This window comes from Notamacropus eugenii, chromosome 5 (assembly GCF_028372415.1).
Source record: "Notamacropus eugenii isolate mMacEug1 chromosome 5, mMacEug1.pri_v2, whole genome shotgun sequence".
NCBI lineage: Eukaryota > Metazoa > Chordata > Mammalia > Diprotodontia > Macropodidae > Notamacropus > Notamacropus eugenii.
Window position 1 is genome coordinate 3,692,133 of NC_092876.1, and position 65,591 is coordinate 3,757,723.

Below are 65,591 nucleotides of genomic sequence, written 5' to 3' on the forward strand. Positions count from 1 at the left end.
CATTCCACTCTGCCATGGGAGAAACGTGAGAACCCAAGTGACTGCATTTTGGGAGCAACCTCCACCCCGAAACAGCAGAACTCAGCTTTGCTGGGAATCACCGGCTTTCCTGGCCACCCCCAGGTCGTCTCTTCCGGGCTCTCCCCCTCCCCCCAATCAGGTGGTAGTGATAACCAAGAGATGACGGACCTGGCGGGTGGTGCCCAGGTGGAATCAGAGCCCGGGGTGGAGTTTGGAGGCCTGGGAGGGGTCTGGGGCGGGGGAGGGCTCATCCCACTGAGGAAGGTAATTGACGGGATGGAGGGCGGGGCTTGGGGCGGAGCTCCTGGCCCTGGGTGTGATTGGAGGAAACGGCCCACGGTCTCGGGGGCGGGCAGAGGGTGGGAGCACCCTCCCAGGGGGCTGGCTGAGAACAGGAACTTGGGCTGCGGTGGCTCCTTCTTCTCCTTGCCCTGTGAGCAGAGATCTCTCCCTTTTTCTCTCCCAGAGTTGAGAACTCTGCCCTCTGGACGCCAGCTCTGTGGGTGCAGGTCCCAGGTAGGTCCGAGCCCGCGCCTCCCAGCCCTGCTGGCTCCTCTTACCACTGGGTCTTCACCTTTTCCTCTGACCACGTGGTCTGTGCCCCCTGGTCCCATTCTCCCCCACAGGCCTGGCTGCAGGACAAGCCTCTCCCTGCTGGGGTCTGTAAGGATCGAAAGCTCGTGCCTGCCCTGAGGACGCGACTTTGGATGCAGGAACCAAACCTCCTCCTGACCCGCCTTTACCTGGATCCACAACTCCCGGGCTGCTTCCCTATCAGACCCCAGCCACTGGCTCCCGGTGTCTGATCTCCCTTTGAGGAATTCCAGGCCTGAGCTCTCCCAGAGGATCCCACATCCTCCTGAGCTCCTAGTTAGACCCCAGGACACAGGCCTCCTGCTCTCCCAGGCTCAGTGTCCCCCTGGACCTCTTCTGTCAGTGCAGTGTCCCTGACCTCCCTGCCGTGAGCTGGGGTAGAATGTCTTCCTACCAGACCTTTCCTGGGCTCCCCTTCCCCAGGCCTCCTGTATCCCTGCCCCCTCTTCTTGCAGAGCCCTCAGGCCCCCTACCAGGGGGCTGAATCCCAGACTGGACTGGATCTCCCAGCCTCAGGCTTCCCCTGGACATTCTCTGGGGCTCCATCCCAGAGTCCTCCCCACCCTCCACCTTCCTAAGCTTCCCTCCTCTCTAGATCAATGAGTCAGTCTGCTGTCTAGATAGTGTGTGTGTGTGTTAGTTGGGGAGAGGGTGTGCAGGGAGGGAAAAGGACCAGTTGGAGGGAGATCTATGATTCAGGAGCCATTGAAGTTCTGACTGCTCTTGTCTCACCTGGGATCTGAAAGGCCTTCTGCCCCTTGGTTGTCTGAAGGATAGTAGGGAGGAGAAGGGGGCAGAAGAGGAGGAGGAGGAGAGCATGGGATCATCTACCATTCCCGTAGGTTAGAATCTCTGCCCTGAGGGCAAGGCCTGACCCTCTGTGGATCCCTGTAGCCCAGCCTCCTGCCCTGGAAGAAAAGGGAAAGACTCTGCCCCTCTGGGATCCTCCCTCCCCAGCTCAGCCTGCAGAAGACCAAGGCCTGGCCCAAGCAAGGAGCCTGGAGCCAGAGGGAATGGCCCCTGGGAACTGCAGCCCCCCAGCCCAGGTGAGTGCACTTTGCCCTCAGACTTGACCAACATCAGCCAGAGGCCATTTCCACGGACTAGGAGGGATTGTCTCTGAGGCAGGCACTCCCCTCCCTATGGAATGTTTCTTCACAGAAATAGGCAGGACATTGAAAACAGTAGTAACAACACTGCCCTGCTCTCTCCTTCTGTGTTCTGCAAGGATTGAAGGCACCTTCCCATTACAGGCTCTAACCTACCCACCCCCACCCTGGCTACACCCACTTGCTCCCCTCCCATGTTCATTTTTAAGGTTTCCCTCTCTGTCCCATAGGGGTCATGTCTTTGCTCCTTTATCCATGTCTAGCACCCCTCCCCTTTGCTTCTTTGGCCCAGCTCTCCCTCCCAGACCTGGAAGACAGAGTGCTCTGCTTCTCCAGGGTCTAAGCTGCACAGACAGTTTATTGGTCTCATCTACACCGACTGGTCCCTGTTTTGTAGGTGGTTTAACTGTCAAGGCTACACTGAGAGGGCAGTAAGGACTGATAGGAGCCAGTCCCAGGAGGTAGGTTTTGGGCTTTGGGGTCCTGACCTCCTGCCTGCTCTGGTCTAGTGTTTCTGGAAAATATGGGAACTCAAGAAAACAGGTTAAGTTGGCTTCTGGGTCACATTCACAGGTTCATAGGCACTTAAAGAGAGCTGTTTGGATCAGGACAGAGGAAACAGTGCCTTCTTTAGTTCTTAAGTAATTAGCATTCCTCCCTAAAGGGCCCAAGGTCTCCCAGTGCATTCTGGGTCATCTCCAGTCATGTTGAGGAATATCTGGTCACTGGATTCACATGGCTGTGGAGGAAAAGTGAGGCTGGTGACCTGCACAGCCCTCCCTCATTCAAAACAAAGTCAAGTGCAAGTCATGTCATCAATTCTCTGATGGCAGGGTCTTCTTTTGCAAGGAAGGATGAACACAGTTAGCATTGGTGAAGGGCCTAGGACTTCCCTTGTTAGAGAGGATGCAGGGAAAGGGCTGAGTCTGGGAACTATTCAAAGTCCTGGGAGATTTTTTTTGCCAGTGAAGAAAGGGGATACTGAAGGAGACACCCAGTTCTTGTCAGAGAGGCATCAGGCTCAAAGGCAAAGACACAGTGGAGGGACTTTTTTTCTCCCCTACATCCACTTTTGACTATCGTCACAGTAACTTTATATCAGAGGTGTTTTTAGTATCTTTATTTCACAGTTCAGGAAACTGAGGCAAAAAGGCTTAAGTGATTTGCCCAGTGACTCATTGGTAGTAAGTGTAGGAGGCCAAATTTAAACTTATATCCTCCTGACTCCATGTCTGGTGCTCTGTCCACTGGGCAACCTAGATGCCACTGTCTATTAATTTTTTTGAAATAATATTTCATTTTTTCCCCAATGGCACAGAAAAATTCCTCTTTTGAGTTCCCAGTTCTCAACCTTCTTCCTTCCTCTTACCCCTCCCTTGTATGGTATGCAATCATAAATAGCTTATACATGTGCAGTTCTGTAAAGCATTTCCATATTAGTCATTTTGTGAAAGAAAACTGGAAGCAAAAGAAAGAAAGTGAAAAAAAGTATGTTTAGGTCTGTATTCAGACTCAGTTAGTTCTTCCTATGGAGAGGGACAGCATTTCTCATCAGGAGCCCTTTGGGGTTGTCTTAGATCCAGGTATCCCTGAGAACAGCTCAGTTATTCCCTGCTGTTCACCATACAGTGTAGCTGTTACTGTGTACATCCTCCTCCTGGTTCTGCTGACTTCATTGCATCAGTTCATGTAAGTCTCTCTCAGTCTCCTGAGATCCTGCCTGTCACATACCCCAACTTGTTAAGGCATTCCCCAATTAACAGGCATCTCCACAATTTCCAGTTCTTTGCCAACGCAAAAAGAGCTATTATAAATACCCTTCTCTAAACAGGTCCATTTCTCCTCTTCTTTTTAAAGAAACCTTTGTGTATATTGCCTTACCAGTGTCCATGTTGGAGGAAAGGCTACGCACAGTTTCATAGGCCTTTGAGGATAGTTCCAAATTGCTGTCCAGAATGGTTGGATCAGTTCACAAATCCACCAATAGTTCATTAGTGCCTTAGGTTTCCTACTCTCTCCAATATTTAACATTTTGATTTTATGTTTTATTAGGCAATTCAATAGATGAGGTGGTCACCTAGAGTTCTTTTAATTTGCGTTGCTCTAATCAGTAGGGATTTGTAGCATTTTCATGTGACTACAAATAGCTTTGGTTTCTTTGTCTGAAATCTGTCTGTTCCTATCCTGTGACTATTTATCACTTGGGTTATGACTTGTATTCTTATAAATTCGTCTCAGTTATATACATTTGATAAAAGACACCTTTATCACAGATACTTCCTGTAAATTTTTTTCCAGGTTGTCAGTTTTCCTTCTCATCATGGTTCATTAATATTGTTTCTGCAAAAAACCTTTTTAATTTAATATAATCAAAATTGTTGTGCATTTAGTGATGCAGTTTATGGGTGAGTGCATTCCATTCGTATTTACTGTGATGATAACTGTGAATTTCCCTCCATCTTATTTTCCCTGTTTTTATCTCTCTTTCTCTCTCATTCTTTCTCTTTCTCTCATCTTTCACGTCTCCCCTTAGCCATGCTTTGCTTCTGACCAATGAATGCCTCCCCCAACATACCCTGCTTTCCATCAATCCTGCCCCACATTTATCCCTGTCTCTTTTTTACTTCCCTATAGGATGAGATAGATTTCTGTACCAAACTGAGCATGTATATTATTCCCTCTTTGAGCCAATTTTCATATGCGTAAGGTTCAAGTCCTCCTTTCTCACCTCCCCCATCTTCCCCTTCACTGTAAGAACTCTTCTTTGCTGCTTTTATGTGAGATAATTCACCCCCTTCTTCCTTTCCCTTCCATCTCCTTGGAATATAATTCTTTCTCACCCCTTAATTATCTCTTTTTTGAATATCATTTCTTCACAGTCCACACAAACTCTCAATATATATTCCTTTTAATTGCCTTAATGGTCATAAATGTAGGAATATGAGCAATTTGACCTCATTGAATCTCTTCTGTTTTCTCCTCCCTCTTTATGTTTTGATGCTTCTCTTGGGTCTTGTATGTGAAGGTCAGCTTCTCCTTCAGCCCTGGTCTTTGTGTTAGGAATGTTTGATTGTCCTCTATTTATTGAATGTCCGTTTTTCCCTGAAGGATTGTACTCAGTGTTTCTGGGTAAGTGATGCTTGGCCTTCATCCTAGCTCCTTGTCTTACTGAATATGATTCAACACTCTCTGATGTTTCAGTGTAAAAACTACTCATTTCTGTGTTAGCCTGACTCTGGCTCCATGACCTTTAATGGCTTCTGTCTGGCTGCTTATACTGTTTTCTCCTTGACCTGGGAGCTCTGGGATTTGGCTGTAATGTTCCTGGGAGGTTTCCTCTTGGGATCATTTCCAAGAGGTGATTGGTGGGTTCTTCCAGTGTCTACTTTACCCTCTGGCTCTGAGATATCAGGGCTGTTTTTCTTGATAATTTCTTTGTCCAGAAAAGACCAAATGGGCTCAGGGAGGGTCAGACATGACTGAACAACATAACATCCATATAGAATGTCTTGTAGAGTGTGCTGTAAGATGATGGTCTAATCCTAATGTCCTTTGCTGTTATCAGTAATGTGATGATTGAAGAAAATCCCAAAGGACTGATGAGGAAGCCCACTGCCCTCCTCCAGAGAAAGAACTGACATGGTTTGCATATAGACTGAAGAGCTGTTTTCACTTTCTCTCTTTTAGTTTTTTTTTCTTTTTTGCCCCAGTTTTCCTGTACAGAATGACTAATGAGGAAATGTTTTACATGACTGTGCACATGTAACCTATATCTTCTTACTGTAGGGAGGGAGAGTGAGGGAAGGAGGGATAGAATTTGGAACTCAAAACTTGAATAAATAAATTAAAGTATTTTTAATATGTAATTAGGGAAAAATAAAAGATAATTTTTAAAAATGTAAAGAGAAAATAGAAGTTCTCCCCCATTTTGCACTGCACTATCCATTGCTTACAGCAGTTTGAGAACTTTTGAGCGCTCTGAATAAATTCCATCATCTTGACAGTGCACTTTCTAGCATGTACACAGAGCTGAAGAGGTTGGGAAAAGAATAACCTTTCAATCAGTGTTTAATGACTTTGATTTATTTTTAGTTTCATAGTAGGATTAAGTTCCCTTGTTGGGCCAAAGCTGCCCTCACAGCTAGGCCAGACTAACATTGACATGCTTCTTAGTCTAGGTTGCCTATAGATTTAATGAATACACAGACTGATAAGACTGTCATTTAGTAATAGATAATTTATGGGAAAACATATTTCTTTGTATGACGAAAATAGTCATGGGATTCCAAGACTCTTTTCAAAAGCTAAATTCCCCTTTCTGATGGCTGGAAAAAGGGAGATGATGGAAGGCTAAGTTTCTCTTTCCAGTCTTAGTGAATTAGCTCCATTTCACATTTTCTTCACCTGGAGGTTGTCTACTTTGAGTAGTATAGTGTTATAAGACTGAGTTTCCCTTTCTGGCAGCTGGAGGATGGGGTGTGACTGCTCACTGCAAACCACAAGCTCCTCTTTTCTCCTCTTTATTCAAGCTTTAAAGATCCTTTAAAATAATACTTTTGGTTCCAAAACTCATCAGCTGCAGAACAAAGACTTCTGGGGTAGTCTCAGTTTGACAGACAAGCTGATAGACTCAGGTTGAATCTGGGTGATGAAAACCCAGGAGGATTCAGTAACCAATGACGAGACTTGTCCAATTTCTTTATTTTCAAGACGTTTCCTAAGATGGTTGGAATTTTTTTTCTTCTTCTTCTGTTATAAAAACAAACTCTGTAAGTCCCACTTTTGTCACCCTTTGCAAGGAATTAGTTGCCCTGACTTAAAGGTAACCTGTCAGCTGTTAGAATGAAATCATTATCCACTAGCAAATTTTGTGCCTCAGATTGTTCTCTATTTCAGATAACTCATTTTAACAGCTGATGTCTGCTTTGTCAGAGACAGTTCAGTACTTGAGAGGCTTCCAAGGAAAGTATGGGAGAGAAGAGGTATTAGGCTAACTACCACACAGAACATCTACAGAGCCATTGTGCTGACCTCATTATTGTATGCCTGTGAAACTGGACAGTGTGCCCAAGCCTCGTAGGAAACAGAATCACTTCCATTTGAATCTTCTTAGGAATATTCTGAAGGTCACCTGACAAGATAATGTGCTGGACACTAAAGTCCTTTCTCAAGTTAGGTTGCCAAGCATTCCCACTCTACTACAGAGAGCACAACTCTGATCAACGGATATGTTGTTCAAATGCCAAAAGAATGTTTGCATAAAAGAATGTTTTATGTAGAACTCATGCAAAGAAGGGGCTCACTTGGTGGTCAGAAGAAGTGATACAAGGACATTCCCAAGGTCTCTCTGAAGAACTTTGTAATGAATTGTGAGACATGGGAGACACTGGCAAAGGACCACCCAGCATGGCATGTCCACATCAAAGCATGTGCTGGGCTGTGTTAGCAAAGGAGAATTGAAGTAGCTCCAAACAAGGGAGAGATGTGCAGAGTGAGAGCCATCTCCAGCCCAGATACTCACATGGACTATTTGTGCCTGACCTGTGGTAGAGCCTTCTGGGCCCGTTGGACTGATCATCCATAGTCAGACACACCTTGACCCTGACATAGTGACATCATTTTGGTTCACTTTGAGCACAAAGAACAAGAAAATGACCAACTATGGGAACTAAATATTAGAATAAACACATATATGGTGTTGATGAATGAAGGATTTATACAGCAAAGGCATGAGATGTTTTGGCCATGACACATCATACCCACAGTAGCCTCGAGCACTCACAGTAACAGGTTAACCTCCTTCACTTGGCTGGAAAGTCTCATATCCCTCAGTTCAGTCCAGATTGTAATTACTGTCTCTTATGAATCCATTACACGTTTTATCTAGAGAAGACTTTTTTTTGCAGCTTCTCAGGAAATAAACCAGATCTTCTACAATCCTGCATGAATCCCCCAAATCCCCAGAATACACTTTCCTTGCCACCTTCTCACACATTCGTCACACAGTTTGCTTTATAACACATCACTTCTGTGAGTTCTGAGAAGGGAAAAATGTCACATTTCTCTCTTTCTTTTTCCACAGGTCCTCTGACCTCACAGATAAAACAACACACGTTGTCTTAGAATACATAGGAAGGCACATTCCATAATAAGCCCTTTCTCAACTTTATTCCATCTGGCCACATCAAACCCTTTTCTCAATATTCCATTGGGCTCTTAAGGACTGTAGTTTCAAGTGTTGACTCTGACACTCAGCAGGAGTATGACTTGTGGGTAAATCCCCTTTCTCTGCTTCTGTTTCCTCCTCTCCCTTAATGAGGGTCAGACTACACGAATTCTGGAGTCCCTTTCAGCTCTAAGTCTTGTGATTTGATGGTTTAGGAGTTGGTGACATTCAAGGATGTATCTGTGGACTTCACCCCAGAGGAGTGGGGCCTCTTGGACCCTCCTCAGAAGGAGTTGTACAAGGAGGTCATGCTGGAGAATGCTGGGAACCTGCTCTCCCTGGGTAAGGACACTTCCCCTGGCCGGCCTCTCTGAGTCTGCTAGAAGAGGAAATATATCCATTCCTGAGTGTGCTGGCTTTGGAGCATTTATCACTTACTAGAAAGGGAAGAGTGCTAGTTTCTTGTGGCCTAGAGACAGGAGCCTCCTGCTGCCTGGGTTTCCTATGAAAGGGCAGTACATTGTGTAAGGACGATATGGGAGGTTTCCTGGTTTCTCCTGACTCTTACCAGTTCTAGGGAGCTTGAGGTGCCAGATCAGATCAGTGTTGAAGCATGTCAGGTGTGGAAGTCATCCCCCATCAGGCAGTCCAGCATCTCCCTGGACATGAATTGTGTCTGCCCAATGTCTGCACACTGCTCAGGAGGCTTGGCCCTGCACCCCCTTCCTCTTTGGGAGGGGCCAAGTGTTTAGGACATTCCTCTTTATGAGAGGCCTCAGTTGGTAGCTCCCAGCTCCCAGCTGTGCCTCTAGGGCACATTTGTCCTTCCCCTTCCTTTCCATTGCCCCCAATTCCAGCCCAGATGGTGGGAAAGGAAGGAAGAGCATCAGCACTTCTGTTCAGCTGCTGTTCCCCAGCTGTTGTGCTCAGTGCCTTCTTTACAGTGTGATGTCATGAGGTGATATCATTATCCCCATTTGACACTGGAGAAAGTGGACTTAAACAGAGGGTACATGACTTGTCCAGGAGCACACAGTTACTGACTGTCTGAGGCTAGATTGAAACCCTGGCTTTCCTGACTCTAGGCCCAGGGCTCTCTCTACTGCTCCTCCATCTGCCTCTTTTTTCTTGATGGTGGAAGCTTTGCAATGGGTCCATCCTCCTATGAAGAAGGGGCACCAAGTTTTCTGACTCCAGATTGGTTCCATGATCTTCTCCCCACCTCTCCCCAACGTTCCCAAAATCAGTTCTATTGAAACCTTGCCTGAGGAGTTCTGGGAACCATCCTGTGACATTGCTTGCAAGCCTCTGTCACTGGTAGAAATAGCAAACTGGCCTAGAATCAGAATCTGACTAACTGAGGGTCATTGAGTTCCCCAGCAGCAGAATGTGACCAGCAGAGGCAAAGACTGCCTGAATGAACAGGACCACGGTTTCTATAGGTTTCAGGGAGTGAGGAGCAGGAGAGTGGACAGGGTCAAAGCTTACTCATCAAGGTCCCTTTTGCTGGAGCTCAAGGCTGATCTGGCACATCCTATTCTGGATTACTTGCATTACAAGTATTAATGGGAGAATAAACCAGTTCTCTGTGAACATGATGGAGTGATTCTCTAGCTTTGCATGCACACCCTTTTCCCTAAAGGGAAATAAATTACAAGGTTTTCTCTGTCCTCATCCCTGATTCCCTATGCCCAGGACTGCCAGTTCCCAGAGAAGATCTGATGTCTTATTTGGAGGGAAGGGAAGCACCCTGGCTGCTGGAGCAAGAAGGCCTCAGGAGCTGCTATCCAGGTGAGTGAGGGGAAAGCAGGTATGAGAGGTGTAGTTACAAGAGACTTCTATGTGTGGTTTGGAAGACCTGACTTGGAATTCTTTTTCAGATATTTTTTACAGGTGGGATCCTGGACAAGTTACTGAATCACTGAGCCTCAGTTTCCCCCTATGTAAAAGAAGGGAGTTGGACCCCATGGCCTTGAAGGTCTCTTCCAGTGATAAATCTCTGATCCCATGAAATGTCATTGTTTAGAATTAAGGGTCAGGAACTCCCCTGAAACTGCAAAAAGGGTTACACTTTTCATTTTGGGTTCTTTTGTAGACCTTCTTTAAGACATTGAACATTTATTAAATGCCTGCTCTGTGCCAGGCCCTCAGCTAAGCAGCAGGGAAATAAAGAGATGCAAGGGGCAGCCCCTGCTGTCCTGGAGCTCATCATTGGGTATGTAGGGTAGGGTGTGGGGGTGCTGACAACATGCCAACCACATTGTAGAAACCTGTTATGAACAGGACAAATGGGAGCTCATTGAGAGAGGGAAAGCCCTAAAATGAAGGACTGGAAAGGCTCATTGTGGAAGCTGGGCAATACCAGGAAAGCCAGGGTGAGCATTATACACATGGGGAGATGGTGACACCAGCTGTAAATGGGTGCATCCAGTTTTTAGCTATGAAATAGAAGACATAGGGAAATACTTCTTGGGTTGAAAGGCTCCAGTGACTGTATGTTGAGGATTAGAGAGAAATGGTTTTGTTTGTGGCAATATGGAAGGAGTCATTAGTGCAGCAGAGACTGAAGAGTAGGGAAATAATGGGTGTGGTGGAGAGGCAGTATACTGAGGCAGATGACATGCTGGAATGGGTTGATTTACACAGGGAAAGGAGTTTGCCCAAGTATCCAATGTTTTCCATGAAAAATGAGGCAAATTTCTCTTGGGTGAGTTCAGAGTGGACAGTGAGAGAGAGAGACAGAAGGGAGGGCTGAGGAAGAATGAAAGGAATTGGAAAAGCTGCTGGGACTAATGTGATAGTGAATCAGTTATGTTGTTGTTCAGGCATTTCAGTTGTTTCTGACTGTTCATGGTCCTATCTGGGGTCTTCCTGGCAGAGAAACTATTGAGTTGTTTGCCATTTGCTTTTCAGGCTCATTTCACAAATGTGGAAACTGAGGTAAACAAGCTTAAATGACTTGGCCAGGGTCACACAGCTAGTAGGTGTCTGAGGTAGGATTTGACCTACAGTGGTCTTGACCAGTACTCTATGCACTGAACCACCTACCTGCCCCAAGAGAGTCAGATGGAGACATGTCAAAGGATAGCCTTGCCACAGGGAAGACCACAGTGAGATTATGTAGCCTAAATGAGTAGTGAACTCAGACAGCCTGCTTTTGTGATTTTCTCTGTCTCTATTCGGTGGCACCTAAGTAGTAGCACAGGCTGCTGCCTTACTTAGAATTAATTAATCCTGCTTTACATAAATCATCAACCTGTGTCCATCCCCTGATCCCTGAGGCTCACTCAGTCTTTGGCTACAGCATTCCTAGGAGCTTCTCTTTTCAGATCTCTTTCATGAGGTGATCAGAGAATTCTTTCAATATTTATTTTGCCCTCTGGTTCTAGAATATCAGGGCAGTTTTCCTTGATAATGTCATGACAGATGATGTCTAGGCTTTTTTTTTTTAATCACGCCTTTCAGGTAGTGCAATAATTTTTACATCATCTCTCCTGGATCTATTTTCTGGGTCAGATGTTTGTCCAATGAGATATTTCAAATTGTCTTCTATTTTTTCATTCTTTTGGTTTTGTTTTGTAATTTCTTGGTTTCTCATGAAGTCATTAGCTTCCATCTGCTCCATTCTAATTTGTAAATAACTCTTTTCTTTAGTGAGCTTTTGAACCTCCTTTTCCATTTGGGTCATTATGCTCTTTAAAGAATTCTCCTCCTCATTGACTTTTTGGGCCACTTTTGCCATTTGAATTAGACTATTTTTAAATGTGTTATTTTGTTCAGCATGCTTTTGGCTCTCCTTTAGCCAGGTCTTGATTTTCATTTCATGATTTTCTTGCATCATTCTCATTTCTCTCCCTGATTTTTCCTCCACCTCTCTGACTTGATTTTCAAAATCCTTGTTGAGCTCTTCCATGGCCTGAGACCAGAACATATTTATTCTGGAGGTTTTGGATGCAGAAGCCTTGACTTTTAGGTCTTCCTCTGTTGATATGCATTGTCCCTCCTCATCTAAAAGGATGGAAGAAAGTACCTGCTCACCAAGAAAGTAACCTGTTGTCTTATTCGTTTTCCCTTTTTTGGGCATTTTCCCAGCCAGTTACTTGATTTTGAGTTCTTTGTTAAGAGGAGGGTATGCTCTGGGGACCTCTAAGTTCTCAGTTCCTACAAGGTGGCACAGTCAGGGGAGAGGAGTTTACTCCTCCCTTGGCCTGCGCTGTGGTCTGTGAACAGGATTCCCTCTCTACAGCTTCCATCAACTCCACCACACCAGCCAGCATTCCTCCTAACCACAGGGCCACCACTCAGTGCTGAGATCCAGATCAGCTGCTGGGTCTACAGGCCAGGGCTCCAGCAATGAAAGCTGCCACTGCCTAAGGCCAGGGCTCTTGCCCCAGGGTCTTCAGGTGAGGGCTCCAATAATGGAAGCTGCCACTGCCTAGGTCCAGGACTGCACTGCTGCATTCCATTCTCATCCAGGTGAAAAATCTTTCTCACCGACCACTGAAGCTGTCTTTCGCATTTGTGAGTTAAGGCAATCTGCAACCCGCAGCTGGTGCTGGTGGCGCCTTGAAACCTGCTCCAGTCCTGGCCCTGGCTCAGCATGGCCAAGGCTAAGCTGCACTCCGCTCTGCGGCTGGTGCGATAGACCTTTCCAGTCAGCCTTCCAGGCTGCCTTGGCCTGGAAATCTCTTTGACTCTGTCATTTTGTGGCTTCTGCTGCTCGAGAATTTGTTTAGAGTCATTTTGGGAGGGGAGCTTCTAGAGGTGCATCCTTCTACTCCACCATCTTGGCTCCTCCCCCCAATAAAATATATTTTAAAGAGAACAAAAGAAAAGAAAGTGGAATAGAGATCGGCCATCTACTACCATGGACAGAGCATGCCCAATGGAGGATTGCAGTTCTAGTCTCAGTTGCTGTATTTCTGGGCAGGTCACTCAACCATTCTCATCTCATGGTATGAGTAATGAATATAATGATAATGCTGGGTCTGCCTGTGTCATGAGTGCTTCTGAGGACCCAGTGTGATGGTGTGTGAAGGTTTTTTTAGATCAGATTGTCCTGCAGATGTGAGCTCATGGCATTTTCAAATGATGGATTCTATCCATGGAACTTTGAAGACTTTTCTCTTGGCCTGGGAAAGTAGCATGTAGATAACCTAGTTTACTTTATTCCCAAGAGAGGAATGGATTATAATTATAATTATGTGTGTACTTGTGTCTCTTTCTATATGTTTTATTGTTTGTTTCTTTCAGGAGAGAGTAGACCTGAAACAAAAGATGATACTGCAAAATTAAGCATTTCTTTGAAAGAAATTCATAAGGAGAGGGATGGTCCTTGTGACTCCACTAGGAGACAAATCTGTGCTGCATTTCACAGAATCCACACAGGAGAGAAACCTTATGATTGTCATCAGTGTGAAAAGGACTTGAGTCTACAGTCATCCCTGATTTGCTATCAAAAAATTCACAATAGAGACAAACGACAAGAGTGTTGTGAATGTGGGAAAGTGTGTAATGAACACTCATCCTTCATTATCCATCATAATAGTCACAGTGACAGGAAAACTGATGAATGTAATCTGCATGGAAAGGTTTGTCAACACAGGTCCAATTTTGCTATACATCAGAAAATCCACACTGGAGAGAAACCTTATCAATGTGATCAATGTGGAAAGGCTTGTAGAAGAAATTATGATCTATCTGCACATAAGAGAATCCACATAGGAGAGAAACCTTACGAATGTGATCAATGTGGAAAGGCTTTCAGAATGAAATATCAACTTGGTATACATCAAAGAATCCACACAGGAGAGAAACCTTATCAATGTGATCAATGTGGAAAGGCTTTCAGAACAAACTCAAAACTTGGTGAACATCAGAGAATCCACATAGGAGAGAAACTTTATGAATGTGATCAATGTGGAAAGGCTTTCAGAACAAACTCAAAACTTGGTGAACATCAGAGAATCCACACTGGAGAGAAACTTTATGAATGTGATCAATGTGGAAAGGCTTTTACATGGACCTCCTACCTTGTTGCCCATCAGAGAATCCACACTGGAGAAAAACCTTATGAATGTGATCATTGTGGAAAGGCTTTTAGAATAAGTTCTCATCTATCCGTACATAAGAAAATCCACACAGGAGAGAAACCTTATCAATGTGATCAGTGTGGAAAGGCTTTCAGACAGAACGGTTATCTATCTGTACATAAGAGAATTCACACAGGAGAGAAACCTTATGAATGTGATCAGTGTGGAAGGGCTTTCAGACAGAGCTCTAAGCTATCTGTACATAAGAGAATTCACACAGGAGAGAAACCTTATGAATGTGATCAATGTGGAAAGGCTTTCAGAACAATCTCAAAACTTTTTGAACATCAGAGAATCCACACTGGAGAGAAACTTTATGAATGTGATCAATGTGGAAAGGCTTTTAGAATAAGGTCTGATGTATCTGTACATAAGAAAATCCACACAGGAGAGAAACCTTATCAATGTGATCAATGTGGAAAGGCTTTTAGAATAAGGTCTGATGTATCTGTACATAAGAAAATCCACACAGGAGAGAAACCTTACCAATGTGATCAATGTGGAAAGGCTTTTAGAATAAGGTCTTCTCTATCTGTACATAAGAAAATCCACACAGGAGAGAAACCTTACCAATGTGATCAATGTGGAAAGGCTTTTAGAATAAGGTCTCATCTATCTGTACATAAGAGAATCCACACAGGAGAGAAACCTTATCAATGTGATCAGTGTGGAAAGGCTTTCAGAAGGATCTCTAATTTATCTGTACATAAGAAAATTCACATAGGGGAGAAACCTTATGAATGTGATCAATGTGGAAAGGCTTTCAGAACAAACTCAAAACTTGGTGAACATCAGAGAATCCACACTGGAGAGAAACTTTATGAATGTGATCAATGTGGAAAGGCTTTCAGAACAAACTCAAAACTTGGTGAACATCAGAGAATCCACACTGGAGAGCAACTTTATGAATGTGATCAATGTGGAAAGGCTTTCAGAACAAACTCAAAACTTGGTGAACATCAGAGAATCCACACTGGAGAGAAACCTTATGAATGTGATCAATGTGGAAAGGCTTTTAGAATAAGGTTTTCTCTATCTGTACATAAGAAAATCCACACAGGAGAGAAACCTTATCAATGTGATCAATGTGGAAAGGCTTTTAGAATAAGGTTTTCGCTATCTGTACATAAGAAAATCCACACAGGAGAGAAACCTTATCAATGTGATCAATGTGGAAAGGCTTTTAGAATAAAGTCTGATCTATCTGTACATAAGAAAATCCATACAGGAGAGAAACCTTATGAATGTGATCAATGTGGAAAGGCTTTTAGAATAAGGTCTTCTCTATCTGTACATAAGAAAATCCACACAGGAGAGAAACCTTATGAATGTGATCAATGTGGAAAGGCTTTTAGAATAAGGTCTTCTCTATCTGTACATAAGAAAATCCACACAGGAGAGAAACCTTATGAATGTGATCACTGTGGAAAGGCTTTCAGACAGAGCTCTAAGCTATCTGTACATAAGAGAATTCACACAGGAGAGAAACCTTATGAATGTGATCACTGTGGAAAGGCTTTCAGAAGAAACTGCAAACTTGGTGAACATCAGAGAATCCACACTGGAGAGAAACCTTATGAATGTGATCAGTGTGGAAAGGCTTTTAAAAGTATGTCTGAGTTTGCTAAACATCAGAGAATCCACACTGGAGAGAAAACTTACCCTAAAAAATAAAAGGAAAAAAAGAATTCTGATAACATTTTCGTGTGTAAGTAAATCTGAAAACATTTTGAAGTCTTCCTGTTCTTCTGGGTTTGGGCCCTGAGGGTCCCTGTCACCCAAGGAACATTTGTGGTGGTTTTATTTGTTGTCTACCTTTTCTTCCAGGCTTCTTTCTGACCATGGACTTGAGAGTAGGGCCAGGGTGTGTCCACATTCTGGAGGGAATGTCCAGAATGTTCTTGGTGCTGCTTTCTTGGGGTCCCAAGTTTGGGGTTTCTCCAGGATCCCTGACAAAGCTCATGCCTGTGACCTGCAGTCTTCCAGTACTCCCTCAATAGTCTGATTCCCTCTTCTCTTCCCCATCATTGATCTGAAAATTCCTGCCCTGTGTTTGGGTTTGAGCAGTACATCTTTGGATCTCCCTCATGTTGGGTTTCAGTAGGATATTGATGGCCCAGTCAGTATAAGGCAGCTGAGAAATTGGTCCAGACTGACAGAACTACAGGGTCCTTTTTTGTATGAGATTCTTTCCCTGGTTATTTTTCCACAGGCTTCATCCTGGGCCAGGAGCTGGTTCTGAAACCCCACTGTGCTCCTGGGATGAGAACCACATAGCTGTTGAATGTTTTCTTTGCTTAATTCCCAGTCTAGGACCCAGCACTTGCCCTCACCCTGGAACTGTCATATCTAGGGGCAAGTCCTTTCTGTCTGCCCTGGGTGTCTAACCCAGAATTGGGCACTGAGTCATAGGGCTGCCAGGTACCACCTTTTCCTGTAGGCTGCACAAGTTTATGCTGGGTCTAGGCCCCCTTCTTGGCCTTCTGGACAACTTCTCCCCTCTCTGGAATGCTCAGGAATGCCCTTCATGGCCAGATCCCCTCCCTGTGAGTCCACGGACATCTCTCTCTGTCCCTCTACACTGACTCAGTCTGGAACAAGCCTTTGCTGTGGTTTCATGGATTTCCCCCTCAGGATTCAGGCTGGGCCTTGATATTCTCCATCTGTTTGCAGGAATTGTGGGACTGCTAAACTCATGACTCTCCTCCTCCTCCATCTTCCTTCATGGATAATTTCATTGGTGACTTTTCTAGTCAGGTCCACTGTCTCTTTTCAGTTCTGTGTACATGGAACCTGGGAGTCTAAACCTGGTTTCTCTCTATGCTTGTTAAAAAGGGGCCTCTTACCCTGCCTATTCTTGAGTTTATCAATGTCTGGTTGCTTTATTCAGTTGTTCTGTTTTTTCTCCTCTAGTGGGTTCCCCTTCCTCTCTTATCACCTGATGCAGAGACAGAAATGAGTAGAACCTCATGAGCCATACCCAGTGTATATGGTACAAACCGAGTGACTGCAACAGTGCAAATGGGAAGACTGAACAAGTGGCCCTCTGAGTCACTGTGCAGCACAGAGGCTGTCTCTGAGATCAGGGAAGGAAAACTGTCTCCCTCTTCACCAAGAGGCCCAGGGCCTCACTCCCAGGTAGAAGGTTATCTCTACTACCAATGTGCCCATGTGCTTAGATTGCCTGTCTCAGTTATTTTTCTTTATTGTAAGAGATGATTCAGTCTGGAGGGAGAGATGGTTTGTCTTGTCTCTGGTGTAAAGAGAAAATGCATCAATAAAACCTGAAAAGGAAGGAAGATGAGAAGGCATCACCAAGAGTGCAAACATCGCATTTGAGAAGAGCCTTGTGAAGTAATCACTGTGGGAAGGCTTTAGTCTTGAACCTCCGGTTTTGGTTTTGATTTTTTTTCACAATCAATTCAGTGTTATTTCAATATCATCACATTTCTTTTTTCCCGACTTAAGAGCATTTTTCCCCAATTATGTAAAGATAGTTTTCAACATTCACTTGTATCAGATTTTGAGTTCCAAATTTTTTCTCCCCCCCCATCCCCAACGTGGCAAGCTATCTGATATAGGTTATATATGTGCATTCATATTAAATATATTTCCACATTAAACATTTTGTGAAAAAGAAATAAAAACGAAAAACTACAAGAAGGAAAAAGTGAAAATTGTACGTTTCTATCTGTCTTCAGAGATCTTTCTCTGGATGTGGATCCCATTTTACATCATGAACTTTTGGAATTGTCTTAGAACATTGCAGTCCTCAGAAGAGCTGAGTTCAAATGAGGTTGATCACTTACAATGTTAGTGTTATGGTGTACAATGTGCTCCTGGTTCTGCTCACTTAACTCAGCATCAGTTCATGTATGTCTTTCCAGGTTTTTTTGAAATCTGGCTGCTCATTTTTTTGTGTTTTTTTTTCTTAAACCTGATATCACCAAAAAATTCTTTAATTGTTTTTTTAATATTTTCACATGTCAATTTATTTATTTTTAGATTTCAACATCTGTAACGGGACGAGTTAGAGCTGACCCCTGTCCATTTCAGGACGCCACACTGAGAGCTTGCCTAGATAACCTAGGGGCTTGTCAGTAGGGGTGGAACTAGATGGATTCAGGAGGAATGGTCTCGGCTTTGTTTGCAACATGGTAGTTCTTTGTCTGGCTCTGGATTTCCAGTGGAGAAGACACCCATATAAGGAAAGGTGATAGGTGATAGGTTCAATGTGAAAGGTGATAGGTGATAGATTCAATGTGAAAGGTGATAGGTGATAGGTTCAATGTAAGGCTTAGGAATGTTTTACATAATTAAGACTATATATGCATGTGAATTAGCTGAAATAAACGGAGTCTTCACCACCTTTTTCTCCCGCCCCATCTCATTACTCACAAGATCAAGGCCTCTTGCCAGACAAAAGCCTTGGGTCGGGGTTAGGGGTTCCCGTAAATGGTCTAGGGGACCCCAACAAACATCCACTTCCAGAAGATTTTCAGGTCCATATTTTCTCTTCATATCTCCCCTCCCTTCACCTCATGATGGCATGCCTTCTGATTGCCCCTTCCCCCAATCTGCTTTCCCTTCCATCTCCCCCTCCACCTTCTCTTATTCCCTTCCCCTTCCATTTTTCTATCGGGTTAGATAGATTTCTGAAACTAATTGCCTGTGTATCTTATGTCTCAGTGGCAGGTATAAGAAGTTTTTAATATTTATTTTTTAAAACTGAGTCCCAAATCCTCTCCCTCCATTCCTCCCTGCCCTCCATTGAGAAGGCAAGCAACATTGGTTATACATTTGTAGTTATGCAAAACCCTTTTATAACAGTCATGTTGTGTAAGGCTAACCATATTTCCCTCCATCCTATCTTGCCCCCATTTATTTTATGCTCTCTTTTGACCCTGTCCCTCCTGAGAAGTGTTTGCTTATTACCTGCTCCCCCAATCAGTCCTCCCTTCTACCACCCCCCTCTTATCCCCTTCCCCTCTACTTTCCTGTAGGGTAAGATAGATTTTCATATTCCATTGAGTGTGTATGTTTTTCCCTCTTTCAGTCAAATCTGATGACAGTAAGCTTCACTCATTCCCTCTCACCTCCCTTCTTCCATTCCTTTGTAAAAGCATTTTCTTGCTCTTTTATGTGCTGCTTATCATTGCTTACAGCACAGTAGCATTCCTTTACATTCATGTCCTACGTGTTATTCAGGTGTTCCCCATGACCTTCATCTGAGGCGAGTGCACTCCATCCACAGACCTGACCAGCATCAGCTGAGGGGGAGAGAAACCTTATGCGTGGAATCACTGTGGAAAAGTTTTCATGTGGAGCTCCACTCTTGCTCAACTGAATCAGAGAGTCCACAGGAGGAATTTCACAAATGTCATGAATATAATAGCAGATATTTTAATTACTGCTCTAAGTTTGTTAAAATGAGAGATTCTACCCTGGAAAGAAACTTTAGGACTATAGGTGATGTCATAAAGCTTTCAAACACCAGTCACCGCTTATTCCACATCAGAGAATTCATACTAGATAGAAATCTTATCACTGTGATGGATGAAGAAAGGCACTCAGAGCATCCAGATGGTTCATCATAATCAATCTGAGGTGAAACTGTATGTGGATTCAGTGTTAGGCAACCACAAATTATCTCTTACCTTATGTGAGAGTATACCTAGTGTAGAGAAACCTTAAGGATATTCTCAAAGGTGACATGGTTTTCTGTGGAAGAGAGAGATGAGTAGACAGTACAATAGTCATATTTCATTTATCCTTTACTTATAAATTAAAATTTACCCATATTCTGAGGTTTCACTTTTGCTGCAAGTATCTGCTAGGTTGAATTAATTAATATGTTTAAATCACCACCTACACTTTCATCATACCCAAGAATTTCAAGTAAAAATTCAATATTATAGTAAACGTTATTGTCTCTGACAAAATATATCACATTCAATATTTCAGTTTTCAAATATCTCCTCATATTGGTTTAAAAGCCCAATCCATAATTTAAAAGCCTCCAGATTAAAAGACAAGTTGCTTTGTCTAATAACATTTCTATTACAATGGTCTATCCAATTTCACAATTTAAGAGAATTTAGAAATGCTATGATAACAAAAAATATCATGTATGTAAAACATGAAAAAAAAACTTAAGATGCCATCAGTTAATTGCATTTCCCAGTTATCCCACATAAAAAAACATCAATCTTACTTTCTCCTCCAGAGTCATCTGGGTCCAGTGGCCTGATATCCATCAGGACAACTGGAGACAGCCCAGGATGCAATGGAGACCTTGGCCCTTTCAGGCTAAGGTCTTTTGAAGTTCTCATTTTGAGTGAGGTAAGGCCCATTCAGTGAATAAGTCTCTTTAAGAAATGTGTCAAGAGGGGGGTGGAGCCAAGATGGCAGAGTAGAAAGACACACATACGCTAGCTCTCCCCCCACAGCCCATAAAATACCTGTAAAGAAAGACTCAACAAATTCTGGAGCAGCAGAAGCCACAGAACAACAGAGTGGAGGAGATTTCCAGCCCAGGGTGACCTGAAAGGAGGACTTGGAGCAGAGCAGAGCCCAGTCCAGCCTTGGCCCTACCTCAAGGCTCTGAGAGGAGGATGGGAGCAGGCCTCGGGGGTGGAATCTCCAGTGGCAATAGCAGCGATTTGCAGATCCCTCAACCCACAGGTACCAAAGGTCAGTGACAGGGTTTTTTCAATTGGCCAAGAAGGGAGAAGGGCCTTCCCGTAGCTCCAGCCTCAGGCAGCAGCCACAGAGGCCATATAGGGCTGGCAGCAGCAGTTCCCAAAGCACCCCCATCCATTATTGGATCATAAAAGCCCTGGGGGCACTGAGCAGCTGGTTCTTACCTCAGTCCTCTGTAGAGGCCCATGCAGCAGCTGATCTTTATCTCACACTGAATGGCGGCCCTGCCCATGCAGCTTATCTGAATCTCAGCCTCTAGTGTTGGCTTGGTGGCACTGAGATGAGGTGGTTATGAAGGGGAAACTCTGCAAAGATTCTGGGCACAAAAATCTCTCCCTTGTCCCAGACCAGTGTACGCACTTGATTGTACCACCTTGGAGGAACTGAGATGTTACAGATCCCCAGAGTACACCCTACTCTTGACAAAGGATCCAAAAGTCAAGTAACTGGTTGGGAAAATGCCCCAAAAGGGAAAAAAATAAGACTACAGAAGGTTACTTTCTTGGAGAACAGATATCTTCTCCCATCCTTTCTGATGAGGAAGAACAATGCTTACCATCAGGGAAAGACATAAAAGTCTTTGTATCCCAAACATGCAAAATAAATATTCAATGGTCTCAGGCCATGGAAGAACTCAAAAAGTATTTTGAAAATACTGGTGAAGGAAAAATGGGGAAGAGAAATGAGAGAGATGCAAGAAAATCATGAAAAGTGGGTCAACACCTTGCTAAAGGAGACCCAAAAAAATGCTGAAGAAAATAACAGCTTGAAAAATAGGCTAACTCAATTGGCAAAAGAGGTTCCACAAGCCAATGAGAAGAAGAATGCTTTAAAAAGCAGAATTAGCCAAATGGAAAAGGAGGCTCAAAAGCTCACTGAAGAAAATAGTTCTTTCAAAATTAGAATGGAACAGATGGAGGCTAATGACTTTATGAGAAACCAAGAAATCACAAAACAAAACCAAAAGAATGAAAAAAATGCAAGATAGTGTGAAATATCTCATTGGAAAAACAACTGACCTGGAAAATAGATCCAGGAGAGACAATTTAAAAATTATGGGACTACCTGAAAGCCATGATCAAAAAAAAAAAAAAATAGCCTAGACATCATCTTTCATGAAATTATCAAGGAAAACTGCCCTGATATTCTAGAACCAGAGGGCAAAATAAATATTGAAAGAATTCTCCAATCACCTCCTAAAAGAGATCCAAAAAAAGAAACTCCTAGGAACATTGTGGCCAAATTCCAGAGTTCTCAGGTCAAGGAGAAAAGATTGCAAGCAGCTGGAAAGAAACATTTCAAGTATTGTGGAAATACAATCAGGATAACACAAGATCTAACAGCTTCTACATTAAGGGATCAAAGGGCTTGTAATATGATATTCCAGAAGTCAAAGGAACTAGGACTAAAACCAAGAATTACCTACCCAGTATAAACTGAGTATAATACTTCAGGGGAAAAAAATGGTCTTTCAATGAAATAGAGGACTTTCAAGCATTCTTGATGAAAACCAAAACTGAAAAGAAAATTTGACTTTCAAACACAAAAATAAGAGTAGCATGAAAAGGTAAACAGGAAAGAGAAATCCTAAGGGACTTACTAAAGTTGAACTGTTTACATTCCTACATGGAAAGACAATATTTGTAACTCTTGAAACTTTTTTCAGTATCTGGGTAGGTGGTGGGATTACACACACACACACACACACACACACACACACACACATGCAGAGAGAGACAGAGAGCACGGGGTGAGTTGAATAGGATGGGATCATATCTTGAAAAAAATGAAATTAAGGGGTGAGAGGAATATAGTGAGAGGATAAAGGGAGTAATAGAATGGAGCAAATTATCTCTCATAAAAGAGGCAAGTAAAAGACTTTTCAGTGGGGGGGAGAAGGGGGGAGGGGCAAGGAAAAACGTGAAGCTTACTCTCATCACATTTGGCTCAAGGAAGGAATAAAATGCACACTCATTTTGGTATGAAGGTCTATCTTACGATACAGGAGAGTGGGGGAGAAGGGGATAAGCAGAGTGGGTGGGGGATGATGGAAGGGAGCGCAATGGGAGGAGGGAGCAATTAGAAGTCAACACTCTTGGGGAGGGACAGGGTCAAAAGAGAGAGTAGAAGAAATAGGGGGCAGGATAAGAGGGAGGGAAATATAGTTAGTCTTGCACAACACGACTATTATGGAAGTCATTTGCAAAACTACACAGATATGGCCTATATTGAATAGCTTGCCTTCCCAGTGGGGATGGTTCAGGAGGGAGAGAGGAAGAGAAGTTGGAACTCAACGTTTTAGGAACAGCTGTTGAGTATTGTTCTTGCATACAACTAGGAAATGAGAAATACAGGTAATGGGGTATAGAAAGTTATCTTTCCCTACAGGACAAAAGAGAAGATGGGGATAAGGGAAGGGAGGGATGTTAGAAGGGAGGGCAGATTGGTGATAGGGGTAATTAGAATGCTTGGCATTTTGGAGTGGGTGAGGGGAGAAAATTTGGAACTCAAAATTTTGTGGAAATGAATGTTGAAAACTTGAATAAAAAAAGAAATGTGTCAAGAAATGGCCCCTTTAATTAAAAGGAAAGAAAGAAAGAAAATCAGCCTGGGAGGTAAGACCCTGAGGGTTGTTGACCAAAAGAGTAATATTTTCTATTTACATTCACTCTGAGCCAGGAAGGCCCCCAAAATAGCCATTCAGTGGTACTTGGCCAGGGACCTATTGTCCATCCATGAGCTCCAGAGTGAAATGGGTTTAAGGTTTGGTAGAAAGGAAAGTGAGGTGAGAAGAGAGAGAGGCAGAAAACCACAGAGACAGAAAAGAAAAGAAGAAAAGAAAGATACAAGAAATTCACCAAGTAAACCCCAATAGGCAGCTTACAGCCATTGAAATTTAGCTTGTTTTGGAGAGTAGAAACAGCAGGAGACAGAGAGGATGAGCTGAATTGCCTAATTGGCTAAGTCCGCATTTTGGCAGAAAATATTATGCATTGGGGCGGGGGTGGTTGAGGGGGGAGACAGGGACCTGGCCTCATACTCTGGTCCAATGTTTCTGGTAAATAGAGAAACTTAAGAAAGCAGGTTAAGGTAACTTCTGGATCACCTTCCGATTCTCAAAAGCCCTTAGCAGAGCTGTTTAGATGAGGCCAAAGAAAAGGGTACCTTCTGTCGCTGTTCATTAGCATTTGTGAAAGGCCTAGTCCTTCCCTTATTAGAGAGGATATAGGGAAAGAGCTGAGTCTGGGGAACTATTCAAAGTCCTAGGAGTTTTCCTTTCACCTCAGAGTTGTTTCGGTTCACATTTCTCTTATTAGTTTAGAGAATTTTTATTTGAATTTTTTAAAAATCAAATACAAAACAAGGAAGTTAAAAAAAAAAGCATTGCAATGTGCATAGCAGAACTTGAAAGAGGATTCAAAGTATAGAGCAATACATTTCCTTTTCAGGAAGACCTACATAGTAAATCCTCTGCCTTGTCTTTTACCTGTCCAGCTTTTCTTTCTTTCCTTGTAAGTTTTCTTTTCTTCTCTGCTGTGCACTCTTTCCTTTATTGTTTTTTCTCCTTACTCTCCTTCCTCCCTGAAGGCTACAATGAAGTATGGATATATAAATTTTCCCCAAACTACTACTTTGACTGCTGTCAGCCTGAAAACTTGGTTCAAGAAAAGACTTCAGGTTAAAGGCATGCGTTATTTTTTAATTAATTCCCTTTTAAAGAAAACGTTCATAACACTGCAGAATCAGAGGTTATCTGACTGACTCAGTATAGAAACTGACTGGTTTAAATACATTTTACCATGAGAAAGGAACTCTCTTAGTTGAACAAATTGTAAATTTAGTAAGACAATTCACAAAGTAGTGTCAGTTGGGTTTTATAATCCCAAGCTGTGTGAATTTCCTTTCTATAGCATATGTCTCCATGACATATGATAAGGAGAAAATCCCATCACTCTGATGACAGGCATCCTGTCATAAACAGGCCCTTGAAGTTGTGAACACAAGAAAGAGTATCTTAACAGAGCTAACAAAGTTGAAATTGCAACTCGGGACATCTATGATTTTCCTTATTGCTAAGATGCCAGGAGAAGGATCTGGTAAGGAAGTTACTAAATCAACCCTTTTGCTTCACTGACACCAAAAAGCATACTCTGACTTTACTTAAGATAACAAAGGAGACTATTAGGTCCAGGCTTTTCTTAACTGAAACTCTGGCCTTCACTAAAGGAGGATGTGGGAGTGCTGACAATATTCCAACCACATTGTAGAAACCTGTTTTGAACACATTGTAGAAACCTGTTTTGAACAGGACAAATTATAGCTCATTGAGAGAGGGAAGGCCCTAAAGTGAAGGACTGAAGAATAAGGAAATAATGGGTATGGTGGAGAGGCAGTATACTGAGGAAGATGACATGCTGGAATGGGCTGATTTACACAGGGAAAGGAGTTTGCCCAAGTACCCAAGGTTTTCCATGAAATATGAGGCAAATTTCTCTTGGGTGAGTTCAGAGTGGACAGTGGGAGTGAGACAGAAGGGAGGGTTGGGGAAGAATGAAAAGAATTAGAAAAGCTGCTGGGACTAATGGGCCAGTGAGTCAGTTATGTTGTTCAGGCATTTCAGTTGTTTCTGACTGTTCATGGTCCTGTCTGGGGTCTTCTTGGCAAAGATGCTAGAGTTGTTGGCCATTTGCTTTTCAGGCTCATTTTACAGGTAAGGAAATTGAGGCAGACAAGCTTAAGTGACTTGCCCAAGGTCACACAGCTAGTAAGTGTCTGAGGTAGGATTTGACCTACAGTGTTCCTGACCAGTACTCTATGCACTGAACCACCTAGCTGCTCCAAGAGAGTCAGTTAGAGACATGTCAAAGGATAGCCTTGCCACAGGGAAGGCCACACTGAGACTCAACGGACTCAGACAGCCTGCTTTTATGATTTTCTCTCTCTCTCTATTCAGTAGCACCCAAGTAGTAGCAAAGGCTGCTGCCTTACTTAGAATTAATCCAAGGCTCTGCTTTACATAAATAATCAACCTGTGTCCATCCCTTGATCTCTGAGGTTCAATCTTTGGCATGTCCTTGGAGAATCATTGGCCAGAATCATTGACAGCCACCTTTAGTCTGAGGAAGTGGGAGGGAGAAACTCCCAGGTGTCCCATAGTATGAGATGCTTCAGGAGCAAGAAGGAAGTGTTTGGGATCTTCACTATGAGTCTGGTAAGGTCACAGCAGGGTTAGAACTAGGCAGAGGCCACTCACTATAGGAGATAAGGTGCAGTAAAGGGCCAGAAACAGGGCTGAGACCAGAAACTCCATTTGTGAACTAAGACAGAGACCATAGTACAGGGCCTGAGGTAGAATCTGGGGCCTGGTGTCAGCCCTGGCCCCGGTCAATTAGTCAATCAGCAGGGATTGAGCACCTCCAGTTTTCTTGGTACCTCACTAAGCTTCTGAAAGGGAAAAGCCATACAAGAAGTGAGGCTCCTAAATGGTTTAAGAAGAGGAGAATTAGGGAGTAAAGTCTCCAAATCAAACCCAAAGAGACAAAACTTTTAAGCCCAGCTCAGATGTATTGTGGGTTATGTTCCAGAACACCACAATAAAATCAGTATTACAATCAACTGAGTCACCTGAATATTACGGTTTCTCACTGCATATAAAAGTTGCGTTTATAGTATTCTGTTGTATATTTTATGTGCAGTACTATTATGTCCAAAAGAAAAGTACCTACTTCAAACACATTTTATTACTAAAAAAAGGTAACTACTTGCTGAGCCTTCAGTGAATTTTAATGTTTTTGCTGTCAGAGGCTTAGGCCCAATGTTGATGGCTCCTGACTGCTCAGGGGGGGTGGTTGGTCAAGGTTGGCAGTTACCTTGCAATAATGAAATATACATTTTTCACACTTCATTTATTTTGACTTTCAAATTTTCTCCCCTTCTCTCTCCTCCCCCCTCAAAAGACCATGCATTCTGATTACCCCTTCCTGCAATCTGCCTTCCTTTCTATCACACCCCTCACTTGCCTTATCCCCATCTTCTCTCTTTTCTTGTAGGGCAAAATAGATTCCTGTACCTCATTACCTGTATTTCTTATTTCCCAGTTACTTGTAAGAACAATTCTCAACATTCTTTACTGCAACTTTGACTTCTAACTTCTCTCCCTTCCTCCCTCCCCACCCATCCCCACTGAGAAGGCAAGCAGTTCAATATAGGCTATATATGTGTAGTTTTGCCCAAGACTTCCATAATAGTCTTCTTGTGAAAGACCAACTATATTTCCCTCCATCCTATCCTGCCCCCCATTAATTCTATTCTCTCTTTTGACCTTATCCCTCCCTAAAAGTGTTGACTTCTCATTACATCCCTCCCCTCATTTGTCCTCCCTTCTATCATCCCTACCCACCCCACTTATTCCCTTCTCCCCTACTTTCCTGTAGTGTAAGATAGATTTTCATACCAAATTGAGTGTGCATGTTATTCCTTCCTTAAGCCAAATGTGATAAGAGGAAGCTTCACTTTTGCCCTCTCACCTCCCTTTTTTCCCCTCCATTGAAAAAGTTTTTTCTTGCTCCTTTCAGAAGAGATCACCTGTCCCATTCCATTTCTCCTTTTCTCCTCCCAACATATTCCTCTCTCACCCCTTAATTTTATTTTTTTTTACATGTCATTCCTTCCTATTCAACTCACCCTGTGCTCTGTATCTATGTGTATGTATAATCCCTCCAAGTACCCAAATACTGAGAAAACTTCCAAGAGTTACAAATATTATCTTTCCATGTAGGAATGTAAACAGTTCAATTTTAGCAAGTCCCTTATGATTTCTCTTTCCTGTTTACCTTTTCATGCTACTCTTATTCTTGTGTTTGAAAGTCAAATTTGCTATTCAGTTCTGTTCTTTTCATAAAGAATGCTTGAAAGTCCTCTATTTCATTGAATGACCATTTTTTCCCTTGAAGTATTATACTCAGTTTTTCTGGTTAGGTGATTCTTGGTTTTAATCCTAGTTCCTTTGACTTCTGGAATATCATATTACAAGCCCTTTGATCCCTTAACGTAGAAGCTGCCACCTCCTGTGTTATCCTGATTGTATTTCCACAACATTTCATTGTTTCTTTCTGGCTGCTTGCAATATTTTTTCCTTTATCTGGGAACTCTGGAATTTGGCTACAATATTCCTAGGAGGTTTCCTTTTTGGATCTCTTTCAGGAGGGGATTGGAGAATTCTTTCAATATTTATTTTACCCTCTGGTTCCAGAATGTCAGGGCAGTTTTCTTTGTTAATTTCATGAAAGATGATGTCTAGGCTATTTTTTTTATCATGACTTTCAGATAGTCCCATAATTTTTAAATTGTCTCTCCTGGATCTATTTTCCAGGTCAGTTGTTTTTCCAGTGAGATATTTCACATTGTCTTGTACTTTTTTCATTCTTTCAGTTTTGTTTTGTAGTTTCTTGGTTTCTCATGAAGTCATTAGCTTCCATCTGCTCCATTCTAATTTTTAAAGACTTATTTTTTCAGTGAGCTGTTGAACCATGTATTTCCATTTGGCTTTGGTCTGTGAACAGGATTCCCTCTCCAGAGCCTCCACCAGCTCCACCACCCCAGCCAGCACTCCTCCTCACCACAGGGCTGAGATCCAGATCACCTGCTGAATTCCACCAGTGTGTTTAGGCCATGGCTTCAACAATGGAAGCTGCCACTGCCTAGGGCCAGGGCTAAAATGCTGCATTCCCTTCTGACCTAGGTGAAAAAGCTTTCCATTGACCTTTGACGCTGTCTTTGGCATTTGTGAGTTGAAGGATCTGGGACCCGCAGTTGCTCCTCATGTCACCTTGAAACCCCCTCCAGTCCTGTCCCTGCCATGGTATGGCCAAGGCTAGGCTGTGCTCTCTTCTGCAACCAGTGCAATAGACCTTTCCATTTGGCCTCCCAGGCTGCCTTGGCTTGGAAATCTCTTTCACTCTGTCGTTTTCTGGCTTCTGTTCCTCGAGAATTTGCTTAGAGTCATTTTTTACAGGTATTTTATGGGCTTTGGGGGGAGAACTTCTAGAGGTGCATCCTTCTATTCCACCATGTTGATTCCACCCCCAATAAAATATATTTTTAAGAAAACGAAACAAAAGACAGTAGAATAGAGAAAGGAGATCTATTACCATGGACAGAGCATGTCCACTTGCAGGATTGGAGTTCTAGTCTCAGTGCTGAGTTGTTGGGCAGGTCACTCAGCCATTCTGAACTTGTGATATGAGCTATGAATGTAATGAGAATGCTGGGTCTGCCCATGACATAGGTGTTTGTGAGGATTCAGTGTGATGGTGTATGAAGCTATTTTAAATCAAATTGTCCTGCAGATGTGAACTAATGGCATGTTCAAATGATGGATTTTGAACTTTGAAGACTTTTGTCTGGAACTGGGTAAAGACAGCCTAGTTTACTTTATCCCAAGAGTGGGAAGGGATTATAATTCTAATTATGTGTGTACATGTGTCTCTTTATATATGTTACTTTGTTTGTTTCTTGCAGGAGAGATTAGACCTGAAATGAAAGATGGTACTGCAAAATTCAGCATTTCTTTGAAAGAAATTCATGAGGAGAGGGATGGTCCTTGTGACTCCACTAGGAGACAAATCTGTGTTGCATTTCACAGAATCCACACAGGAGAGAAACCTCATGATTGTCATCATTGGGGGAAGGACTTGAGTCAACAGTCATGCCTTATTTACCAACAAAATTCATAATGGAGAGAAACAACAAGAGTGTTATGAATTTGGGAAAGCTTGTAATGAACACTCATTCTTCATTATTCATCATAGTATTCACAGTAACAGGAAAACTTATGAATGTAATCTGTGTGGAAAGGTTTGTAGATGAAGCTCCAGTCTTGCTGTACATAAGAGAATCCACATTGGAGAGAAACCTTATGATTGTCATCAGTGTGGAAAGGCTTTCACACTAAACTTCAATTTTGTTAAACACCAAAAAATCCATACTGTAGAGAAACCTTATGAATGTAATCAGTGTGGAAAAGCTTTCAGTCCCAGTTCCAGTCTTGCTCTTCATCAGAGAATCCTCATTGGAGAGAAACTTTATGAGTGTAATCAATGTGGAAAGTGTTTTTGAAGAGGCTATGGTCTTACTTTACATCAGAGAATCCACACTGGAGAGAAACTTTATGAATGTAATCACTGTGGAAAGTGTTTTAGAAGAAGCTATGATCTTACTTTACATAAGAGAATCCACACTGGAGAGAAATTGAATGTGATAAAACTTTTTTATACACTCTCACCTTACTAAACAAATCTGATGAAAGAAAAGTCCAAAAGACATAATTTCTAGGTAGACATTTCATTCCTTATGGCTGGTGAGTATTTAATTAAACAATGATCACTTAGGTCACAACTACAAACCAAAGCTGGACTTTTCTCCCCTAACAGAAGTTTGGAGTATTTGGTGCAACACCTGATCTACTCCCTCTTTGATGGGTTTCTGCCTCAAGGTGGTTCAAAAATAACAAGAAAGCAATAACAACTAACCTTTTAGTCGTGCCTGCTATGTGGCCGTTATGGGGTCAAGTGCTTTCGAGATAATATCTCTCATGTGAGCTTCACAACAATATTTAAAGGAAGTTCCTGTTGTCTCTCTTGCAGGGAGAGGGTATGACTTGTCCAAGGTCACAGTGCTAGAGGTGTCTGAGGTGAAAATTGAATTTAGGCCTTCCTGACTCTTGAGTCCAGTTCTCTATACAAGGCCTTTTGTTGTTCAGCTGTTTCAGTCATATCTTGGCAAAGATACTGGAGTGGTTTGCCATTTCTTTTGGCAGCTCATTTCATAGATAAGGAACTGAGGAAATAGGCTTAAATGACTTGCATAAGGTCACCCAGCTAGTAAGTGTCTGAGGCCAGATTTGAACTCATGAAGATGAGTCTTCCTGACTTCAGGCCTGGTACTCCATCCACTGTGTAACCCAGCTGCTCCTATAATGCATTGCCAGCTATATTTTGATTTATAATCAGAATACAATGAAAATTCTCCCTTACACATGGATGAGGTAGAAAATGCTTGGAGAATTTATAAGATCTCTTGTTGAGAAATGGAACTTCTTTTTTGGGGGTTTTTCACCCCCAAATCATGGGGTTAAATGAACAACAAAATGAATGGCTAGTTGCTATATAAAAAGATATAGTTTCTACTGGCTAGTGACAAGTAGTATATTAAGTGGGTAAAACAACCTTTGAAAGGCAAGACCTCTTCTGTTCTAACTTTCTTCTTTCTGCCACTGACATGCTGGCTCCACTCTCACAGACACTCTGGAAGGACTGACCTGTGCTGCCATCTAGTTCTCTTGCAAATGCACTAAAGTGATTGCCAGTGGATAAATGGTCAGAGAATAGGAACAGGCAGTTTTCTCATGAAGACATGGGATTGTGAAGGAGGAATGGGACCTGAAGACCTGGGCCCCAAGGAGGAGGAAGAGAGTGATGATGAGGGGAGAAGAGCCACTAATGGGCAGCCACAAGTGAGAGTGGAGAACATGAGGCCTATCCATGGCAACGCATCCCTTGTGTAGCAGAGCCTGACAGTTAAGGATTATACAGCCACAGACCTGATGGAGAAAGCCAAAGAGTTCAAACAGGCATCCCAGGAGTCCTTATCCTCTGAGCTCTTTAGGATGGGGGACACAGGGGCAGAGTGTCTCTCTCTCCATCAGAGGTTGAGGAGATTGGTAATATCACCATTCACCCTGCAGTTAGACAGAGGCTTTTATAGCCCAGAGACAACAAGGTAATCACAGCCTCCAGGATTGTGTGATATGGGCCCTTGAGGAAAACTGGCCTAAGGAGGCACATTTACGGGGAGCACTGCCCCTCTCTCACCTCCCCAGTCTTCTTTCACCATATTCCCCCTCCACACACGGAGTATTCAGTGGTACAGGCCTTCTCCTTGTTCCTTGACCAGGACACTGCATCTCCTGATTCCATGTTTTCTCTGGCTGCCCCTCATGCTCACTCTGGCTTCCCTGAGGTCCCCCCAAAAAGCTTCATTCTTCAATAAGTCTTCTTCAGTCCTTCTTAGCCTTAGTACCTTCCCTCCTGAGTAGTTCCAATTTATCTTGGGCATAGTGGGTTTCTACATAATTGTTTGCCTGTTGACTTCCCCACTAAACTGTGAAGTCCTTGAGAGCAGGACTTGCCTTCTGCCTTTCTTTATGTCCGTGGTCTTAAGCACAGGGTCTGGAATGTAGTATGTACTTAATAAATGCTTGCTAACTTGAAGAAAATCTAGGAAAATGTTCATATTGGAGACCTCAGCCCTTTCTGTGTGATTTCAGGAGGGGTCTATGCCCCAAAGATCCAAACAACAACTTGTCATAGAAACATAGATTCATCTCTGAAAGGGAACTGAAAGCCATGGGGTCCAACTACCTGATTTCACATATGGGCAAACTAAGGTTCAGAGGTTCAGTGATTTGCCAGGATCACCTTGCTAAAAAGTATCTAAAAAGGAATTCCAGGTCAAGTGTTTCTGTCCCCAAGGCTAGCACTCCCTTCACTACATCACATGAATGCATTATGATAATAGCACCCACATCTACTTTCATCTCACTCACCTGAACAATTGTTCCTTAAGCCTCCTACCCCCAAAAACATGGTGCTTCCCTTTCCTGAAAAGAGGGGTTCAGATCTTCTCTGGCCACTGGAAGTCCTGGGCATGGAGAATACAGAAAGGAAGAAGATGGGGAAAAATTTCTATGTTCTTCTTAGGGAAATGGAACATGCAAATTAGGGCCACAGAATGGTTCTCAGGATTCTTCAAGGATGGTTATCATAGTACTGATTGTTGGGATCTTTAGAGGGGGCATCTTGGGGTCATACAGCCAATTGAGAATAAGGAAATTCCACCTTTGCTCACCTCTTTCACAGAAGGATGGACATGTTCCATAGCTTCCATTATTTAGAAATTATAAGCAGCTGGTAATGCAGTGGTAAAAGCCCTAGACCAGCAGTCAGGAAGACTTGATTGCAAATCCAGTCCCAGACACTTAATAGCTGTGTGGCCCTGTTTAAATTGCTTCACTTCTGTGTGCTTCAGTGTCCTCAGCTATAAACTAGGGATAATGAGAGTACCAAACTCACAGAAATATTGTGAAGATCAAATGAGAAAATATTTCTAAATGACGTGGTACAGTGCCTGATGTAGTAGGTGCACAGAAATATGTATTCCTTTCCCTTCTTTTTTGCACCAACTCTGCTGGAATTTGACAGAACAGTGAAGGAAGAATAAGGATAAATTTTCTATCCCAGGCAGGATTAGGAGCAATGAGTCACCAACTGATGCTTGCTAACAAGAAGACCTTCCTAATGTTTAGATGTATCCCCAAAAAGAAGGGCTTGCCTTGGCAGGTTGAGGGTTCCCTTCACTGACCAACTTCTAGAAAAAACTACCTAAATCATTTTCAGAAATGTTGTAAACAAAATTCATGTCCAGTTAGTTAGACTCAACATAACTACTAAGATGAGCTCCAAGTCTGAGATTCTTTAATACTAGATTGATTTTTTGACCCAAATCTACCTAAAATAGGAAAGATGAAACTTTAGGAGCTATAAAGGAAAGTCCTAGCTTCCTATCATAAAATTAAAAAACTTTTTATAAGAAAACCAGGGAGCAGGAGGACCTGTGGAGAGACCAGCCCTTTTGTTTTTTGAATAATTGATAAATGCTCTAGTCCTGTACACTAGGGAGGGAATGAAGACATGCCTTTGATGGCAGATTCAGTTACCAGGGGAAATAGTCCTTACTGAGGGACAGCAAGTTCTAGATATTCTCCAGCATGACCTTCTTGTGCAATTCTTTCTGAGAATGGTCCAAGAGGTGCCAACCCTCCTCAGGAAAGTCCACAAACACATCTCTAAATGTCACCAACTCCTAAAACATCAAAAGTCACAAGATTTTTTAGATGAAAGAGACTCTAGAATTCATCTACTCCAACTCTCATCAACATACAGGAGGAAACTCAATAACAGAAGGGATTTGCCTAAAACTCCTATCACCTAAATGACTGTCAGAGCCAACACTTCAAACCACAGTCATCCAGAGCTCAATGGAATGTTGAGAAAAGCATTTTATATTTGAAGTGAGAATCATGTTGGAATAATAACAGTTTGTGAAATGTCTTACTATGAGATGCTTCTCCCTATTAAATCAGGGAGAAAGTATATGTTCTATCACTGAGATAAGAGAATTTGTAGAGAAAAAGAAGTAATGTGAAATTCCTCCTCATCAGAAGTGTCATAAGTGACATATTATGAAAATATGAGGAGCCAAGAAATGAGGGGCAGAGAAATGCCAGGAAGTTTTCTGAGGTTTCCTCAGTTTCCCTCAGAAACAACATTACATCAAGCCTCAAAGTGGATTCTGGAGTGCAAGAACCTATGAAAAGATGGAATGAAAGAATTCTCCAGCTTAAAACAACTTTGGAAGGACGTCAGGAGATGTCTGCCTCACTTGCATGAAAGGGGAGTGCAGCCCAGAGCAGATGGTGTCCAGGAAAGCCAGTGTGAGGTTCTTAGCCACAATACAGATAAGCAGCTGATATGCTATATCACCAAAGCAATATTCACAGCACTGGTGGTGACTACGAATATGCCATCATAGTTGTCAATTACCAGGTATAAAAGACTTTCCAGATAGAAGGCAGAAGAAAAACATTTATTTAAACACCAGAAAGTCAAATCCCAGAACCAGAAAGCAAAATCCATCCTGGTGACCAAGAAGTTAATAAACATGATCACAGTAGAGGGTAAAGTCATTCTCAAACCTCCCCTCCTCAGCCAAGGCCTTCTCACCATCAACTGTCACAATGTGTCAGTTGCCCTGTTTCAGTTGGCCTGTGTTCTGTCCCCTCTGACCTGACCCCTCTCATTCACTTTCTCCCAGTTCTGCTCCACCCTTCCTGTTCCACCTCTTCAGCAAGCGCCTCCTACCACATGTGATTTAGGCTTCCAGGTGATTTAAGCAGATTACATGGGCCTATTAATTAATGAGAAAGATCTTTCCATTTAAATTACTATTACATTCACCCCCAAGATCTTTCATATTCATTACATAGGTCAATGAGGCAACTGGTATTACAAGCACCCCATCATTCCCTCTCAACAAATGGGACCCAAAATCTTGGGGTAAGGAGTGAAGGTCTCTTCTTCCCCTACTTCCTGCTGCAATTGCACATACAGCTGTCCCTGCTCCAAGAGGTCCCATTTGAGAGATCAGTTCTTTAGCTGGCATCTGGAGTTTGGTCAACTTCAGGTCAAGAGATGACACATCACTGTCATGGATAAGAGGTGACACCTGGCTTAAGTGATCAGTCATGGAGGGTACTAAACCTATAGGAAACAAATCTAGCAAACAAGTTTAATAGATGAAAAGCCAAAAGACAAACAAACAAAAACCCACAAGGAAACAATAACCAGAAGCAGAGTAGATATAGGATCAGCTGTGGTTCTGGAGTCCATAAACCCATTATCACAGCCTCATTCATGGTAGAATATATGAGTTAAGGGTACAATTTGGTAATCATCCTCTCCTGAATAAGCAACAGTTACAGTATTATCTTTCCCATGTGCTATAATTTCCACAGCCTTTGGAACATCCTCTGGCTTCTGTTTTACCCATACTTTAGCTCCCAATTTTATTCTATCAGGAGAAACCAATCCTTCACTTCCTCTGTTAGTTATTTCAGAGGGACTGTAAGTTTTCACTAGTGGTCTTGTTTCACAAGGAATAATATCACTTGAACTATTATATTATTTTTACAAAACTGTATGGGTCCATCACCTAAATTTTGGAATGTTACAATAATTTCTCATTGATAATTAGAATCTATCAGTCTAGCCAATACATGTATTCCTTGAACTGCTAATCCTAATCTAAGCTAGGGTATGGCCAACTTCCTATTCTCTCTGAAGGTATGACAAAGTTGGATACAAGCATTTAGCAGGATCTGTAGGGGAAGTTCTTACTTCTCTATTTTGCCTAGTCTGGTGTAGGTGTGTTCAGGGAGGACCAGTACCTTTGGTGTGATGGCTGCTGAGCCCTTTTTGGGGGCTCTTTCCACCTTTGGTGTCCACCTGTTTCGCCTAACTCTCACCTGTGGCTCCAAGAAGCTGCAGAATGTATAGCGGTCACACCCTGGTAAACTGTTTCTGCAGATGGGTCAAACCAGGCTGAGGGAAACCAAGGGTTCTCTAACCCATTCGTGAGTTAGGGGGGTGTCTACCCCAAGCATGTGAAGACTTCATCTGGTGGAATGGGTGGATGAGAACAATTTGTTCCAACCGCCATGAAGGCAGATAAAGCAGGTGATGTGGAGCACTTAGAGGGTGGTTAGACAACAAATGTGCCAAGGTCATTCACTGCATCCTGAGCCATCATCAGCTGTCTTGACTCTGTCCTGCCACTGGACTATGATGGCTCAGGAGGAGAGAGTGAGGCTGACGGGTGTAACTCTGCCTCACTTAAATCTAATTTATGCACAAATCAAAAGACATTACCCATATCATTTCACTATTATGCCTGAAAGTCCTGTGGCGATAGGCAAGTGATGAATCAGCAGGTGCGGGTACAATGGAAGCTATAGTCACGACCCTGCACACAGGTGACCCAGGCCATAGAGTCGTTTCTCACTGGAAGCAGCAGTGGGACTCGACAGCCCCCTGGGTGTCTGAACAGCCTTTTAAGGATTGCATTGTTCACCTCCTGATATGAGGAAAGGGACTAGAAAAGGTGCCCTAAACATTGCCTGCTTACCCAACTCTGACCTGATTACCGCAGCAGGTGGGGAATCCCACTATGGGGTCAAAACACACAAAAAATATGAAAACATCTGCAAAGATGATTCCACTCACCATCGGCACATAGAATGTGTGCACACTAATAGACAATACAAAATCCAGTAGACCTGAAAGAAGAACTGCTCTTATTGCAAGAAAACTCAACAGGCATCACATCCAAATAGCAGCCATGAGTGAAACAAGGTTGGAAAATGAAGTAGGAGCTGGATACACATTTTTCTGGAGTGGGAGCAGTGAGGGGGAGCACTGTGAAGCTGATGTGGGTTTTGTAATCAAAACTAATCTAATTAGCAAGCTAGTATGCATGCCAAAAGAAGTGAATGACAGGCTCATGACAATGCAATTGCCACTCGCAGGAAAATGCCATGCCACCATCATCAGTGCCTATGCTGCCACCATGACAAACCCTGATGAAATCAAAGAAAAATTTTATGAAGACCTAGAGACCTTTATCGTCAATGTGCCCAAAGAGGACAAGCTTATAATACTGGGTGACTTTAATGCAAGAGTAGGCTCAGACTACCAAACTTGGTAGAGAGTCTCAGGGAGGAATGGAGTTGGAAACAGCAACAGCAATGGTCTTTTACTGCTGAAGACTTGTGTATTACATGACCGTCTCTTCTTGTAAACACCTGTCTTCCATTTACCTAAACGCAATAAAACTTCATGGATGCACCCTCAGAGCAAACATTGGCATCTAGTAGATGATGTGATTGTAAGGAGAAGAGACAGACAAGATGTGAGAGTGACAAAGGCAATGTGTGGTACAGAGGGCTGGGCTGATCATAGACTTATCCTTTCCAAGCTAAATATTCCCATTCATCAAAAGTGCCGACTCCAAAGCAAAATGACTACCAGAAGAATTAATGTCAACAAATTAGAGCTCTTCTCTGAGCATGAACAGTTTCTTGCTGACTTGGAGGGAAAGTTGAGCCAACACACAGTTGGCAACAGTGGAGCGAAAAAGGAGCGGGCAACGCTCAGAGATTTGGTGTACAGCACTGCATTTGCTCATCTGGCTCAGAACACTTGCAAGCACCAAGACCGCTTTGATGAAAATGATGGGGAAATTCAGAAGTTGCTAAATGAAAAATGTGAACTCCACAGGATTTTTGTCTAGTATAAGTCCTTTTTCTTGGCAAATTCTGTATAGTTCATTAGTTGGAATACCATCTATGCTTCTAAAATCTACCCCTGATCTCAACAGAGCAGTAAAAATTCTCCTAAATTTATTCTGATTTTGAATCCGCTGGCTATTTACTCTTCTCTTTCTTTATCAATGTTGTCTTTTCTTCAGTCTTCTGTCACCTAACTGTGAAATCTTGTCCAGTACCTCTGAAAGAGGGTGCCCTATTTCCCCAATTAGTAGAGTCAAAATCAAGTGCTTGTAAGTAGAAGGAGCTGTCTTCACTATTATATTCCTATGGTAAACTGCAAAGGCAGTATCATAGTATGCATCTGCATTTCTGGTCATTATGGCAGTCTTCATTACCTCCTCCTTTAACTTTATTATACCGTCCCTAAGTGAATACCAAGGTCTGTCTCCATTAGGCCACATAGAGTCAGTAAGATACTGCCTATTGCAGCTTTCTGCAGCCAAAGCTAACAAATTAGTTGTATTGTTACCTCCCTGCATATTGTAATCTCTAAAAGTTTGCTGTACAAAAGGATTCTAATACCTGTAAATTTCAGGCAGTTGATGAGATCTATAGCTATTCCTCCAGCTCCATCATCACTGATTCTCACCATCCAAGATATTAACATTTCTCTCATCCTTTGGGTGAACCAACTCAAAATTTCTGTGACCTCCTGCTGAGTAAAATCCTCAATTATTTCCACAAACATTGAGTTACCTCCTTGGTTCTCCTGTTTCAGCCTCACTGTTGGACATGGTTCTGACTGAGAAACTTCTTCCTCTAAAATTATTTTACTTCCTTTGTCACTGTGGCAACTAGGCTGGGTCTGTACAAAGGTTAGATGTGCATTTCTTTTGTTAGCCTTTAGCTTCTTCTGGGCTAAATGAATAGCCTTTCCTTCCACCTGAGGACCCCACCCCCCAGATTGCTCTTGTACTCTTTTCCATCTGAATTTTTTCCTTAAGCAGCTCGTCCCTGTTTCCACACATAATACAGTAAGCCATTAGTAAAATCCAGCCTCTCCTACTTACCCCTACCAACTCCTTCCCTGGTCTTATTCGTATTCCTTGTAAACACCTTTCCAAATCTCCAGATTCCCCTTCCTGTAACCTTGCTTCCCAGTTTTCACAGGATCCAGTGCTTTTAACCCATTCCCTTGCTAGTGAGGAATATAGTAAATACTCCCATTCTGGGATATTAATGTCCTTCTTTAAATCATTTCTGCCTCCAAATAGAGATATTATACCTTGTGATAATATTCGTGACTCCAAATGTATCACCAAGGCAATATTCACAGCCCTAGGGGTGACTATAAATACGCCAGCGTGGTACTCAATCACCAAGTATAAAAGACTTTCCATATAGAAGGCAGAAGAAAAGCATTTATTTAACTACCAGAAAGTCAGATCCCAGAATCATAAAGCCAAATCCATCATGGTGACCAAGAAGTTAATAAATATGATAACAGCAGGGGGCAAAGTCATTCTCAAACTTACCCCCACCTTCTCACTATCAACTGTCACAATGTGTCAATTGAGCCTGTGTCAGTTGGCCTGCATTCTGTCCCCTCTGACCTGACCCCACTCACTCACTTCCTCCCAGTTCCACTCCACCCTTCCTCTTCCACCTCTTCAGCAAGCTCCTCCTACCACATGTGACTTAGGCTTCCAGGTGATTTAACCAGATTACATGGCCCTATTAATTAAAGAGAAAGAGCTTTCCATTTAAATTACTATTACATATTCCCCTTTGTCTTGGCTCAGCAGGCCAGCTGTGAGGTCTCCAGCTCTAGTGCAGAAGATCAATTTTCAGTCTTGGAAACCAGGCAACAGCACGTGCAACTAAGCTGAGCCACCCCACTGCAGTAAACAAGATGCCAGCACCTGAGACCTCAGTGCACAAAAGTGACCAGGTCCTTGGCCTCCAGCACAAGAAGCTTAGGACAATGCCCTCTGTGCTCCAGCTGGAGAGTTCAACTTTTAAAGTCACAAAATAGGCAAAAATATGACCAAGAAGCAAAGAAGAACCTTGACCCTAGAGAGCTTCTATGGTGACAGAGAAGATGAAAACACATACTCACAAGAGGACAGCAATGTCATAATGTCTACATGTAAAACCTCAAGGAGGAATATGAATTGGTCCCAAGCCCAAAAAGCCTTCTTAGAAGAGCTCAAGAAAGAATTTGAAAGTCAAATAATAGAGGTAGAAGAAAAATTGGGAAAAGAAATGAGACTTATGTGAGACAAAATCAACAGCTTGGAAAAGGAAAGACAAAAATTGACTAAAGAAAACTATTCCTTAAAAAACATAATTGACAAGTGTGTGTGGGGGAACTCACTGAAGTAAACAACTCCTTAAAAAGAAGAATTGGCCAAATGGAAAAGAAGCTACAAAAGCTAACTGAAAAAAATAATTCCTTAACAATTAGAATTAGGCAAATGGAAGCTAATGACTCTGTGAGACATCAGCAATCAGTCAAACAAAATCAAAAGAATGAAAAATAGAAGAAAATGTAAAGTACCTCACTGGAAAAACAACTGACCTGGAAAACATATCCAGGAGAGATAATTTAAGAATTAATAGACTACCCCAATATCCATGATCTAAAAAAACAGCTTGGACAGAATCTTTCAAGAAATTATCAAGGAAAATTGCCCTAATATCTTAGAATGAAAGGGTAAAATCGTCATTGAAAGAATCCACCAATCACCTCCTGAAAGAGATTCCAAAATGAAAACTCCAAGGAATATTGTAGCTAAATTCCAGAATTATCAGGTCTAGGAGAAAATATTGCAAGCAGCCAGAAAGAAACAATTCAAATATCATGGAGCCACAGTCACGATGACACAGGAGTTAACAGCTTCAACATAAAAGGATCAGAGAGCTTAGATTATGATATTCTAGAAGACAAATGAACTTGGATTACAACCAAGAATCAACTACCCAGTGAAACGGAGCATAATCTTTCAGAGGAAAAGATAGACACAATCAGTGCTTGTAGAAATACCATGTGTGAGTCCCAAGATCATGGGGTATGGAGCCATTTTCTTATTTTCTGCATTCTAAGATGTGACAATATCAATTGTATTCAACCAAGGGACCCCAATTTGAATCAAGGCTGAGATTACCTGAGACTGAGATGGCTCAAGGTGGAATTTTATGATTTTCCTCAACCCTTTCATTACTTTCTTTAGGCAATTTCTTTCCAAGGCTGATAAGGTTTGATGGCCTTGCCCAAAAGAATATCCCCAGGTCCCTATATGCTGAATCCACAAAGAACTTCCCAGATACAGAGAATTTACAGGCTCTACTTGACTTTTCCCAAACAGAAAGTTCTCATTATTAATATGATTTATTTTGAAACAAAATATATCTAATTGCATATATAAGTTTTTAAACATTTTAGCCACATTCTCTATCAGCTTCATTCATACTTTAGCAGCATCCAGTTCGAAAGAGGAGTCAGTTTCCTGAGGATACAATTGGCTCGGCCTCTAGGAATTATTTTTCAAATTAAAAAAATTACAAAAAAGGAAACAGTAGAACTACAGTAATAATAATAATATAAATGGTATAAACTTTTTGACCATCCAATAATATCAGTTCAGTTGAATGCATTTCTGAATTATCTTACATAGAAAATCACTTTATCCATTGATCAGTTTGACATTACCAGACTGATTGTATTCAGATACCATAAGAGTTATCTTGACTCAATGATTCTTTTCATTCTTATCTTTACAATTTCTAAAGATGCCACATTTTAAGTGTATTCTGCATGAAGGTATGATCTTCCTATAAAGTGTCAAACATCACAAGTATCCTGAGAACCAGTGGGACTTTAAAAGAGACCACATAATAATTTTAGGACAAAGTCAGTTTTATTAAAACTGGATTTACAGTTACAAATAGTATCTCATGCAAAATCTCAATTTCCTCTAGAGTCATTTGCCGCCAGGTTCTCAAAATACAAGGCCCACTCCTTTGGGTTAGTCTACTGCCAGAGTTTTATTGTGGCAGTCTTTCTACTCAGAAAGATAAAGGTCTGAGTCCCACAGTAGGATAAAGGAGTACAAGTGGGAGGAGAAGCAAAGATGAGTGAGGAGGAGCTCTCAGAGGGAACCAATCTTTTGCATTTTGGCCCAGTTAGAATTTGAGCCTTGGGGTGGAAGTTGGTGGACTGGGACAAGATCAAACATAAAAGAGGTCATTCCCATGGCCATGGCTTTGCAGCTGATGGAAACCAGGAATAGGGACAGAGAAGAAGGCAAGAGTTTCTGGCCATGAGTATTGAATGGAGGAAGAGGATGATCCCAGGGCCTCGGGACTGATGCAGAGGGCCTCTTGGGCCCTCCCAAAAAGGGCGTGACCCTTTGAGGCTCATTCTTCTGCTTTCCACATGGCCTACCTTTCTAAGCAAACTCTGCCTTGGATTCCTCCTCCTGCCAGACCCCCTGGTTAGAAGAAGTAACCCTTTGAGTAGAGATAACTGTCTCCTAGAAATCCAGTGCTGGGCTTGCAGGTCTGAGCCAGAAGGTCAGAGAGGTCAAATGGCCTATCTGTACTTTAATTGACTAGCCTACTAAGCACAAGTGGTCTTTGATGCCACCTTCATGCCATGATTCCTGCTTCACTCAGCACTCTAGAATTCCCCCTACCCCCTACAAGGCCCTGCTCTCCTGACTGGGGAGACCTCTCAATCAGCCCAACCCTTATCCCCTGACTGCTGTTCTCTGGCCATCCTAATGTCACCCCTTCCCTCATCTCTTTCCTCTTTTAACACTGGGAAGTACAATCATATATTTTCTACTCATATCCCCCAATTCTTACCACTGACTTTCTTATAGCAAGTGGGTAATGGTTTTCAAAAGTGAATCTTTGAGAAAATATAACTGCGTCCATTTGATGCTATACTTGGTGGCATTATAACCATGGGAATAGCCAGCATAAAGACAAATGCCAGTTTGGCAGCTCAGTGCTGTGTGAAGAGCAACTGTGTGTAATCAACTTGAGAGGTAGCTGGACCAGGTCTGAAGAGCTTTTAAATCAGAAACAGAAGCATCTGTAATTGCTCCTAGATATTATGGGAGCCAATGGAATTACTGAGTGGGAGTGATACGTGTGGTCAGGCCTGTAGAGGTCCCATCACCTTTAGCTTAGAATTTTTCCTCCCAAAGTCTATTAACTTAGTTAAGTCAATCCATTTAAGTGTTTGGATTGGTTCTATGAGTGGAGATGGCTCGTACAGGGAGTTTTGTTTACTTGACCCCATAGAAGAGAGTTCTTTTTGCAGCCAGTATTCCAGTGGGATAAATGGTTCCATTATTTGTGGCACCTGAGCCTCAGAGGCTGCACTGAGTGCACAATGATCTGCAAACAGAAAATCATGCACCAACACTTCCTCTACTTCCTTCTTTGGTTTGTAGCCTTTTCAAGTTGAAGAATTTACTTCAAGCTGACCTTGATGCTGTGTTCTTCCTCAATGAAGGCATTTGACTGTTGTCCACCTTGTTTCACTCCATTTGTGACTGGGAAAGTGCAAGAGCATTGTCCGTTATCCAGAACCCCAGGGGAAGCATTCTGTCATGAAATTTGGCCTTACAATTAGCACCAAGAAAACACAGCTGCTCTACCAGATACTACTACACCATCCATCCATGGAACAATCAGTTACAGCAAATGGCGAAGTTTGGATTACTGTGGATAAGTTCACTTACCTTGGCAGTGTAGTTTCCAGGGATGTGAATATGGACAATGAGGTTATTGTATGCACTACCAGGTCTAGCTCAGTGTTTGGGAGTCTCCAAAGGAAAGTGTGGGAGAGAAGAGATATCAGACTGACTACCAGACTGAAAGTCTACTGAGCTGTTGTGCTGACCTCATCACTGCATGCCTGTGAAAGCTGCACAGCATGCCAGCGCCATGTTATTGTCTTAATTGTCTTAGGAAGATTCTGAAAATTGTCTGGCAAGGATAAGGATAAGACACTGAGGCCCTTACTTGAACAAAATTGCAAACATTCAAACTGCTTCAGAGAGTGCAACTCCAATTGGCTGGCCACCCTGTTGGAATGCCAAATATACTCTTGCCAAAAAGAGTATTTTTATGGACAACTCACACAGGGCAAGTGTTCACATGGTGATCAGAAAAAGTGATACAAGGACACTCTCAAGGTCTCTCATAAGAACTCTGGAATTGATTGTGTGACATGGGAGACACTGGCATAGGACCACGCAGCATGGTGTGCCCACATCAGAAAGGATGATGTGCTCTATGAGCAAAGCAGAATTGAAGTAACTCAAAAGAAATGCAAAAATTCACACGGACTATTTGTGCCTGACCTGTGTACAGCATTTCGAGCTCACTTTGGTCTGATCAGTCACAATTAAGTTTGCAACTTAACTCTAACCTAGCGATGTCATACTGTAGAAATGAATTACTGCTAGCTCTTTAATTGACTGTACTTACTCCAGTTTTTTGATGTCAAGGGAGATAGGGTGACTGATTTTCCCTGTAGCATTGTTGGAAAATGCATTCTATTGAACTGTTTTTCTCTTGCCTTACAAGCTGTTAAGGTAGGCTATGATCCGAATGCTCTTAGATTATAAATGTATCTACTGTAGAATGTGACAAAATGTTTAAAAATTTAATAATGGGGTAGATTTTGTTTTAATTAAGAAACGAATGATAATGATAAATGACTGTGGGGAGAAAAGCATAGTAAACTCCTCTTAAGAGGTCTCTGTCTGTGAAGTTCATTTGAACTTCTTCCTTAACCTGTGAAAAGACCTCCCCAGCCCTGCTTGCAGTGTTCCACTCTGTAAGGCTGCCATTTAAGGTATGAGGACCTCTCTCAGCCAAAGTGAGGAAACGTATGGGTTAGACTTTAAATGAGAAGTGAGCTTCATCTGTCATCTTTTAGAGAATCATGAAATTCTATCTGTTAATAATTAGCATATAGTAAAGTCACACTTTTGAACCAGCTATTCACTGGGTGTAAACTAGTGCTCACTGTATTCATGTAAGACCCCAGAATGTACTCCTTATCCAACATTAGATCAGCTTGCCCCCTATTCTTTTCCTGTGGTAGTTATTCCCTTCTACTTACTCAGTGGAGTAAAGCTTTTTAACTTCTATTGGCAAGCTGTCCTCTGAAGCCCACCAGATGTACTACCCCTTCCTCCACCCTACGTACAGAGCAGACCAAGGGGGGAGTTTGAGAACTCATCACATAATTATTTAGATATAATTTAGAATATATGTGCACATGGTGAATTCTGCATCCAACAAGTATACTGAATTATGAAAAGGCTGATCCAACACTGTTAAGGATTATTGTCACATGAACACAACAACTATATCCAGTCCTTACAAATGATGAATGAAGCTCCTCGGGATTTTCCCCAGTGTGAACTCTCTCACATAAAGCAAGACTGGAGCTGAATCTGAAAACCTTTCCATGTAATTCATCCATAATGCTTCTGTTGACTGTGAAGTTTCTGATGTGTAGCAAGATTGGAACTCTGTGTGAAAGCCTTCCACACTGATTACACTCAAAAGATTTCTCTCCAGTGTGGATTCTCTGATGTTTAGCAAGACTGGAGTTCTGCATGAAAGCCTTTCCACATTGCTTACATTCATAAGGTTTCTCTCCACTGTGAATTTTCTGATGTGTAGCAAGATGGTCCCTCTGTATGTAAGCCATTCCACACTGATTACAGACATAAGATTTCTTTCCATTGTGGACTCTCTGATGTGTAGCAATGTTGAAGCTCTCTGTGAAAGCCTTTCCACATTGATTACATGTATAAGACTTCTCTTCACTGTGAATTTTCTGATGTGTGGAAAAACAAACTCTGGGTGAAAACTTTTCCATATTGACTACATTCAAAATCTTTGGCTCCAGTGTGCATTCTCTGATGACCAATAAGAAGTGATCTGTAGCAAATAGCCTTCCCATATTCACGACATTCATAAAACTCCCCCAAATGAATCTTCCAAGGTCCATCAAGATCTGAGTTCCAACCCAAGGCCTTTCCACATGGGTATCTTTTCATTCCTGGGTGAAATCTGGGATGGCATAGAAGAGATGAGGTTGCTTCACATTCAATTATAATCCAATGAGAATTTGCTGATGAGTAAAGAGCTTAGAGTTCTGACTCAAGGCCTTCCCACCTTTATTACTTACAGAAAGCATTTGCCCAAGACCACTTCTCGGATGTCTAATGAGGTCTGAACTCCAACTCAAAGTCATTTTCCATTGGTTACCTGGATACACTGAAATTTCAGGAGACTTCCCCTGGACTGAAAAAACTGACTTGTTCAGTAAAGCATTTGCTACATTCACTATCTAGAACACAGTCATTCACTGAGGTCATTTTCTTACAGTGATTTAGGGTAGAAAACTGTCAGAATTTCTTTCCAATTTCTACCTTGATATTAGAATTATGGATTTCTCTCAAATTGAAGTCCTAGCAACCATCACTCATGAATGTTTGCAGGTTACATTCTTCCACAAAAATTCCCAGCTTTCCAGTCACTCATTTACTTCAGACTTGGTCTCTCCATCTGAAGAAAACAATCACATATTCACAAAAAGATATACACATATAAACATATGAAACAGCAATGGCTACTTAAGACTTCTGCAGATTATGGCCTGCTCATCACCAATCCAAATGCAGCAAAACTTGCTGGATGTGCTTTTGGAGCAAACGTTGGCATTGCATAGATTATGTCACTGAAAGGAGAAGAGACAGACAGGATGGGAGAGTGACAAAGGAGATGTGCAGCACAGAGTGCTGGACCCATCGGAGATGAATCATTCACATGCATCAAAAGCAGCAGACCCAAGGTAAGGCCACAGCAAGAAGACAATGTCAACAGATTAGAGTAACTCTTCTCTAAATTGGAGGGAAAGCTGAGCCAAAACACAGTTTTCAATATTCGAGCAGGAAAGGAGTGGGCAGTTTTCAGAGATCTGTTGTATAGTACCACATTTACTCATCCAGGCCAGAATACTTGTAAACATCCAAAGTAGTCTGATGAAAGTAATGGGGAAATTCACAAGGTGCTAAACTAAAAATAAGAACTCTACAGGCCTACCACTAGGTTACTTCATATATCTCTGAGAAGGCCATGTTTAACTCCACCAGATGTTAAATGCGAGCAAAGCTTGGAGAGATTCAGGATTCTTGTCTCAGTAAGAATGCAGATGAAATTCAGCTTTGTGCTGATAGTAACAATCCAAAGTGCTCTTATTATGCCCTGAAGGCTATTTATGAGCCAAAGACCTTTGGTGTCTCTCCACTACTTACTGTTGATGGGGTCACATTGATTAGTGGTAAGGACATGATCCTGGAGAGTTGGGCTGAACACTTCCATAGCATTCTCAAGAGATAATCCTCAATCATTGAGGAAGCTACTTACCATTTACCTCAGGTTGTACTCCATCATTCTCAAGTCATTGCCCAATTGATGGGCATCCCCACATAAAGAGAGCTGCTACAAGTATTTTAAAACACACAATGATTTTTTCTGTTTTCCTTAATCATCTTGGGAAACAGATATAAGAGTGGTATTACTGGATCAAAAGGTAGACACAGTTTAATTCCTTGGGCATAATTACAGATTGTTCTGCAAAATGGAAGGATCAATTTAACAGTTCCACCAACAATGAATGTGTCTGAAATTTTCCATATCCCATCCAACATTTGTCATTTTCCCTTTCTATCAGTGCAGCCTAATGGGTATAAGACGTTTTATCTGACATGTTGTTTTAATGAGCATTTCTATAATAAATAATGATTTAGAGCATTTTCTCATATGACTGTAAATAGTTTTGGTTTCTTCAACAGAAACTGCCTGCTCCTAGCCTTTGACTATTTATCAGTTGCTGAATGACTCATATTCTTTTAGATTTGACCAAGTTCTTTATATATTTGAGATATGAGACCTTTATCTGAGAAACTATCTATAAAATTGATTCCCCAGTTTTCTGTTTTCCTTCTGATTGAAACTACATTGGTTCTTTGTTAAGTTTTTGAATCTTTTTCTACCCGCTTGACTTGCTTTTCACAATTTTCTTGATTTCCTGGACTGTTCTTATTTTTTCCCCTAATTCTTCCTCAGTCCCTCAATTGATTTTTGAAGTCCTTTTTAAATTCTTCCCGAGAACTTTTTGGGCTTGTGATCATTTGAAATTTCTGTCCCGTGGAATGAGTTTGTTTTAACTTCACTTTCTTCCTCTGAGAATGAACCCAGCTCTTTACCTCCAATTTCCTGACTGATGGTAAGTTATTTAACCTGAAAGGGCTGAAAGTCAAGACCAAAGTGGACAGAGAGTTGGTACAGATAGATGACCGTGCAATGAATGAAGCTACTGAGACTGAGATGCAACAGAGCATGGACCCATTCTCTGCCACCATTAATACCAAAGAAGTAGAAGAAATGATTCTTACTGAGGGACAGCAGGTTCTGGACATTCTCCAGCATGACCACCTTGTACAGTTCTTTCTGAGAATGGTCCAAGAGGCCCCATTCCTCTACGGGGAAGTCCACGATCACATCCTTAAATGTCACAAACCCCTAAAACATCAAAAGTCACACGATTTACAGTTGAGACATCCTCTAAGGTTCCAGGCTCCCTGCTTGGGCCAGGCCTTCCTCTTCTGCAGGCTGAGCTCGGGAGGGAGGATCCTTTTCTTCCAGGGCAAGAGGCGAGGCTACAGGGATTTATAGAGGGTTAGGAAACAGACAATGGAGTGCCAGGCTAGGTTAAAGGTAGCGGATTTGGGTGTGAAAAGCCCGATTAAGGTTCAAGGAGAGTTAAAGGGGATTCCCAGAGTGTACCCCATCAGAATTATGGCCAAAGAGTTATTAAACTGCCTGTACCCTTTGACCCAGCAAAACCACTATAATAAGGTTTGTTACCCAAGGTGCTGTTACCCATAGCAATGTTGTCTTAAGAATAACTTTAAGACGGTAAGTTATTTTGTCTACTATAAATAGTCAAATTAACTTTATTAAGGACATAAGAAAGGCACTATGTGCATCAAGGGAAAGAACTGAAACATAGAAGTATACATAGAAAAATGTCACACATACATGTATATAAACGTGTCTAATGTTAGTCATCTCCAGGGCTGAGATTTGAGGGGGAAAAGGAAGAAAAGAAATTGACATGAGAAAAGAAATTGACATGAGGAAAGAAATTGACATGAGAAAAGAAACTGACATGATAATTTTGCTGTATATTAGAAGGGAAAAGCAAGTCGTGCTAGTTGCAGCTAGGAGATCTGCAGATGGACGCACTATCACTCTTTTTATTGTACCATGTTGGGGAAATGCTTGTTTTCCGCCATAAATGAAAAAGAAAATTATTTAAAAATACTGAAGGATACTTTCCAGAAAGTCCAAAGGGCCTTTAAACTCTCCTTACCGTTACAAGGACAATTATCTGTTCAGGTTTTCACCAGATTAAGAAGACAAGTCAGGACAAAGAGAACCAGTAGTTTAGGACCACGTGTCCAGGGAGCAGGCCATTGGAGGCGGGGCGTAACAAGCACAAATCAGGACGGATCCGGGGCGGAGCGGAGATAACGGACAATCTGGATAGGCCTACGTCATAACGGGGGCATGGCCTCTCAGCCCCGCCCAACCGCCGGCACGGGAGGGCGCACAGGCACAAACAGGGGGCGGGGACTGGCGCAGCCGCCCTTCTTGGGCCCCGCAAGCATGCTGTGACCCAACCTCCCTCGGACCCGGGCAGCTTCCCCAGAACAGGGGCACACACTCACCCTCATGCCCCGCCCCCAGAGCTCACCTCACACAACCTCTATGCCAAAGGACAGCAGGCTCATGGGAAAACTGCGCATGCTCAAGAGGTAGGAGGCCACCCAGGCCTGGCACAAGGGCAAGGGGCGGAGCCGCTCCCTGAGTTCCTCCAAAGGGCTGCTTCTGGCTTGACGACCAGCCTTCTGGGAATTGTAGTCCGAGATTGGACACTACTCTTGTTATAGGTGGATGGGCGGGGCCAGGCCCACGTGGTGTCCGCCCCCGATTCCAACGTGCTGGGCCCAAGCCAAGTGTGAACCGCATTCACCAGGGAGCGTGAGGCGGAGCCAAGGATGGGGCGGTGCCGTGTGTGGGGCGGAGCCAAGGATGGGCGGCCTTGGGGCGGGGCTTGGGGCGGGGAGAGGCCTAGGGGGCGTGGCGGGCCCAAGAGCCCTGGTTGGCCTTGGCTCAGTCCCCGCCCCCGCCCCCGATCTTGCAGACACCCATTCCCCGCCCCCTCCCCAAAGACAGATTTTCACCACGTCCTTTAAACCTTGATGCCCCAGATCTACCGCTGAGAGCTCCGAGGGCTCCCCCGAGGGGGCGAAAAAGGGCCAGAATGTCCACCACAAGCCAGCCAGAGTGCCCCTGGAGGGCTCCTTAGAAGGTCCAGGAAGGCTTTCCACCTGTTGGCTCATTTGCTCCTCAAAATCGACTCCTGAGATGAGTGCTACTGTTACGTTGGCTTTACAGAGGAGGAAACTGAGGCCATTTCTATTTTACCCTCTGGTTCTGGAAAATGATAATGTTTAATATAAAATTTTGGAAAAATCTCTTTGTTCTCTCTGAAGCAAACTCAGAGAATGCCTTTCCTATGTCAGCAAAAGCCAGCCAAGGCCAACTCTACACTCCTTAAGGAGACCTTTAACCTAAGACACTATATCTTGAATAATGAGACTTTCCTTTGATGAATAATGAGACTTGCCTTTGATGAATCTTATTATCTATAGACACATACTATGTTATGAATAATGGGACTTTCCTTTGATCTATAGACATATACTATGTTATGGCGTATTAATGATAAAGAAAATATAGACATCTTAGATCATAATTTCTATTGAACATTGTTTACCCTTTCCTATGTCAATTATCTGTTTAAGGGAGGAAGCCTGCCACTTACTAGTGGTGGGGTTTCTTCCTTATCACCGAGACATATGCTTACCCAGCTTGAAATCCCAAGGCCTGACCAACATTGCTTTGCTAATTGTCCAGTCTTACTGAATTTATGGTTTGCTTAATTAAGAGAGTTTCTTTCTCACGGCAAAATGTATACAGCCAGAAGATTTCTGCACTGGGTAGCCAGAACATTTCTGGCTCCATAATGCATTATGTAACTGTTTTCTTTAATAGGGAATTGATCAATTAATTAAATCATAAAATGTATGCATTCAGCCATGTTGCCTTTTCTTAACAAAGTTTTCAGGTCAACAAATATCAGGAGTTTTCCTGGATAATTTCTTCAAAGATGATGTTGAGGCTCTTTTTTTTAATCTTAGTTGTCAGGTAGTCCAATAATTTTTAATTATCTCCTGGATCTCTTTTCCAGGTTAGTTGATTTTCCAATGAGGAATGTCACATTGTCTGCTATTTTCTTCATTCTTTTAGTGTTGTTTTATGATTTCTTGATTTCTCCTAAAGTCATTACCCTCCATTTGCTCCATTTTAATTTTTAAGGAAGTGTTTACTTCAGTGAGCTTTTGGACTTCCTTTTCCACCTGGCCAATTCTGCTTTTTAAAGCATTCTCCTCAACTTCTTTTGCCGTTTGGTCTAGTTATCTTCTGTCTGTGGCCTGAGAGCTCCAGAAGGAGCCCCTGCTGCTGTCCCTGCTGATTGACTCATTCCTGGTTTGCTGTGGCCAGGGCTGTGCTGGTGCTGCTGTGGACTGTGCTCCATTCTCACCCTGGTGCAACAGAACTTTCCTGTCGACCTTCCAGGTGTCTTAGGCTACAAATTTGTTTCTGCAGGTTCCACTGCTCTAGAATTTCTTTAGAGTCATTTTTGAAAAGAACTTGGAAGGTTTGGGGAGAGAGCTCGTGAGTCCCTGCCTTTACTCTGTCATTTGGCTGCACCCCCACTGACTGCATTTTCACTGGTTCCCACCACTGCCCTTGTGAGGTCAAGGAAAGCAGGATCGTTTGCTGTTTTAGTTTTAGTATGATCAAGAAGTATATAGTCTCTTTCTGAAGGTGATTAAAGATCTTCCCCACCCATTGAGAGGCCTGCCCATCGAGGGAAGCTTAATTAGGGGAGTTGTTTTGTAGGGGAGTCTCAAGTACCTTTTGTTTTTTCTATTGAATCATTGGGTCAGAGGGTCATGCGCTCTGGCTCTGAAAAGTTTATAAATTCTCTGAGGGTTAGGTTTTCCTTTAGGGCGTGGTTTTTGGAAGAAGGTTTGTGTGCCAGAGGAGACCCCGGGAAGCCACTAAGCAGCCCTCCAGCTTTGAAAACCCAAGATGCATGTGAATGGTCTGGTACTTTGGAAGTCTCTCTTGATTTCTGATTTCTCTGAAATTTATTTTCTCTGATACCTATGCTTGATTAAAGTGATTGTTAACCCCTCAAAAGTTGCCTTTCTTTCTAGAGAAGCAGATAAAAGAACTTGTGGTACCAGGCAACCCTGTGTACGTTGGGGTGCTTACTGTTATACCCCTTCCCCCCATGCCTTGCATACTGTCCCTCAGCCTCAGCCTCCTGTTTCACCGGTTGGTTTCCTTCAAGTCACCACCAAAACCCCATCTTCTGCAAGAAGCTTTCCTTGGTCCAGCATCTCTATTTGATTTCCTTCAGTTTACCTTTGATAATGTTTAATATAAAATTTTGGAATAATTTCTTTGTTCTCTCTGAAGTAAACTCAGAGAGTACCTCTTCCTATGTCAGCAAAAGCCAGCCAAGGCCGACTGTACACTCTTTAAGGAGACCTTTAACCTAAGACACTATATCTTGAATAATGAGGCTTTCCTTCGTATCTTATTATCTATAGACTGATAATGTTTAATACAAAATTTTGGAATAATCTCTTTGTTCTCTCTGAAGCAAACTCAGAGAATGCCTCCTCCTATGTCAACAAAGCCAGCCAAGGCTGACTTAACATTCCTTAAGAGACCTTTAACCTAAGACACTATCTTGAATAATGGGACGTTTTCCATATCTTAATATTTGTAGACATATACTATGTTATGGCATGTTAATGGTAAAGAAAACACAGACATCTTAGGTCGTAATTTCTATTGAACTTTGTTTACCCTTTCCTATGTCAGTTATCTGGTAGGGCAGGAAGCCTGCCACTTACTAGTGGTGGGATTTCTGAGACATATGTTTACCCAGCTTGGAATCCCAAGGCCTGACCAACATTACTTTGTTAATTGTCCTGTCTTACTAAATTTATGATTTGTTCAACTAGGAGAGTTCCTTTCTCACAGCAAAATGTATATAAGCCAGAAGATTTCTGCACTGGGTAGCCAGAACATTTCTGGCTCCATAATGTATTATGTTACCATTGTCTTTAATAGGGAATTGATTAATTAATTAATTAAATCATAAAATGTATGCATTTAGCCTGTTGCCTTTTCTCTAACCAAGTTTTCAGGTCAACACCTTGTATATAGTTTGTATGCAGGAAACATACATTGTTTGAAAGTGCCTGCTTTGTGCCAGGAGCAAGCATTTTACAATTATCTCATCAGACCCCAACAACAACCCTGCTATAAAGGTCCTGCTACCTCCATTGTACAGTAGAGAAACCCAGCAAACTAGCTAGTGTCAGAGAGGAGACCTGAGCTTAGGTTTTCCTGGGTGCTCTATCTCCTAGGAAGTATTCGTGTATGTGTGTGGATACTTTGAAAATTGTCTCCTGTTATCTTTTTGTATTCTTGGAATCCCAAGAGTCAGCTTAGACCAAACCAGGTGCTTAACAAAAGCTATTGACTTAATTACTTGACTAACCTCTTTAGAAAGTGAGCTCCTTGAGGGCAAGGGCTGTCTCAATTTGCTTTGTACCCTAAAGCACTGGGTTAATAGACAAAGAATTTCCTAGATAAGGACAATTTATAAGCCTTTTCTACTTTTCCCAAAAGGCAAGATGTTATTTTTATTCCTTTTAAAGCCAAATATACTCAATGGAACATTTAGTAGTTTTAAGCATTATAACCACATTCTTTAAAGTTCAGTTCATCATTTTACAGCATCCAGATCAAAAAAGTTGATGTCCTAAGATTAAAATTGCATCATTTTCTAGGTAACATTTTTATAATTAACCACATTTCTTTTCAAATAATTTCCCAAAATCACAATGAGAGAAAAATTTAAAATATAATAATAACAATAATAGAGAATATTTTAGAGCATAATAATAACACAATAATGACAAAAGCAATATGGCAGATTGAAAGCAAATATTGTTTTGACGAAACAGCTTTAAAACAAAAACTTGTTGCCAATCAAAGTGCGTGAATTCAGTAGAATATTTTCCAAATGACCTTACATAGAGAACCACTTTCTCCAGCTGTGATTTTAATATTCGAGACCGACTGCAGTCAATTTTCAAAATATTTATACCAGAATGTTTTGTGTCAGTAAAGAACAAGGAAGAAAATGGTACCCATCAACTGTTGGATAGCTAAAGAAATGACAGTATATGAATTCAAAAGAATTTTATTGAACAGCAATGAGAAACATCAGTATTTTAGGGGGAAAGCCATGAAGCCATTTATAGGGATTTATTCACAGTAAGTAATTTTGGATGTTTAATGAGGTCTCATGCTGGGAACTCTGAGATCTTCAGCAAGAGGCCTAATCTTGTTAACCAGATCCATAAGGTATATCTCCATGAGATTATTCCAAGGCATAGTCAAATACTGTTCAAATCCAAGGCAAACCATTCAACATCACAGTAACAAGTCTGTCTTCCAACCACTGACTACAAAGAAAACAAAGCTGTTCAGTTCTATGAACACCTAACACATTTTCTAGGGAAAAAAGGCAGAGGTGGCAAAGTTCTATACAGTCAGTCAAAACATGACGTGGAGCTGACAGGCTCAGATCATTGGATTCTTAGTGCAAAATTCAGACTCAAATCGAAGAAAATAGGGAAATCCAGCAGACTCTCAGACATGATCTAAATAACATTGCTTATGGATATGAATTGGAAATGATGCATAGATATAGTGGATTATATCTCGTAGAAAAGAGTACCTGCAGAACTGTGGACAGAGGTTTGCAATATTGTCCAGGAGGCAGCAACTAAATATATTCCAAAGAAAAAGAAGAGTAAGAAAGCAAAATACCTATCTGAAAAGGCTTTAAGTATAGATGAGGAAAGGGGGAAAGGGACAAGAGAAACGGAAAGATGTACCCACATGAATGCAAAATTCCAGAGAACAGGAAGGAGAGAGAAGATGGTTTTCTTATGTAAGCAATGCAAAGAAACAGAAGAAAGCAAATGAATGAGAAAGACAACAGATCTTTCACAGAAAATTTGAGCTATCAAGGGAACATTTTCTGCAAGAATGGGCATGAGGACAACGGAGTAAAGAGGGAAAGGGGAGGCAGTAACTTGCCTGGACTCTTTCAAACAATCTTGCAATGATGCCTGAGAACCAATTTTGGAGCAGTGAAGCAGATTACCAGCCTAGGACAGCTTGGAGAGTGAACTAGAAAGGTCTGTCTCACTGCAGAAGGAGAATGCAGTTAAGTGAGCAAGTCAGTGGCAGGCTTCATCTCAGGTGCCCATGGAATATTTTATGGGAGTCAGGAGAAACCTTAGGATTTCAGAACAAACTTCAACTGGTTTTCACGGTTTTATGCAGAATATTAAATGTGTGATGTTTCATTAAGTCCATGCTACAGGGAGATGCCTTCCCTCATTAAGTAGATCCATAAGTTTTATATTGAGGAAGATTTCTCCAGTGTACACACACATATGAGATCCAGGTGAAAGCCATCCCACAATGATTGCTTTTATAAGACTTCCTTACAGTGTGATTATTGTGGTAAGTATTGTGGTATCTAGTGACCTACATCTTCCAGGAAAAGGCAGGACCTCACTGAGAACACTCATAAGTCTTCTCTTCACTGTGACTTTCATGTAAAGGAAGATATGATCTCTGGCTCCAGACCTACCCAACTGAATCCAGATAGGGCTTGTTCCCTAGGTAAAATTTCTGATAACTAACAAACTCTATATTGCATCTGATGTCTTTCCAGATTTGTTATAGGAATGTTTTCCATCTCGTGCAGATTCTGTGATGGGAAATAAGGGATGACTTTAGCCTGAATGCTTTTTCATATTCATCATATTAATGAAGTATGTCCTCTAGAATGGATTCTCTGATGTGACAGAAATTATTATTTCTCTCAATATTAATAACCACTTATTGACTTGGGACTAAGCTTTTTCCCCCTTTCTGTTCCCTCATTCAGAAATTAGCTCCTGTAGGTGACTCAGCCAGACTTTAAAGGGCAGGGCTGATGACAAGAAATCTTGAGCAAGACCTGCCCAACTGGGAAAGTTTAGATGTGACCAAAAGGAAAAGAAGTTTTAGTCTAGGTGAATTCTGGCCCACTGTGTTTTAATCAGGTCTGAGGGGAAGTGGATTCCCAGGTTTGTCTAGACTGCTGGAGGTAGGGCTGGCCTGGGAAGAGATAAGTCTCTTTGTCCAAGATTTGAGTGATGAGTCAACTCCCCTTATTAAAATGAGTCCCCCTCTCGTTATAATATTCATTCTCAATTTTTAAGCAGTTAGGGTTGATTTCTAACTGTTGGCAACATCCACTTAAATATGGGCATGTAAGTGTTCAGAGGGTTCCATGATTAATCTTTGGTTTGCAAGATACAGATAAATGACCATTGTTTTATTAAATGTTCACTATCCTTAACTAATGAAACAATTAACCAGAAACTGTATTGCTTGGACATTTCATTCATTAGATTTCTTTGGTAAGGAGATGGTGTACATAAAAAGTTTTATCACATTCCATATACTCATAAGGTTTCTCTCCAATGTAGATTCTTGATGATGAGAAAGATTTGACATCCATGGGAAAGCCTTTTCAAATTAATTACATTCACAAGATTTCTCTTCAGGGTGGGATCTTCCATGTAGAGCAAGTATGGGGTTTAGTTAGAAAGCTTTTCCACAGTGATGACATTCCTAATATTTCTCTCGAGTGTGGATTCTCTGATGTGAAGTAAGACCAGTCCTCTGTGTGAAAGCCTTTCCACACTGAACACATTCATAAGGTTTCTCTCCAGTGTGGATTCTCAGATGGAGAGAAAGACTGGAGCTACAACTGAAAGCTTTGCCACATTGCTTACATTCATAAGGTTTCTCTCCAGTGTGGATTCTCTGATGTTTAAGGAGAGTTGAGCGTTGTGTAAAAGCCTTTCCACAGTGATCACATTCATATGGTTTTTCTCCAGTATGGATTCTCTGATGTAGAACAAGATGGCCTTTAAATGTGAAAGCCTTTCCACATTGATTACACTGATAAGGTTTCTCTCCAGTGTGGATTCTCTCATGGAGAGCAAGTGTGGAGTTCCCTCTGAAAGCCTTTCCACATTGACTACATTCATAAGGTTTCTCGCCAGTGTGGATTCTCTGATGGGTAGCAAGGATGGACCTCCGTGTGAAAGCCTTTCCACACAAATTACATTCATATGGTTTCTCTCCAGTGTGGATTTTGCCGTGCACAGCAAGATAACAGCGTCTGCTAAAAGCCTTTCCACATTGCTTACATTCATAAGGTTTTTCTCCAGTGTGAATTTTCTGATGTCCAGCAAGACTGGCCCTCTGTATGAATGCCTTTCCACATTGATTACATTCATAAAGTTTCTCTCCAGTGTGGATTTTCTGATGTTTAGCAAGATCAGAACTTCTTCTAAAAGCCTTTCCACATTGATCACATTGATAAGGTTTCTCTCCAGTGTGAATCCTCTGATGAATACCAAGTTTAGAGTTAGTTCTGAAAGCCTTGCCACATTCATCACATTCATAAGGTTTCTTTCCCGTGTGGATTCGCTGATGTACAGCAAGTTTAGAGTTCATTCTGAAAGTCTTTCCACATTGATCACATTTATAAGGTTTCTCTCCCGTGTGGATTCTCTGATGTACAGCAAGTTTAGAGTACAGTCTGAAAGCCTTTCCACATTGATCACATTCATAAGGTTTCTCTCCTGTGTGGATTCTCTTATGTACAGCAAGATCAGAGGTACTTCTAAAAGCCTTTCTACATTGATTACATTCATAAGGTTTTTCTCCAGTGTGGACTCTCTGATGTACAGCAAGATTTGACTTGTAACTGAAAGCCTTTCCACATTGATCACATTCATAAGGTTTCTCTCCTGTGTGGATTCTCTGATGGGCAAGAAGGTGGGAGGTCCATGTGAAAGCCTTTCCACATTGATCACATTGATAAGGTTTCTTTCCAGTGTGGATTTTCTGATGTGCAACAAGATCAGAAGCACTTCTACAAGTCTTTTCACATTGATGACATTCATCAGGTTTCTCTCCAGTGTGAATTTTCTCTTGTACAGCAAGACTACAGGTGCGTCTACAAACCTTTTCACACAGATTACATTCATAAGTTTTCCTGTCACTGTGAATACTATGATGTATAATGAAGGATGAGTGTTCATTACAAGCCTTCCCACATTCATGACACTCATGTGATTTTGCTCCAGTAGAAATTTGTTGTGGGTAAAGAAGGGATGACTGTTGACTTAAGTCATCCCTACAATGATGACAATCATAAGGTTTATCACCTGTGTGGATTCTGTGAAATGCAGCACAGATTTGTACCCCAGTGAAGTCACAAGGAGCATCCCTCTCCTCATGAATTTCTTTCAAAGCAAGGCTTGATTTTGCAGTACCATCTTTCATTTCAGTTCTCTTCTCTCCTACATGAAACAAACAATAAAACATATATGAAGAGACACATGTACACAGGTAATTATAATCCCTTCCACCCTTTGGGATAAAGTAAATTAAGTTATCCACATCCTACTTTCCCAGACTCAGAGAATTCTTCAAAGTTCAATGGATAGAATCCATCATTTGAAAATGCCATGAGCTCACATCTGCAGGACAATCTGATTTTTAAAAAAGCTTCACACGCCATCACACTGGGTCCTCACAAACAACCATGACACAGGCAGACCCAGCATTCTCATTACATTCATAGCTCATACAATGAGCTCAGAATGGTTCAGTGACCTGCCCAACAACTCAGCAGCAGAGACTAGAACTCCAACCCTGCAAGTGGGCATGCTCTGTCCATGGTAGTAGATGGCCTTTCTCAATTCCACTTCCTTTTGTTTTGTTTTCTTAAAAATATATTTTATTATTGCAAGGTAACTTGTTCTACTCCTCTGTTTGGATCTTCCTATTCCAGGAGATATATTAGAATCAGGACAATTAATAATCCTACAATGAGATCCTACAATAACCCTAAGTTCAAGGGAAAAGAGCTGTCAATCCATGTGGCAAAATTCACTCTTGCCTTATTTTGAGAAACTGCCATAGCCACTGCCAATCTTGAGCAACCACCCCCCTGAGCTGTCAGCAGCCATCAACACTGGGCCAGCACCTCTGCCAGCAAAAACATGAAGATTCACTGAAGGCTCAGTCAATAGTTACCTTTTTTTAAAAATAAAATATGGTTAAACTATGTACTTTTCTTTTGGACATAATATTACTGCACATATAATATACAACAGTACATTATAAAAATAACTTTTATGTGCAGTGAGAAACCATAAAATTCAGGTGACTCATTGATTGTAATTTTCACTTTATTGTGGTGCTCCAGAACAGAACCCACAGTACGTCTGAGCTGACCCTGAAAGTTTTATCATTTTTGGTTTGATTTTGAGGCTTTTCTCCCTAATTCTCCTCTTTTTAAACCATTTAGGAGCCTCACTGCTTATATTCCCTTATATCCCACTGAACTCCATTTCTTTCCATTCTCAAATACTCTTTTCCCTGGATCAGCTAAGACCAATCCCAATATGTTGCTTCTTCTCAAACCATCTCCATGTTTAGGTGCCAGACTGGCAGCTCCCCAATATCAGGAATGGCTTTTCCCTTACAAAAGCTTAGTGAGGTGCCAAGAAAACTGGAGGTGCTCAATCCCTGCTGAGTGACTAACTGACTGGGCCCAGAGCTGACACCTGGCCCCAGATTCTACCTCAGGCCCTGTACTATAGTCTCTGTCTTAGTTGGCAAACAGAGGTTCTGGTCTCAGCCCTGTTTCTGGCTCTTTCCTGCACCTTATCTCCTCTAGTGAGGGGCCTCTGCCTAGTTCTAACCCTGCTGCGACCTAACCAGACACATAGTGAAGTTCCCAAACACTTCCTTCTGGCTCCTGAAGCATCTCATACTATGGGACACCTGGGAGTTTCTCCTCCCCACTTCCCCAGATTAAGAGTGACTGTCAACTCAATGATTCTGGCCAATGATTCTCCAAGGACATGCCAAAGACTAAGCCTCAGAGATCAGGGGATGGACACAGGTTGATGATTTATGTAAAACAGAGCCTTGGATTAATTCTAAGTAAGGCAGCAGCCTTTGCTACCACTTAGGTGCTACTGAATAAAGAGAGAGAAAATCATAAAAGCAGGCTGTCTGAGTCCACTACACATTTAGCCTACATAATCTCAGTGTGGCCTTCCCTGTGGCAAGGCTATCCTTTCACATGTCTCTAACTGACTGTCTTGGGGCAGCTAGGTGGTTCAGTGCATAGAGTACTGGTCAAGAACACTCGAGTTCAAATCCCACCCAGACACTTACTAATTGTGTGATCCTGAGCAAGTCACTTAAGCTTGTTTCCCTCAGTTTCCTCATCTGTAAAATGAGCCTGAAAAGGAAATGGCAAACAGCTCTAGTATCTTTGCCAAGAAGACTCCAGATAGGACCATGACCTTTCAGAAAGAACTGAAATGTCTGAACAACATAACTCACTCACTAGCCCATTAGCCCCAGCAGCTTTTCCAATTCTTTTCATTCTTCCCCAACCCTCCCTTCTGTCTCACTCCCACTGTCCACTCTGAACTCACACAAGAGGAATTTGCCTCATTTTTCATAGAAAACCTTGGATACTTGGGCAAACTCCTTTCCCTGTGTAAATCAGCCCATTCCAGCATGTCATCTCCCTCAGTATACTGCCTCTCCACCATACCCATTATTTCCCTACTCTTTAGTCTCTGCTGCACTAATGACTCCTTCCATATTGCCACAAACAAAACCATTTCTCTGTAACCTTGAACATACAGTCACTGGAGCCTTTCAACCCAAGAAGTATTTCCCCATGTCTTCTATTTCATAGCTAAAAACTGGATGCACCCATTTACAACTGGTGTCACCATCTCTCCATGCATACAGTGCTCACCATGGCTTCCCTGTTAGAGCCCACCTTCCACAATGAGTCTTTTCAGTCTTTCACTTTAGGACCTTCCCTCTCTCAATGAGCTGCAATTTTTCCTGTTCAAAACAGGTTTCTACAATGCGATTGACATGTTGTCAGCACCCACACACACCCCTAAACCCAAAATGATGAGCACCAGGACAGCAGGGGATGTCCCTTGTACCTCTTTATTTCCCTGGTGCTTACCAGAAAGCTTGGCACACAGCAGGCACTTAATAAATGTTCAGCGTCTTGAAGAAGGTCTATGAAAGACCCCAAACTGCAAAGTCTAACCCCTTTTGCACTTTCAGGGGAGTCCTTGCCCTCAAATTCCAAATAATAACATTTTATTAGATGAGAAATTTATTACTGAAAGAGAAATTCCAGGTTATGGTGTCCAACCCCCTTATTTGGCACATAGAGAAACTGAAGCTCAGTGGTTCATGAACTTTTCTAGGATTCCACTTCTAAAAAGTGTCTGAAATAATTGCAAGTCAGGTCTTCCTGTCCCCACTTGCTTCACCTATGCATATAGGAGCCTCTTCTAACCACACCTCCCATACCTGCTTTCCCCTCACTCACCAGGAGGGCAGATTCTCAGGCCTCCTTGCTCCAGCAGCCATGGTGCTTCCCTTTCCTCCAAATAAAAGATCAGATTTTCTCTGGGAACGGGAAGTCCTGGGAATGGGGAATCAGGGATGAAGATGGAGAAATCCTTGCAATTCAGTTCTCATTAGGGAAACGAGTGTGCATGCAAAGCTAGAGAATCACTCCATCATGTTCACACAGATCTAGCTTATTCTCCCATTAATGTTTGTAATGTAAGTAGCCCAGAATAGGATGTGCCAGATCAGCCCTGAGCTCCAGCAAAGGGACCTTGCTGAGTCAGCTCTGGCCCTGGCCCCTCCCCTGCTCTTTACTCCCTGAAACCTATAAAAACCTTGCTCCTGTTCATTCAGGGAGTCTTTGCCTCTGCTGGTGACATTCTCCTGTTGGGGAACTCAATGGACCTCAGTCAGTCAAATTCTGATTCTGGGCCAGTCTGTTGTTCCTGCCAGTGACAGGAGCCTGCAAGCAAGGTCACAGGGTGGTGCCCAGAAGTCCTCAAGCAAGTTTTCCATAGCAAAAGCACTGGGAGCATTGGGGAGAGATGGGGAGAAGATCATGGACCCAGTTTAGAGTCAGAAAATTTGGTCTTGGTACCCCTTCTTCATAGGAGGATGGACCCACCACATAGCTTCCACCATCAAAAAATTAACAGGCAGCTGGAAGAGCAGTGGAGAGAGCCCTGGGCTTGGAGTCAGAAGGCCAGGGTTTAAATCCAGCCTCAGACAGTCAGTAACTCTGTGCTCCTGGACAAGTTGTACCCTCTGTTTAATTCCACTTTCTCCAATGTCAAGTTGGGATAATAATATCACCGAATGACATCACATTGTAAAGAAAGCACTGAGCACAACAGCTGGGGAACAGCAGCTGAACAGAAGTGCTGATTCCCTTCCTTCCTTTCCCACCATCTGGGCTAGAATTGGGGGCAATGGAAAGGAAGAGGAAGGACAAATGTGCCCTAGAGGCACAGCTGGGAGCTGGGAGCTACTGAGGCCTCTCATAAAGAGGAATGTCCTAAACACTTGGCCCCTCCCAAAGAGGAAGGGGGTGCAGGGCCAAGCCTCCTGAGCAGTGTGCAGACATTGGGCAGACACAATTCATGTCCAGGGAGATGCTGGACTGCCTGATGGGGGATGACTTCCACACCTGACATGCTTCAACACTGATCTGATCTGGGACCTCAAGCTCCCTAGAACTGGGAAGAGACAGGAGCAACCAGGAAACCTCCCATATTGTCCTCACACAATGTACTGCCCTTTCATAGGAAACCCAGGCAGCAGAGGACCCTGTCTCTAGGACACAGGAGAGCGGCACTTTTCCTTTTCCAGTAAGTGATAAATGTTCCAAAGCCAACACACTCAGGAATGAAGATATTCCCTGAGTAGCAGACTCAGAGTGGCCAGGGGAAGTGTCCTTACCCAGGGACAGCAGGTTCCCAGCATTCTCCAGCATGACCTCCTTGTACAACTCCTTCTGAGGATGGTCCAAGAGGCCCCACTCCTCTGGGGTGAAGTCCACAGCCACATCCTTGAATGTCACAGACTCCTAAATGATCAAAATCAGAAGAGTTAGAGACTAAAGAGACTGCAGAATTGGTGTGGTCTGACCCTCATCAAGGGAGAGGAGGAAAGAGAAGCAGAGAAGGGGGATTTACCCAAAGGTCATATCCCTGCTGAGTGTCAGAGTCAACATCTGAAACTACAGTCCTTAAGAGCCCATTGGAATATAGAGAAAAGCGTTTGATGTGGACAAATGGAATAAAGTTGAGAAAGGTCTTACTATGGAATGTGCCTCCCTATGGAATCTGAGACAAAGCGTGTGTTTTATCTGTGAGGTCAGAGGACCTGTGGAAGAGAAAGAGAGAAAATGTGAAATTTCTGCCTTCTCAGAACTGATAGAAGTGAAGTGTTATAAAGCAAACTGTGTGAGAAGGTGGCAAGGAAAGTGTATTTTGGGGACTTGGGGGATTTATACAGGATTGTAGAAGATCTGGTTTATTTCCTGAGAAACTGAAAAAAAGTCTTCTCTAGATAAAACATGAAATGAATTCAAGACACAGGAATTACAATCTGGACTGAACTGAGGGATATGAGACTTTCCAGCCAAGTGAAGGAGAGCTAACCTGTTACTGTGAGTGCTCGAGGCTACCCTGGGGATGATGTGTCGTGGCCAAAACATCTCATGCCTTTGCTGTATAAATCCTTCATTCATGAACACCATATATGTGTTTATTCTAATATTTAGTTCCCATAGTTGGTCCTTTTCTTGTTCTTTGTGCTCAGAGTGAACCAAAAGGCTGTCACCAAGTAAGGATCATGGTGTGTCTGACTATGGATGATCAGTCCAACGGGCCCAGAAGGCTCTACCACAGGTCAGGCACAAATAGTCCATGTGAGTATCTGGGCTGGAGATGGCTCTCACTTTGCACATCTCTCCCTTGTTTTGAGCTACTTCAATTCTCCTTTGCTCACACAGCACAGCACATGCTTTGATGTGGACATGCCATGCTGGGTGGTCCTTTGCCAGTGTCTCCCATGTCTCACAATGCATTACAAAGTTCTTCAGAGAGACCTTGGGAATATCCTTGTATCACTTCTTCTGACCACCAAGTGAGCCCCTTCTTTGCATGAGTTCTACATAAAACATTCTTTTATGCAAACATTCTTTTGGCATTTGAACAACATATCTGTTGATCAGAGTTGTGCTCTCTGCAGTAGAGTGGGAATGCATGTGAGTCTAATTTGAGAAAGGACCTCAGTGTCCAATACCTTACCCTGGTGGATGACCTTCAGAATCTTCCTAAGATAATTCAAATGGAAGTGATTCAGTTTCCTACAGGGAATGGGCATGCTGTCCAGTTTCAGAGGCATACAGTAATGAGGTCAGCACAATGGCTCTGTACCCCCTCAGTTTGGTAGTTACTCTAATACCTCTTCTCTCCTATACTTTCCTTGGCAGCCTCTCAAACACTGAACTGTCTCTCACAAAGCAGACATGAGCTGTTAAAATGAGTTATCTGAAACAGAAAACAATCTGAGGCACAAAATTTGCTGGTGGATAATGATTTAATTCTAACAGGTGAGAGGCTACCTTTAAGTCAGGTCAACAAATGCCTCAGTAAGGGTGACAAAAGTGGGACTTACAGAGCTTGTTTTTATAACAGAAGTGGAAGAAAAAAATTACGACCATCATACGAAACATGTTTTGAAAATAAAGAAATTGGACAACTCTCGTCATTGGTTACTGAATCCTCCTGGGTTTTCATCACTCAGATTCAACCTGAGTCTTTAAGCCTGTCTGTCAAATTGAGACTACCCCAGAAGTCTTTGCTCTACAGCTGATGAGATTTGCAACCAAAAGTATTATTTTAAAGGATCTTTAAAGCCTGAATAAAGAGGAGAAAAGAGGAGCTTGTGGTTTGCAGTGAGCAGTCACAGCCCATCCTCCAGCTGCCAGAGAGGGAAACTCAGTCTTATAACACTATACTACTCAAAGTAGACTTAACCTCCAGGGGAAGAAAAAATGAAAAGGAGCTAATTAACTAAGACTGGAAGGAGAAACTTAGCCTTCCCTCACCTCCCTTTTGCTAAAAATAAGAAAGGGGAATTTAGCTTTTGAAAAGACTTACCATGACTGTTTTAGTCCCACAATGATATATGTTTTACGATAAATTATCTAGTACTGAATGACAGTCTTATCAATCTGTGTATTCACTAAATCTATAGGTAACCTAGATGGAGGAGATTGTCATTGTTAGTCTGGCCTAGCTGTGAGGGCAGCTTTGGCCCAAGAAGGGAGCTTAATCCTACAATGAAACTAAAAATAAATTAAAGTAATTAAACACTAGTTTCTCTGGAGGTGGGTAGTGGGCTTCCTCATCATTCCTTTGGGATTTTATTCAATCATCACATTACTGGTAACAGCTAGGGACATTAGGATTAGACCAGCCTCTTACAGCACACTCTACAAGACATTCTATATGGATGTTATGTTGTTCAGTCATGTCTGACCCTCCATGAGCCCATTTGGTATTTTCTGGGCAAAGAAATTATCAAGGAAAACAGCCCTGATGTCTGAGAGCCAG

At 42.3% G+C, this 65,591-nt stretch overlaps 2 protein-coding genes and 1 long non-coding RNA gene across 6 annotated transcripts in view; 2 read left to right on the forward strand and 1 right to left on the reverse strand.

The window, feature by feature from the left end:
• The first annotated feature begins 372 nt into the window (after nt 1–372).
• LOC140508143 (uncharacterized) lies at nt 373–29,975 on the forward strand. Of its 4 annotated transcripts, XM_072615906.1 has the most exons (6): nt 378–537; nt 1,458–1,661; nt 8,106–8,232; nt 9,586–9,681; nt 13,144–15,612; nt 29,824–29,975. In XM_072615906.1, exons 2-6 carry the CDS (start codon nt 1,629–1,631, stop codon nt 29,973–29,975), a joined length of 2,877 nt encoding a protein of 958 aa, XP_072472007.1. In that variant the 5' UTR covers nt 378–537; nt 1,458–1,628. The 4 variants fall into 4 exon arrangements, with proteins under 4 accessions (XP_072472004.1, XP_072472007.1, XP_072472005.1 ...); XM_072615903.1 differs by lacking the exon at nt 29,824–29,975 and having other exon boundaries at nt 373–537; nt 13,144–15,681; XM_072615904.1 differs by lacking the exon at nt 29,824–29,975 and having other exon boundaries at nt 406–537; nt 1,510–1,661; nt 13,144–15,681.
• Nucleotides 29,976–49,339: 19,364 nt separating this feature from the next.
• On the forward strand, nt 49,340–50,886 carry LOC140508191 (uncharacterized). Its single transcript, XR_011968322.1, has 2 exons — nt 49,340–49,550; nt 50,007–50,886. It is a non-coding gene; the product is annotated as an uncharacterized lncRNA (long non-coding RNA).
• A 3,252-nt stretch (nt 50,887–54,138) lies between these two features.
• Nucleotides 54,139–65,591, reverse strand: part of LOC140508157 (uncharacterized) — a 16,309-nt gene continuing 4,856 nt past the window's right edge. Inside the window, exons 3-5 of the mRNA XM_072615925.1 lie at nt 62,926–63,052; nt 61,484–61,579; nt 54,139–58,397 (exon numbers count right to left, since the gene is read on the reverse strand). Coding sequence (XP_072472026.1) covers nt 56,653–58,397; nt 61,484–61,579; nt 62,926–63,052 — 1,968 coding nt within the window. The 3' untranslated portion in view covers nt 54,139–56,652. The remainder of the gene's footprint in view (nt 58,398–61,483; nt 61,580–62,925; nt 63,053–65,591) is intronic.

Excerpts from the sequence above, each read along its gene's own strand:
- LOC140508143 (XM_072615906.1), top strand. The coding sequence starts at position 1,629 with ATGGCCCCTGGGAACTGCAGCCCCCCAGCCCAG. Across the intron at positions 1,662-8,105 it reads ACTGCAGCCCCCCAGCCCAG|GAGTTGGTGACATTCAAGGA; the intron begins GTGAGTGCACTT and ends TTGATGGTTTAG. Across the intron at positions 15,613-29,823 it reads TATGTCTGAGTTTGCTAAAC|ATCAGAGAATCCACACTGGA; the intron begins ATCAGAGAATCC and ends GTCTTACTTTAC.